Source organism: Coregonus lavaretus, assembly GCF_964263955.1.
Source record: "Coregonus lavaretus genome assembly, contig: HAP1_SCAFFOLD_2285, whole genome shotgun sequence".
Lineage (NCBI taxonomy): Eukaryota > Metazoa > Chordata > Actinopteri > Salmoniformes > Salmonidae > Coregonus > Coregonus lavaretus.
The window spans coordinates 1-72089 of NW_028160005.1; the positions used below are offsets into that span (position 1 = coordinate 1).

Here is a 72089-nt window from a genome sequence, read left to right on the forward strand (position 1 = left end):
AGCATGCAATTGCATGCTGACTGCAGTAATGTCCACCAGAGCTGTTGCCAGATAATTTAATGTTCATTTCTCTACCATAGGCTGCCCCCAATTTCGTATTAGAGAATTTGGCAGTATGTCCAACCGGCCTCACAACTGCAGCCCACGTGTAACCACGCCAGCCCAGGACCTCCACATCCAGCTTTTTCACCTGCGGGGGAAACTCATTCTGATTGGCTGGGCCTGGCTCCCCAGTGGGTGCCCTCCAAGGCCCACCCATGGCTGCACCCCTGCCCAGTCATGTGAAATCCATAGATAAGGGCCTAATGATTTTATTTCATTGACTGTTTCCTTATACGAACTATAACTCAGTAAAATCTTTGAAATTGTTGCATGTTGCGTTTATATTGTTGTTCAGTATAGTTTAACCTGCTTTTTTTGTTGTTGCAATAATCACTGATCTGGCCTTCAAGTCTGTCTATGAAAATGCCCTTTTTTGTTAAAATATAACTAGAACCATGCATAATGCACATTCACTAATAATGATGAAACTCTTGTAGCAGGCATAAGGCTATAGAAAATTAACACAGGTACCATCAACAACCTCTCAAGCCCACTTGCTAGTGATTAGCCAGCTAATCTTTGTATTTCAAGTTTAGCCAACTTGGATCTATTTGCTAGCTAACAATGTTCAACAGTTGAATTGTTATGAACACACCCTTCTGTCTGTCTCCAACTGTTTGAAAAGCATGTTAGCCTGTCCACTTTGTTCAGATATTGTAATCAAGTGGCCTACCTTATTTATCAGAATGAGTTGCCAATTCCTCATATAATTGTGTTTTATGCTCATTGTACATTTATAAAACACAGACTAGACTGCTAGTATAACAGTCTTTGGCTAAAATGTTGCTAGCAGTACGTGGTAACCCGACAAACTGCACATTCATTTTACAGAATCAATGTTCATTGATACTCTCGTTTTAGTAGTGTCTGCTCTGTGCGCAATTTGAGTAGTTGAGACATAAAAAGGGTATCACTAGAAAAGTTAACTTCTTCTCTACTACAGTAAAATAATGTCTCAATGTGTTTTGGTGTCCATATGACCGATTCTGTTGGACCAAACCTCGAATGGAAATAGCGAGTTGAAACCGTATGTCAGAGAGGACGATGTGATCTCTCAACTTTGTTGGCGTGAGAGGCAGGGGGAGGGGCTTGGTGTGTGTTTAAACCATAGAGGAAGAGGCGAAGCGAGAGGTTTCACGCTCGCTAAAATCTGTCCAAAGTAAGGCCAATGCATTTCTATGGGCTTATTTTGGATCTAAGCATGTTGCCTGCCTTCCCGCCTTTGGGACAACGTCTCCCATTGTTAGGGCGGAGACGTGCATCTCGTCATTATATACAGATCTCTGGTGTAAATGGGAAGGTGCACACAGCACAGAAGGAGCGAAAGAGACGAGACCAAAAATACAACATGAGTACAAGCGGACATAAACGCTCATAAAAACGAAAAATAACAAAACCTTGATTCTTGTGATACAGGCATTTGGAATATCACGCAAAAACATACATTCGAATTGATCCGATATATCGCCCAGTCTAGGACTGACCTGTTCATACATGTCCATGTTAGAGTAGTCAGGGTTGACTGATGTGGAGATGGACATGCCTCCTGTCTTCAGCTCCATCTGCTGGGCCTGCTGCCTGTAGTCCAGCCCTCCACAGCCCATCCTGGTAACACACACCCATTAGCATGTCTCATCTCACAGCCAATCTGGACCAACACATACTCTGTATCAATCACACTTTACACCCCATCCTAAAATAACACACTCCCATTACCTTATCACATTCACTACATACCGGTAGCTCAACCTGGACCGACGCAGCACGCCTTCTCACAATCACCTCAGTAACCCAGGCGGACACACATTCTCAAGACAAAAACTCAATACTCTTCACAATTGCAACTAACTCCATTAACTTCAACACATGTTTATGAAACCAAACCACACAAGCTATGCTTTCTGGACAATACACAAATGATTGGTCATATTATATGGGGTCTGGACTCACTTGGTGATGACACTGCAGAAGAGGGGCACATATAGTTTGAGGTCTTCAGGGAGGGTGTTGAGACTACACATAGCCCTGAAGTAGACCATCCCATTGGTTGGCTGCTCACAGTACTGCACCGGGACGCCTCCTAGTGGGGTGAAGAGAGTAGAACAGGACAAATGTCAGAGGGAGACAAAACAATGAGACAAATACCTGAGCATCCTAATGATGCTGAGGAGCTAAAGAATTTCTGTCTTGATGTGTGGACCAGTTCATTTGCCAGTATAATACTGGGAAATTGTACATCAAAACATATCTACAGTGCATTTGGAAAGTATTCAGACCCCTTTACTTTTTCCACATTGTCACATTACAGCCTTCTTCTAAAATGGATTAAATACAAAAATGTCCTCATCAATCTACACACAATACCCCATAATGACAAAGCGAAAACAGGTTTATATAATTTTTTTGCAAATTCATACAAAATAAAAAACAGAAATACCTTTTTACATAGGTATTCAGACCCTTTGCTATGAGACTCGAAATTGAGCTCAGGTGCATCCTGTTTCCATTGATCATCCTTGATCTGTTTCTACAACTTGATTTGAGTCCACCTGTGGCAAATTCAATTGATTGGACATGATTTGGAAAGGCACACACCTGTCTATATAAGGTCCCACAGTTGACTGCAGGTCATCGCAAAAACCAAGCTATGTGGTAGAAAGAATTGTCCGTAGAGCTCCGAGACAGGATTGTGTCGAGGTACAGATCTGGGGAAGGGTACAAAACAATTTCAGCAGCTATGAAGGTCCCCAAGAAAACAGTGGCCTCCATCATTCTTAAATGGAAGAAGTTTGGAACCACCAAGACTCTTACTAGAGCTGGCTGCCCGGCCAAACTGAGCAATCTATGAAGAAGGGCCTTGGTCAGGGAGGTGACCAAGTACCCGATGGTCACTCTGACAGAGCTCCAGAGTTCCTCTGATGAGATGGGAGAACCTTCCAGAAGGACAACCATCTCTGAAGCACTCCACCAATCAGGCCTTTATGGTAGAGTGGCCAGACGGAAGCCACTCCTCAGTAAAAGGCACATGACAGCCCGCTTGGAGTTTGCCAAAAGGCACCTAAAGGACTCTCAGACCATGAGAAACAAGATTCTCTGGTCTGATGAAACGAAGATTGAACTCTTTGGCCCGAATGCCAAGCGTCATGTCTGGAGGAAACCTGGCACCATCCCTACGGTGAAGCATAGTGGTGGCAGGATCATGCTGTGGGGATGTTTTTCAGCGGCAGGTACTGGGAGACTAGTCAGGATCGAGGGAAAGATGAATGGACCAAAGAACAGAGAGATCCTTGATGAAAACCTGCTCCAGAGTGCTCAGGACCTCAGACTGGGGCGAAGGTTCACCTTCCAACAGGAAAACGACCCTAAGCACACTGCCAAGACAACGCAGGAGCGGCTTCGGGAGAAGTCTCTGAATGTCCTTGAGTGGCCCCGCCAGAGCCCGGACTTGAACATCTCTAGAGAGACCTGAAAATAGCTGTGCAGCAACGCTCCCCATCCAACCTGACAGAGCTTGAGAGGATCTGCAGAGAAGAATGGGAGAAACTCCCAAATACAGGTGTGCCAAGCTTGTAGCGTCATACCCAAGAAGATTCGAGGCTGTAATCGCTGCCAAAGGTGCTTCAACAAAGTACTGAACAAAGGGTCTGAATACTTATGTAAATGTGATATTTCTGTATTATTAGTTATTTATTTTTGCAAAAATTTCTAAAAACCTGTTTTTGCTTTGTCATTATGTGGTATTCTGTGTAGATTGATGAGGGGCAAAAAACTATTTAATACATTTTAGAATAAGGCTGTAACGTAACAAAATGTGGAAAATGTCAAGGGGTCTGAATACTTTCTGAATTAACTGTGTAGTACCATGCATGTTGTTTGAAATTAGAGGTTTAGTCTATCAAAACAGACAGACTGGGTATACTATAGAGCAGTGTTTCCCAACTCCAGTCCTCGAGTACACCCGATTCAACTTGTTAACTAATCATCAAGCCCTCAATGAGTTGAATCAGGTGAGTTTGTCAGGGGCTACTGGAGGACTGGAGATGTAGTGTTGGGGCTTCTGGAGGACTGGAGATGTAGTGTTGGGGATACTGGAGGACAGGATATGTAGTGTTGGGGCTACTGGAGGACTGGAGATGTAGTGTTGGGGATACTGGAGGACAGGATATGTAGTGTTGGGGGTACTGGAGGACTGGAGATGTAGTGTTGGCGGTACTGGGGGACTGGAGATGTAGTGTTGGGGGTACTGGAGGACTGGAGATGTAGTGTTGGCGGTACTGGGGGACTGGAGATGTAGTGTTGGGGATACTGGAGGACAGGATATGTAGTGTTGGGGGTACTGGAGGACTGGAGATGTAGTGTTGGCGGTACTGGGGGACTGGAGATGTAGTGTTGGGGGTACTGGAGGACTGGAGATGTACTGTTGGGGGTACTGGAGGACTGGAGATGGGAAACACTGTACTAGAGTGTAACCTCGGAACCTAGAGTAACTAGAGTGTAGCGTCAGCGTGTATCCAATACTACAGTAAGTACTGTACCTGCAGTGCCCATCTCTACAGGTGTGACTGCTATCGTTGGCTCAATGTCAGACACTTTCAGGGCAGGGAGACATGAGGCATCCTGGATCTTGCTCTGAACTGATAACAGCTTAAGACCTGAATAGAAAGCCATATAAATTAGTATAAAAATACTAAAAAACATTATGATCATGAATGGTTTATAATGTTTTCATAATGAAGTGAATGAGTTTCTCTATTCTCCTCAATAGATGGGTGGGTTGTTTAGCAACAAAAGCGATGTGTGCGCAACTTTGGGACAACGTGAATTATATTTAGTCTCCAAATGTTTATTGAAAACAAACACATTTGCACAATGAGCACTTGTTATCTCTCAAATACATTGTTACAGTTATTGGTTAGCTAGCTAGCACATTTGAGCTCTATTAGCATAGATATGACATCAGTCAAAACACCTCAAAACAAGACATACACTATATATACAAAGGTATGTGGACACCCCTTCAAATTAGTGCATTCGGGTACTTCAGCCACACCCGTTGCTGACAGGTGTATAAAATCGAGCACAGAGCCATGCAATCTCCATAGACAAACATTGGCAGTAAAATGTCCTTACTGAAGAGCTCAGTGACTTTCAACGTGGCACCGTCATAGGATGCCACCTTTCTAACAAGTCAGTTCGTCAAATGTCTGCCCTGCTAGAGCTGCCCCGGTCAACTGTAAGTGGTGTTATTGTGAAGTGAAAATGTCTAGGAGCAACAACGTTACAGCCGCGAAGTGGTAGGCCACACAAGCTCACAGAACGGGACCGCCGAGTGCAGAAGCGTGTAGCGCGTAAAAATCATCTGTCCTCAGTTGCAACACTCACTACCGAGTTCCAAACTGCCTTTGGAAGCAACGTCAGCACGACTGTTCGTTGGGTGCTTCATGAAATGGGTTTCCATGGCCGAGCAGCCACACACAAGCCTAAGATCAACTTGAGCAATGCCAAGCGTCGGTTGAAGTGGTGTAAAGCTCGCCACCATTGGACTCTGGAGCAGTGGAAACGCGTTCTCTGGAGTGATGAATCACGCTTCACCATCTGGCAGGACGACGGACTAATCTGGGTTTGGCGGATGCCATGAGAACGCTACCTGCCCGAATGCATAGTGCCACCTGTGAAGTTTGGTGGAAAAGGAATAATGGTCTGGGGCTGTTTTTCATGGTTCAGCCTAGGCCCCTTAGTTCCAGTTAAGGGATATCTTAACGCTACAGCATACAATGACATTCTAGACGATTCTGTGCCTCCAACTTTGTGGCAACAGTTTGGGGAAGGCCCTTTCCTGTTTCAGCATGACAATGCCCCTGAGCACAACGCGAGGTCCACACTGAAATGGTTTGTCGAGATCGGTATGGAAGAACTTGACTGGCCTGCACAGAGCCCTGACCTCAACCCCATCGAACACCTTTGGGATGAATTGGAACGACGACTGCGAGCCAGGAATAATCGGCCAACGTCAGTGTCCAACCTCACTAATGCTCGTGGCTGAATGGAAGCAAGTCCCTGCAGCAATGTTCCAACATCTAGTGGAAGAGTGGAGGCTGTTATAGCAGCAAAGGGATGACTGACCAACTCCATTTTAATGCCCATGATTTTGGAATGAGATGTTCGACGAGCAGGCGTCCACATACTTTTGGTAATGTAGTGTAGTACCAAGAACAAGATACAACTAGCTGAAACAAGCCATCTACGATTCTCCACATGGCAGCTTCTTGTCATTGTTGCTAGCTATCTGACCGTTCAGAATCATAACAACACACTGCCTTCTGCCCTATCAATGCGCACGCATCTTTTTCGTGACATTGTCAGGCAACCCATCTATTGGTGTAGGCGTATAACTTACCTTTTTCATAGATGTCTTTCTTGTCACTATCAGACAGAGCCTGTACCTTCTTCTGGAGTTTCTCCTTCTCTGCTTTGACCTGTTTCTCCAGGTATGCCTCATCTGGACTCATTGACAGTGTCAGCCTGTGAGTGTTGTCCTGCATGGGCACAAACAAGACGCTAATGTGACATGACATTACCATGATATTACCGTAACACTGAACTGTCTCCTACTCAGTGACATGATTAAACTGATGTAATTTTCTTCTTTCAACAACTCCCTGGTCTATGACCCCTGCATGATGACTTCAACTTTCTTGATTAGACTGCTATATCACATTACATTTTATTGATTTGTTTTCCTGAATTTCCTGTTACATACGCTATTCAGATTTAGATGCGATGTATACTGAAAGAAAACGCAACAACTCAAACTCAACTTATTTCTCCTGTCTGGTCTCTCACCTTGAAGTAGTGTAGGACTTTCTCCTGGAGGAAGCGAGGGTTGTCCTTCAGGGCTTGTCTGAACTGGGCCACACTTTCGCTGATCTTCAGCAGCTGGACCGGGTCTCCATCATGGTTCCAACAGGAAGCTATGTACTGTTAGCAGAGAGACAACACACAGAGTAAAAAAACAAGGTCATACTGTATACATGAGCTGCACCTAGGTGTGTGTGTGTCCATTGGGTTCCTGCAGGAAGCTACTGTATGTGCTGCAGAGACAAGTAAAAAGCATGAGTTGACGACACACACCCAAAATATACTGAACAAAAATATAAACGCAACATGCAAGAATTTCAACAATTTCAACAATTTTACTTAGTTACAGTTCATATAAGGAAATCAGTCAATTGAAATAAATTCCTTAGATCCTAATCTATGGATTTCACATGACTGGGCAGGGGCGCAGCCCACCCATTAGGGAGCCAGGCCCAGCCAATCAGAATGAGTTTTTCCCTGCAAAAGGGCTTTATTGCAGACAGTTTCATCAGCTATCCGGGTGGCTGGTCTCAGACAATCCTGTAGGTGAAGCAGCCAGATGTGGAGGTCCTGGGCTGGTGTGGTTACACATGGTCTGCTGTTGTGAGGCCGGTTGGACATACTGCCATACTGAGAAATTAACATTAAATTCTCTGGCAACAGCTCTAATGGACATTCCTGCAGTCAGCATGCCAATTGCACACTCCCTCAAAACTTGAGACATCTGTGGCATTGTGTTGTTTGACAAAACTGCACATTTTAGAGTGGCCTTTTATTGTCCCCAGCACAAGGTGCACCTGTGTAATGATCATGCTGTTTAATCAGCTTCTTGACATGCCACCCCTGTCAGGTGGATGGACTGTCTTGGCAAGGGAGAAATGCTCACTAACAGGGATTTATACACATTTGTGCACAACATTTGAGAGAAATACGCTTTTTGTGTGTATAGAACATTTCTGGGATGTTTTATTTCAGCTCATGAAACATGGGACCAACCCTTTACATGTTGCGTTTATATTTTTCTTCAGTATAGTTAGAGAGGTGCTGACAAATAATAGTAAACTTACCAGAGGGGAAATATGGTCATACTGTATACAGGAGCTACTGCTCCCAGGACAATCACTATGGTATGTTCACATTCTTTTTTACATTTATGTCATTTAGCAGACGCTCTTATCCAGAGCGACTTACAGTTAGTGAGTGCATACATTTTCATACTGGCCCCCCGTGGGAATCGTACCCATAACCTTGGCGTTGCAAGCGCCATGCTCTACCAACTGAGCTACCCTTCTTCAATCTGTCTTTATATACAATTAAATTCCCTTCACATTTAATCTCTGTTTAGTGTGTGTCTGTGTGCGTGTATAGAAAACAAGAACATTTTCATGGTTCAAACATCACAGTGGAGACACCGGACAAAGTGTGGCCTTGTACTCACTGAGGCCAGAGACAGGCCGAAGCTGGTAGACTGATGTTTCATCTGGATTTCAATCTTATGAAGCAGGGCCTCTATCCTCTCCTCCTCAAATCCATTACTGCATCATTAGGAGAGAAATACAGTTAGATGACATTATTGTGATGATAGTGTTACTGTACATAACACATCAGCAGTATGCTTACGCAATGATCTCATCAATGGTTTGGACAATGATTTGCTTGACTTTCTCTGTGTCTTCTTCAGCCATTCCTTGCAAGCCAATGCTGAATGATGCCTCTTTGGTGCTCCCATCATATCTGGAAAAGAATAGATACTGGTAAATGAAGCATTTTACTGTTCAGTATATATCAACATTTCAAAGAGCTCTGCCTGCTCTGCCAATGTTCTCCTCACAAGTGCTTTAACTTCATTGAGATAAAGTGCCTGTATTCTGGGACTTTATGTATTTTTTAAGTGTTTTATCAATGTTAATTGATCAATGTTAATCCGTCTCCAAAGAGGTTTACCCACCCTACGACAGAGGAGAAGTCTGTTCCTATCTTGGGTTCTATGAGGGTCTTGTAGAAGGGAGAGTTGGGTCCAGAGATCATCAGAGAGGACAGCAGGCTCAGGGTGAAGCCCTCAAACGTATCTGTGATGCTGTAGAGAGAAAAACACCTGAATGAGACCACTACTGCATCACTTACTGATTTTAAGTCGCTCTGGATGTGTCTGCTAAATGACCAAAATGCATATGTAAATCAAGACATGCAACAATTGAGGATTGAGGGCGGCAGGTAGCTTAGTGGTTAAGAGCGTTGTACCAGTAACCGAAAGGTCGCTGGTTCTAATCCCCAAGCCGACTAGGTGAAAAATCTGTCGATGTGCCCTTGAGCAAGGCACTTAACCCTAATTGCTCCTGTAAGTCGCTCTGGATAAGAGCGTCTGCTAAATGACCAATTTATTTATTTATTTATTTATAGGATAAAGTCACTTTAAAATTAACCAATGTATACTATCCCAGACACAATTTTAGAGAAACAACTGATAGTGTTGCAGTAGCTCAGTATTACGTACTCTCCTAGCAGGTAGCTCATACACAGCGTGTTCTGTTTGGCTGCATCAGGAGCCATAGCATCGGGACTGCACGTCACATGGTCCTCTCTCTGTGGACAAATCCATTAGAATTACACACTATTGTCCGCACAATGTGGAAATGTCTTTGGCTTCACACATAAAAAAACAGACATTAAAACATAATCAAACAGGACCTTATCATCAAGATCATTCAAATAAGCATTACTGTGAAATTAATTCAAACTTCCAAACCATAGACCTTGCCAAAGTTGCTGAAGTTGAGCGCATAGATTTGTAATATCTGGGAGCTGATAATGAATAAACTAATATCTGACAGCTGGAACTGAATGAGCTACAGTGATACTGAATGGGCAGACGCACAGGCCTGTCCCAGTGGGGTTGTTTAGGGACAGCAGTGTCCGGCTCACTGCGCTCAAACTTGGACAGAGCCTCCTCCTGGATCTGTTTCAGGTGCTGCTCCAGGGGCAGATCCCCGTAGGTGAAGAACCTGAGGAGCAGAAAAGGGGAAACCCTGTTACTGCCAAGGCCCAACAGAGTTGTGTGACAAGACACAGTGCTACTGTACCGAGTATATAATATTGGGGTGTGTGACAGTGTGTTGTGCCGTGCATTGCTAAGTGGTAATGTGTGACAGTGTACTGTACAGGTCATAGTGTATCACAATGTACTTTACAGTGAGTTAATAGAGTGGAGCAGTAGCTAGTGTAGAAGCGTGGTGGTGTAGTGTGTATGTCACAGTGTACTGTACCTTGCATTGCTGGGGTGGTAGTGTGTAGCGTGGAAGTGCTTCAGTTGTTCCCAGGAGAGGTCAGGGATGGCCAGGGGTTCCCCTCCAGACACCACACCGTATGTGTGGTCAGGATACAGCTTGTTCTGCAAGTGCTGGGCATATACCCTCTCGTTGTCTGACTGAAATCACATACAGAGAGGACATGTAAGATTCCAATATGACTTCTATTTGTCTATCTCCTGACCAAATTATTCTGTAATTAACATAGCCTAATTCTCACAAATTAATCGCAATAAATCTAATAACAAATCTCTAAATAAATCGTTTGGAAAGAAGTAACTCACAAAAGCGCCCTTCATTTCATTGAAGACAACTCCTTTAAAGACCAAAGGGGAAGTAGGATCTGTAGGGTTTTCATTCTCCAGTCTCCATCCCTCCTGCCTTTAACGAAACACATTGAGGACAAGGATATGAAGGCAGACTTCGGATGTCACTGATTTTGATTAAAGAGGCATCTATTTAAACACCACACTTACCAAAAGTCAAGTTCTCGTAGACAAGGGAAAAACACTGCATCCAGATACACGGAGAGGAGATTCTGGAAGTCTTTCCCGTTTTGTGTGGAGAATGGATACATGGTGAAATCACTAGCTGTGAATAAAAAACAATGACATTTCAGACACCTTGCGTGCGTGCACACACACGTGCACACACACACACACACACAGTACCTGTGAATGCGTTCATGAATGTGGAGAGTGATCTGTTGAGCATCTTGAAGAAGGGGTCTCTGCAGGGGTACTTCTCTGAACCACACAACACTGTGTGTTCCAGGATGTGTGGGACCCCTGTGTTGTCCATTGGGGTCGTCCTGAGCTGAACACTGCAGAGGTGTTACGACAAGAGATGGAAACACCGTCATTAGAAAAAGCACTGGCTTAGAATAAGTATTTTGTTAGTAAACTAGTACATTTCATTTGATCTAATCTCTTCAACCAGCTGGCTCTTTATCTCTGTCAGGGTAGCAATTGAGCCTGGGGACGAGGTTAAATTTTAACTTAAAACCTTATCCAAATAAAGCATACTTCCACAAATGTGGGATTATTACCTAAAGAGATTGTTTTTGTCATCTCTAGCTGCGTGTAAATACTGGGCACCTGTGTTGTCATGGGTCAGCTTGACAGCTGTAAGAAACAGGTCAGGAACAGCAACCACCTGCAGAAAAACAGGAAGATAATATCACATTTATCCGGACTTTACACTAAACCTTAACTAGAAGTATATGTGAATTGATCAGAATCAGGATGTTCTTCTTGTTGTGGGTCAGTGTTTTCCAATTCTAGGGACCCAAAGGGATTCACATTTTAGTTTAGTCCAGCACTAACAACTAATCAATCAATTCATCATCAAGCGTTTGATGAGTGGAATCAGGTGTTTTAGTGCTAGGGCAAAACATTTGCACCCCTTTGGGTCCCCAGGACCAGAATTGAGAAACACTGTTGTGGATAATGTGATGACTTGGACAGTTTACCTCCTTAACTGTGAAGCCATGGATCTTCTGTCCTGCCTGGTACTGCAATGCCCTCTCTGTTGCTGAGGTGCTCCTGAACCTACATGAAGGATTCTGCCCCTGGAAACTGTATTTGCCAAGAGAGAGATCATTGCTGGCTTGTATCAGCTGTTCCTTCACATACATTTTATTTAGATGCCTTTCTAGACAGAAGAACACAGAGCGAGAAGACAGCTAGCTACAGGTCTACCTGCGTGTATAGGAAAGCATAGAGCGACATACTAGACATCATTGAAGGAAAGGTGTTTGAATATACAGTATTTCACAGGCTAGCTGGCTGGCTAGCCCAATATATACCAGGGCCGGCGTTAGCCCGCCCTAACGTACCTCCTGGCCCATCCAAATAAAATATTGATAATTTATTTGACCAAGACGCTCGCAGACAAAGACCCATCATTGTCAGATAAAGCATCCAGGCAAGCGGAACAGCGCCTCTCTGTCTCATTATGTGTAGCCCATGTATCTGATGCTGTCTGGAATAAAAGAGTATAGCATGACATTCTCTTTTTTACCAGACCACATCAGATACATGGGGCTACATATTTTTAAGACAGGGCACTGTTTCAGTCGATCTGATGCTATTTTGGACAAACGTGCGAAGATAACCTACTTTTTGAAGTGATTAGTTTTACAATCAGATGAAAACATCATGACTGGTTGTGTTCATGCCACATTAAAAGGTAGGCTAATAAATTTGTACAGTTAAATTACATGTCATTACTATAAAACCCAAACTAAAGCAGTCATTTAGATATATATTACTCTGCCATTTTTAAAGTCAAAACCCCTCCATCCTTGACTTTTCCTAAATAAGTCAATCATACACACTGTTGTTGTTAGAATCTTAATATCACAAACAGAACTGATAGATAGTTTAGGAGGGCATGTCATTTTTTATATGGTTTTTCCCGTTGCCCCTCCCGTCTCTCAACAGTAGGGCCTGCTCCCCTCCTCTGGATAGCTGAAGATGCCATGCCAAGTTGAAAGTGAACCTAAACTATATCGAAACTAATTTCACACATAGGTCTATAATAAGAGATGAAATAAATGAAGTAGGCTAAAGTATGATGGTGGAGAATGGATGAGCGAGGGGAAGCGAACGATGCATAATTATGTAATCAGAAATTGTGAATGAAGAACAGGGCAGGCCATTCTATTGTATTGATCTATTCTAATCTCAAAATGCTATGTACTCTATCAGTCTACTCTGGCCTACACAGTGAGAGTGTGCGTAAAATACAATGGCAAGAAGACCAAGATGAATGGATGCACTCGTTAGCGTTGCTACTCCGATGGTTGGAGGATGATGAGCATTCTTCTGGTTCTGATTCTGAGCCTCAACCTTGAACCTACACCGCTGAGGCCGAAGTGCAAAAAAGCCAGAACTGTGCGCACTGAGCAGATGCCCATGCCACCACCAAATGAAATGGTGAGACAGGAGAGAATGGCACCATTTGGAATAGAACAAGCCGGTGAGAATTCTACAGGCTATTTATTATCAACACAAAATGTAATCACTGAGGGAGCAGGCCCTACATATCAAGCAAGAAATAAAATCAGCAACGCACTCAACAGCTTTCGTTGTTTAGGCCAGTGGTTCCCAACCTTTTTTGGTTACTGTACCAACAACTGAATATCGCCCTTGCCGGAGTACCCCTGAAGTACCCCCTCGTGTGCATTTTACCAGTAGGCCTATGGCCTCATGAGTATTCTCAAGTACCCCCCGTGGATTGGCCAAGTACCCCCAGGGGCCCTAGTACCCCTGGTTGGGAACCACTGGTTTAGGCTATGTGACATGGACATTAATCATTTACTTTTTGACTGCTGTCATATCAACACATATTCATAATGACATTATTGCTTATGTGATGATTGTCACTATTATCAAGCACACTTGGCGCTTGCAATGATGTTCAGGCTACTGATGTTTTTGTCATTTGACCATGCATCTGGCTGACTGTGCGTCTTGGTGGTTGGGGTATGTATTTTTATTTTGTCGTTATAAAAATAAGCTTATGCATTTTACATTTACGTCATTTAGCAGACACTCTTATCCAGAGCGACTTACAGTAGTGAGTGCATACATTTTCATATTTGTTCGTACTGGTCCCCTGTGGGAATCGAACCCAAAACCTGGCGTTGCAAGTGCCATGCTCTACCTACTGAGCCACACGGGACCATACCAGGCTCCAACACCGATGCTTTCTGTTTCATAGTTCTAACAAAGGCACTCCAAGAATACAATTTATTGAACACTTAATATTATTATTTACATGTTATATGTTATATATTTCAGCAATAAAGCATGAGGGGGTGTGGTATATGGCCAATATACACTGCTCAAAAAAATCAAGGGAACACTAAAATAACACATCCTAGATCTGAATGAATGAAATAATCTTATTAAATACTTTTTTCTTTACATAGTTGAATGTGCTGACAACAAAATCACACAAAAATTATCAATGGAAATCTAATTTATCAACCCATGGAGGTCTGGATTTGGAGTCACCCTCAAAATTAAAGTGGAAAACCACACTACAGGCTGATCCAACTTTGATGTAATGTCCTTAAAACAAGTCAAAATGAGGCTCAGTAGTGTGTGTGGCCTCCACGTGCCTGTATGACCTCCCTACAACGCCTGGGCATGCTCCTGATGAGGTGGCGGATGGTCTCCTGAGGGATCTCCTCCCAGACCTGGACTAAAGCATCCACCAACTCCTGGACAGTCTGTGGTGCAACGTGGCGTTGGTGGATGGAGCGAGACATGATGTCCCAGATGTGCTCAATTGGATTCAGGTCTGGGGAACGGGCAGGCCAGTCCATAGCATCAATGCCTTCCTCTTGCAGGAAATGCTGACACACTCCAGTCACATGAGGTCTAGTATTGTCTTGCATTAGGAGGAACCCAGGGCCAACCGCACCAGCATATGGTCTCACAAGGGGTCTGAGGATCTCATCTCGGTACCTAATGGCAGTCAGGCTACCTCTGGCGAGCACATGGAGGGCTGTGCGGCCCCCCAAAGAAATGCCACCCCACACCATGACTGACCCACCGCCAAACCGGTCATGCTGGAGGATGTTGCAGGCAGCAGAACGTTCTCCACGGCGTCTCCAGACTCTGTCACGTCTGTCACATGTGCTCAGTGTGAACCTGCTTTCATCTGTGAAGAGCACAGGGCGCCAGTGGCGAATTTGCCAATCTTGGTGTTCTCTGGCAAATGCCAAACGTCCTGCACCTGTGGACGTCGGGCCCTTATACCACCCTCATGGAGTCTGTTTCTGACCGTTTGAGCAGACACATGCACATTTGTGGTCTGCTGGAGGTCATTTTGCAGGGCTCTGGCAGTGCTCGTCCTGCTCCTCCTTGCACAAAGGCGGAGGTAGCAGTCCTGCTGCTGGGTTGTTGCCCTCCTACGGCCTCCTCCACGTCTCCTGATGTACTGGCCTGTCTCCTGGTAGCGCCTCCATGCTCTGGACACTACGCTGACAGACACAGCAAACCTTCTTGCCACAGCTCGCATTGATGTGCCATCTTGGATGAGCTGCACTACCTGAGCCACTTGTGTGGGTTGTAGACTCCGTCTCATGCTACCACTAGAGTGAAAGCACCGCCAGCATTCAAAAGTGACCAAAACATCAGCCAGGAAGCATAGGAACTGAGAAGTGGTCTGTGGTCACCATCTGCAAAACCAGTCCTTTATTGGGGGTGTCTTGCTAATTGCCTATAATTTCCACCTGTTGTCTATTCCATTTGCACAACAGCATGTGAAATGTATTGTCAATCAGTGTTGCTTCCTAAGTGGACAGTTTGATTTCACAGAAGTGTGATTGACTTGGAGTTACAGTGTTGTTTAAGTGTTCCCTTCATTTTTTTGAGCAGTGTACCACGGCTAGGGGCTGTTCTTAGGCACAACGCAACGCCCTTATACCACAAACCCCCGAGGTGCCTTATTGCTATTATAAACTGGTTACCAACGTAATTAGAGCAGTAAAAATAAATGTTTTGTCATACCCGTGGTATATGGTCTGATATACCACGGCTGTCAGCCAATCAGCATTCAGGGCTCGAACCACCCAGTCTATAAATACATATAAAGTGGGGAGAACAAGTATTTGATACACTGCCGATTTTGCAGGTTTTCCTACTTACAAAGCATGTAGAGGTCTGTAATTTTTATCATAGGTACACTTCAACTGTGAGAGACGGAATCTAAAAAAAAATCCAGAAAATCACATTGTATGATTTTTAAGTAATTAATTTGCATTTTATTGCATGACATAAGTATTTGATACATCAGAAAAGCAGAACTTAATATTTGGTACAGAAACCTTTGTTTGCAATTACAGAGATCATACGTTTCCTGTAGGTCTTGACCAGGTTTGCACACACTGCAGCAGGGATTTTGGCCCACTCCTCCATACAGACCTTCTCCAGATCCTTCAGGTTTCGGGGCTGTCGCTGGGCAATACGGACTTTCAGCCCCCTCCAAAGATTTTCAATTGGGTTCAGGTCTGGAGATTGGCTAGGCCACTCCAGGACCTTGAGATGCTTCTTACGGAGCCACTCCTTAGTTGCCCTGGCTGTGTGTTTCGGGTTGTTGTCATGCTGGAAGACCCAGCCACGACCCATCTTCAATGCTCTTACTGAGGGAAGGAGGTTGTTGGCCAAGATCTCGCAATACATGGCCCCATCCATCCTCCCCTCAATACGGTGCAGTCGTCCTGTCCCCTTTGCAGAAAAGCATCCCCAAAGAATGATGTTTCCACCTCCATGCTTCACGGTTGGGATGGTGTTCTTGGGGTTGTACTCATCCTTCTTCTTCCTCCAAACACGGCGAGTGGAGTTTAGACCAAAACGCTCTATTTTTGTCTCATCAGACCACATGACCTTCTCCCATTCCTCCTCTGGATCATCCAGATGGTCATTGGCAAACTTCAGACGGGCCTGGACATGCGCTGGCTTGAGCAGGGGGACCTTGCGTGCGCTGCAGGATTTTAATCCATGACGGCGTAGTGTGTTACTAATGGTTCTTTGACATGCACTCTTTCTTCAGGTTCTCACAGTACAAATACTCAATAAGGTTTTTTTTCTTGTCCCTTGTTAGTGAGTCCCTTTTCCCTGTTGTTGCTCTACTGTCGACATCACGTTCATAGAATCTAGTGATTTTCTCTTCTGTGGCTGTGCTAATTCTGTTACACTGAATTGTCCAGGAGTATTGAAGACTTGTTGGCCTGTTTTCATTTGCCCTCATTGCTTTTGCTGAAAATCCAAATTTCGGTTTGCGGCTTTGACCAGGCCATACTTTCTCAGGATGTTGCCTCTGAGCATTTTTGAAGCCACTTGTTTGTCCTTGGCACTGCGCATTTGTTGATACTTTTGCTTTAACTCCGCAATGATGGCATTTTGAAACTTTAAAATCCTTCTCAGTTTCTTCGGAGTTCCCTTCATTTGCTGTTTTGTCTTTGTCTTTGGGGAATCTTGTCTCTCCATTTTCTTCATCAGTTGATCAAAACTTTTTTTGTATTTCTCAGTTTTCCGTAAAGCTTTATCAAGTTTGACATTTGTCATGCAAAGATCTCTGCATGTTTTTGAGCGACCTCTTCCAACCTTTTTCCTTCCAGCAAGTATTCGACTTCTCATTCCTGTTGCAGACGATGAGGAAGGGGTATCAAGGCGTGCATCAGGGGCAGGTAAATTAGGGGCAGGTATGTTGGCCTCATGTTCTGGCTGCAAGTCATCTGGTGACTAAGGTGGTGTGTTGCCTGATAGGTAGGTCTCCATTGCAACTGTTCTCTTTAAAGTCTGTCTTCTATTCCATTGGTTGCATTTCCATTGTCTTCTCTTGCTTCTTTCTTCTTGCTTTGTAAGCGCAGAGATAGATTTCACTAACCCTTCTCTTTTTTCTTCCAGTATCTCTCCCTGTCTTTTTGCAGATGTTCCTGGTATCGTATAGGATCAATTTTTGTTTTGTTTCTATGTCTGTGACCTCTGTGCTGTTTTATGTGGCATATTCTAAAAACTACTTAGGTTTTCAATTTGTGCTCACCTTGGAGCATTTTCTAGATTAAATTAATTTAAAACATGATTAAATAAGCCAAAAGTTTTTTTTTTATAAAGTAAAAAGTAATAACATAGGGGATTTTTGTCATTTCCACCACGTTCTGTCATTTCCACCACAGTTAAGTTTGTGATGGAAATGACTGTGATGGAAATGATGCTTCTACAGTTTTTGGAGAAAATTGACAGACTGCTTAGCATGCTTTGGCTAGTATTACAGCTAGCATATAGTTTACACCTAAAATTCTACCACAAATTAAAGAAATTATAGCCTGTTTGGAAATCACTGACAAAAAAATATTCTCTACACAAGCAATATTTCCCTAGATTTTTCTTCAACTTCTGGACATCCCATCTGGAACAACTGTCCGCTGCAGCCATGTGCTTCAGTGTCAAAATAAGTTTCCATGGTAACTAAATTAACCTTCTCTAGACAAAACTTTATTAAGGCCAGGCACCACAGGCTAATAGGGATTTATTTCCCTTTACTTTCATCAGACTGAAACTTTACCAGTTGAAAGTATACATAAATGCATTATATTATTGTATTACAAGTTGTATTTATTTTTAAAATATGCAAGTGAGGCAAAACCTCCTTAAATATGCACTAATTTGCATATCACAGGAATCCGTTTTTCAATGCATTGCTTCATGGCAGAATGTATTTTTGAATACTGGTCTGTTGGGCAAATATGCAGTTTTGGGCAAATTCTAATTTCACTTTGCTCAATTTGTCACATACAAGGATTTTGTATGGCTGTTGAAATGTGCAGAACATTAATCAGCTATGCCTGCCCCATATGTAAGGCTCTCTTTGAGTTGCTGGTGCCGCTTTACTTTCTTGACTGTGCCATGGGACCTGCGCCTACGCTTGTCACACTCCATTGAAGCAGCATCAGCTCTAACAACTCCTCTCTGATTGCTTCCAGTGTCACCAAAGTGCTGTCAGGCCACAATTTGTCCATCACATTTGATATACAGTGGGGCAAAAAAGTATTTAGTCAGCCACCAATTGTGCAAGTTCTCCCACTTAAAAAGATGAGAGAGGTCTGTAATTTTCATCATAGGTACACGTCAGCTATGAAAGACAAAATGAGAAAAAATAATCCAGAAAATCACATTATAGGATTTTTAATGAATTTATTTGCAAATTATGGTGGAAAATAAGTATTTGGTCAATAACAAAAGTTTCTCAATGCTTTGTTATATACCCTTTCTTGGCAATGACACAGGTCAAACATTTTCTGTAAGTCTTCACAAGGTTTTCACACACTGTTGCTGGTATTTTGGCCCATTCCTCCATGCAGATCTCCTCTAGAGCAGTGATGTTTTGGGGCTGTCGCTGGGCAACACGGACTTTCAACTCCCTCCAAAGATTTTCTATGGGGTTGAGATCTGGAGACTGGCTAGGCCACTCCAGGACCTTGAAATGCTTCTTACGAAGCCACTCCTTCGTTGCCCGGGCGGTGTGTTTGGGATCATTGTCATGCTGAAAGACCCAGCCACGTTTCATCTTCAATGCCCTTGCTGATGGAAGGAGGTTTTCACTCAAAATCTCACGATACATGGCCCCATTCATTCTTTCCTTTACACGGATCAGTCGTCCTGGTCCCTTTGCAGAAAAACAGCCCCAAAGCATGATGTTTCCACCCCCATGCTTCACAGTAGGTATGGTGTTCATTGGATGCAACTCAGCATTCTTTGTCCTCCAAACACGACGAGTTGAGTTTTTACCAAAAAGTTCTATTTTGGTTTCATCTGACCATATGACATTCTCCCAATCCTCTTCTGGATCATCCAAATGCACTCTAGCAAACTTCAGACGGGCCTGGACATGTACTGGCTTAAGCAGGGGGACACGTCTGGCACTGCAGGATTTGAGTCCCTGGCGGCGTAGTGTGTTACTGATGGTAGGCTTTGTTACTTTGGTCCCAGCTCTCTGCAGGTCATTCACTAGGTCCCCCCGTGTGGTTCTGGGATTTTTGCTCACCGTTCTTGTGATCAATTTGACCCCACGGGGTGAGATCTTGCGTGGAGCCCCAGATCGAGGGAGATTATCAGTGGTCTTGTATGTCTTCCATTTCCTAATAATTGCTCCCACAGTTGATTTCTTCAAACCAAGCTGCTTACCTATTGCAGATTCAGTCTTCCCAGCCTGGTGCAGGTCTACAATTTTGTTTCTGGTGTCCTTTGACAGCTCTTTGGTCTTGGCCATAGTGGAGTTTGGAGTGTGACTGTTTGAGGTTGTGGACAGGTGTCTTTTATACTGATAACAAGTTCAAACAAGTGCCATTAATACAGGTAACGAGTGGAGGACAGAGGAGCCTCTTAAAGAAGAAGTTACAGGTCTGTGAGAGCCAGAAATCTTGCTTGTTTGTAGGTGACCAAATACTTATTTTCCACCATAATTTGCAAATAAATTCATTAAAAATCCTACAATGTGATTTTCTGGAATTTTTTTTCTCAATTTGTCTGTCATAGTTGACGTGTACCTATGATGAAAATTACAGGCCTCTCTCATCTTTTTAAGTGGGAGAACTTGCACAATTGGTTTCTGACTAAATACTTTTTTCCCCCACTGTAGCAGTGGCTCCCTCATTGAACGTGGCTACTGCCATACTGGCTGCTGCGTCAATGCAGCTTTTACCCACGAAGACAGTTTTAGGGCATTGCGACCTTATTACAGAGTTCAGACATTAATTTGCATTCTGGGTTCCTCCTTCCTTTTGAAATCCTATGATATACATGTACCATTTTCTGTGCAACCTCTCTATTAAAAAATATATGGCCTCCATGGTTTTTTGACTGGGTGGATCTTCACCATTTCTAGGGCTCGCTGGTACCATCACCAATGCCCACACCTATCCCATAGTTGGAAGTTGTGCCAAGTGCCATCAAAGGATACATGAATGTCTATGATGGCATCCTCATCTTCCTTCAGCAACTCTGCTATGTCTGGGTCTATATCTGCGTATGCTCTTCTAATCAGCTTTGCCGCACTCTCCATTGACTTTAGCCCTCTCTGAATCTCTGCAACTAAAGTGGGGGGAAAAAGTACTTATTATGTCTGTTGACATTACAGTCATAACTGCAGGACTAAATATCAGCATGTTACCCTATGTAAATATTAGCATATCAGCATGTATTTACTTTATGTCAAGCTAATTTCTCAGTAATCAAAGTAGGCTACAGCCCTATGACACTGTAGACCTATGTGACAGTCTCATTGTATACGGTAGTTATGTTTTCCTATCACTGTTTTATTCACTTTGAATACATTTTCTGGAGCATAAATAAATATGATTTATACACAGCAAGTCACCTGACAATAATGGGCTACTCTCCCTTTTAATTGACCTGTCACTCTCCTGTCAAGTCTCTGATATGAGCTGAGACACAAGGAAGGAATCCCTAGGACTTTGCTTATTTTCTTTTGAGCTGCATAACAAAGTCCAAGTTCGTGGGCTAGAAGAACCATCCTCACATTTATATCAAATGCCACATCTCCCCTGGAGCACTCCTGTCACCTGGAGGAAGTATCAACACTCCTCCTAAATGCATCACGATCACCTTCACAGTGTGCACATTCTATCATGACAGAATTACAGAATCCCTGGTTGGTGGGGTCTATGGTGATTTTCAGTCCAGTGTTTAGACACTTAGGGCAAATCAAATATTGTACAAGTTGGTTTATTTGTGACATGTGGAATAAAAGCCACTGTTGGCTGGCTGCTGTCTGGTTGATCGCTGCTAGCTGTCATCTTCATCTCAACTAATTTGTGTCTCGAGGCGCTGCTGCCGGCTGCCTCCTTTTCCTCCTCTACCTGTACTGCCACTGCCTCGATCGGCTGGTCAGGCTAATTTTTTATTTCATTCACTGCTTTTCTTGCATTGGCTAACTGAGATGGCCTATTTCTATTCACATACTGTAGATATATTCTTCGAGATTTTCTCATTTTGTCTCTTTACGTGGATTCTTCGCGGGAGATATTTTCAAACAAGGAAGCGCTGTGAGGCATTTTAACCAATCAGGTTGCCGGAAAGGGCCTTTAAATGTCAGTAACCAATCGGATGTCAGGGCATTACTCATCTTTAAGCACTACGTCTACAAAGGATATAGCCATGTATGGACTAGCTAACGATATGTCCGGAAAACAAGCTTTTGAATGATATAAGATCCAACATGGAGAGTTTTAAAATTGCGGTTGAAGTTCTACATGAAACATGCTAACAAGAACAACATTTATGGTAGGTGTAGTTGACGGAGTTGGGATAAAATGATACAAATCAAGTATTTATATACATTATTGCCGATTTCTTTGTACATTTTATGAAAGTATGGAAATTATAGTTGCAAAATATCCCAAAATCTGAAAATTGACAGATGGAAGCAAAATCAAAAATTTTGGCTGTGGTGCCTGGCCTTAATGAGGAATTTGCCCTCAGTGGTGGAAATGACACCACTACCAAAGGACAGGTATATTTTGTGTAAATAACAATATATAGGGCATACTCACACTAAATATTGATATAGATTTGATTTAACTGACTCTTTCTCTATTAGATAACATTATATCATGTGTAATTATTAATGTTTTCACATAGAAAAACATAGTAGAAGCTCAAAAGTCTGGGTCAGGGAAATTGAGGTATAAAATGCATCTGAAAAGTAGCTAAAATACTTGAAATCTGGGGTGATTGTAGTGTGAACTTAACATATAAACAATTGTAAAAATTTAAAATAAAATCCTAAAAATTGACCCTGTGGCCCGTAGTTGCAGAATCAGGCATATATACGGGGGTGGGTGTTTCACGAGGCTATAACCTATATCCACATAGAAGGTCCCGTAAAAAAAACATCCCCCCTATGGAAATCAAATGCCCGTCCAACGGATTTGTTCTGGCGCCGGCCGTGAGATATACTCATAAGGATCCTAACATTATGTGTGCAACGTGATGTAACCGAGTCATGATCAAGGGCTAGCTCGCTAGCTAACGTATACTCACCTTAGATATCGAAGTTTCTGGAGAACTGTTTTACTCTGCCTAAACATTATTTCCTTAATTTAGCGACAATATATTTAATGGGTATTTATCCATGCACGTGCATATCAGAATACTATGCTCTGAACAGCTGTACTATCATAACATCATCACGATTCGGTTAGCTGCACATCCATATCCTCTCATGCTGTAGCTAGTTGACACGTTGAAATTGAAGTGGACATGTAAACGTGGCATCTGCGCAGATTACAGATAAACCAATATATGCAATGGGCCAAGTCACTCATTGTTATAGGTATGAGTGGGTTCATGTTGTTTATAGATCTACACAAGCTGCGGTTTGCTATTTAGAGCTGATGGACTATTCTTTTCAGGGTTGTACAATCTAATTTTGTATTGGCTAAGCGGGTAATAACACCAAATATGATTGGGTAAACGTGATATGACGAAGATTACACATCCCATAACGTCTGGAAGTTTTCGAAGGGCAAAACATGGACCAAGATGGCGTCGTTGTGAAGCGGGAGTGTTTAATTGAGGAGTTTGTGATTAATACTTGCGAATTTGATGACTGTTCTTATTATTTCAACCGTTTTAATTTGTTGCAACAAAAGGTGATTAAAACGAGACGTTGTCGCAGTTTTCATGGGTACAACAGATAATATGCGCGCGACACACGAACACCTTCCTAAAATTAATTAGATAAAGATTGCGGATATACTGACAAGATACTTGTCTCTCCGCTCAAACTATGGTAGTCGTTGTCCACAAAGTGGAACGGCAGGTTTTCTAGCTCCCGCCTATTCTTTCTTTGGATTGGTGGATACATCTCATTATTTTAATAAATATTTGAATATTCGATGAGAGTTGTTGACGTCAGCCGTCTGTTTTCAATGAAGAGAGAGACACTTTTACTACTAGCCTCATGCGTAGCCATCTCAAAGTGAGGGGATGTCACGTGTCCTACTTATATTGGCACACTCGTAACAACCTAAGCATTACGAAACTTCAATTAATTAAAATAAACCTCACGTAGCAAATAAGCCACTATTCTTTTGTTGTTCGACACTCCAAACAAACTCCTTGCTTGGTGGGAAGAAAAAAACTCCATCTGCTGGAGTGAGAGATTTTCCGGCGAGTTGGGCCTCTCTTTACCTCTTCCTCTCTGGATTTGATTCGTTTAGTCACATGCACAGGGTCGTCACTAGTTATCACAGCCACAAAGTAATAAACCTCGGCATTTTGACTTTGTTGCTGTGGTAACTAGTGGAAACCCAAGCACAGGGTAGAGATGTAGTTGCAGGGTACGGGGGGCCGCAAGTCGTGGCTATTCAGCAGCCTGATGGTCTTGGGGTAGAAGATATTTGCCAGTCTGACAGTTTTTGTCATGATATACTGCCCGCGTCTGAGTGATGGAATCAGGAAGAACAGGCCGTGGCTCCGGTGGCTGAGGTCCTTGATGATCCAGTCATGTTCCCAGCAGAGAAAGTAGCTAGATAAACATTATTTTTCAATTTCTCAGTCTGGCTGTAAGTTACTCTTTTTACCAGCAGATGGAGGCAGAGGGTCATGTTTGTCAATTCGTGTGACTCAAAATGTAGCAATTTTGGTCAATTTCTGTATTATGAAGAACGCAGAACATGTTACTTTGTAGTTCATGCTCGATTGTTGCTTTACTGTTTAAAAATATCTCTGTAGTATGTAATGTTGAAGTGTGTTTCTTTATGCAAATGCAAGTCACAAACTAGGCTATTTGCTCATACACTACAAATATTTCAGTTTATTTATTGGAGAAAATAAAATACTCTTCATCACAGCCCGTAATGATATAATACCCTACTGTATTCACGAGGGTCTGAATGTAATGCATGGACATGATTGATGCACTCAGGGTCATTCAGTGCGTTTCCATTGACAGCAAACTGAAGTTATTCCACCATCAGCATGAGGAGACCTTGAGCTGGTGTTATGGAGCCACTGCCAGGAGCCGAGTGGACCCCCCCCCCCATCTCTCAGTGACTCCTGTGAGTAGGATACCTTATCATACAAGGACCTCTGCCACACAAGACATCTATTACACATGAGCTGTCCCATTGAAATACCATAGTATCAGTACAACAGAGGTTGTTGTATGTAGAGGAATCAGATTGTATATTTTGAATCTTGACAAATTAAGCTAAGCTTGTTCAGAAAAGTGGGCCTTTAAAGATTATGTAGAAGCAGGGGCGCAACTTTCACTGGGGATTGGGGGGGGGGGGGGGACATTCTGAAATTGCACCCCCCCCCCCCCCCCCTTTAGGACCATGAAGACGTCTCTGAGCTGTCAGGTAGGCTGTTTGGAGTGTTTATCTGACTGGATGAAAAAAATAATAGTTATGTCTCCCCCACTTCTAAAACCAAAGTTGTACCCCTGTGTAGAAGCATACATAGTAGAGCATCACATTCCGTGTCTGTAGTGAAGCATTTTCAAACACAACCCTAGAGCCCACTTGGTGTGCTTAACAGTGTGCTCTCTAGGCTAGCACAGTCTGCTTTCATGGCCAGTGCTATGCAGGACAGGGCTGTCTAGACTCCAATATCTTCATTCAGGCATCTGCGCAGGATAGTGCATTGATCAGAATTCTGATATTGTCTTCTTGTGAGCTGTAGCTGTTTGTGCCACATCCAGCCCACAGCTATATAAATGAAGAGAATCAACCATTTTAGGTTGATCAAGTATGCACTTACTTGTACTATGCACACACAAGCCACACGTATATCTCTCCTCTCTCTCTCTCTCTCTCTCTCTCTCTCTCTCTCTCTCTCTCTCTCTCTCTCTCTCTCTCTCTCTCTCTCTCTCTCTAAGATGTGTTGGGTTTGAAATATCATAGTTGATCTCAGTGCGACATTTATCAGGACAGATATCCTCCCCCAGACGAATGGCCCTGGGTCCTTTTCTCTTTAATTTAGACGCAGTAAAACCCATACTGTGGCACTATAAAGAAATCTGACAGATTGTAAGAGCACAATGAACAGCATTTGTGAGATTGAGATTAAATGGAGAGAGGAGAGAGGTCGATAACATGTGAAGTCACTCAGTTCAATATCTAAGAGGGCGATTCCATGCCAGCGTAGGCTGAAAATGTTTTTGGTATCTCAGGTTGTTCTATGACATGGAAGTTCTGGAAATTCTCACATATGAACTTCATTGGGATAAAGGATGTTTGACATGCTTTTTACATTTGTATCACAAACAAATTTTTTGAAAATCATAATGAAAGTTGCCATTTTAGGCCCTGGCATGGATTCAATCGCCCAATAGTCAGTGGTGTAAAGTACTTAAGTCGTTTTTTTTGGTTATCTGTACTTTACTTTACTATTTATATCTTTGACAACTTTTACTTTTGCTTCACTACATTCCTAAAGAAAATAATGTACTTTTTACTCCATACATTTTCCCTGACACCCAAAAGTACTCATTACATTTTGATTGCTTAGCAGGACAGGAAAATGGTCCAATTCACACACTTATCAAGAGAACATCCCTGGTAATCCCTACTGCCTCTGATCTGGTGGACTCACTAAACACATATGCTTAGTTTGTAAATTATGTCTGAGTGTGCCCCTGGCTATCCGTAAATAAAAAAATAAAAATTGTCCCGTCTGGTTTGCTTAATATAAGGAATTTGAAATGATTTATACTTTTACTTTTACTTTTGATACTTAAGTATATTTTAGCAATTACATTTACTTTTGCTACTTAAGTATATTTAAAACCAAATACTTTTACTCAAGTAGTATTTTACTGGGCGACTTTCACTTTTACTTAAAACATTTTCTATTAAGGTATCTTTACTTTTACTCAAGTATGATGACAATTGGGTACTTTTCCCACCACTGCCAATAGTCACTCTCCCTTGTTGTATTCTGAGCCAGGTAGATTGATAGAGTTCAATAGCTTCTTCAAATGCCTGTCTGTGACCCAGTTTGAAATTGAATTGTTTCATTAAAATGTAAAAATGTCCTGGATATCTCAAGCATTCACAGCAGCCTTGGTTGTGACAAAAATGAAGCTAGAGCAAATTCTCAGAGCCCAATTTTCATTGAGGCAAATTCATATCTGCTTCACCATTAGCTACTGTACTGTATCTTACCAGTTTCTCCCATTGCTTTTATTAAAGTAAGCTGTGTTTCACTACTAATGGATCATCCTCCTCAGACTGGACCCCAAGGACATTCTCATTCTGCTGTTTGATCAAAAACAGTTCCCCATAGATCAATTCAGTCAGTGAGGAGCTCCCAATCCAATTTGCTTTGCATGGGCTGCCTCCGAGCCATAAACAGATACTGCATATCATTTTACATTTTAGTCATTTAGCAGATGCTCTAACTTACAGTTAGTGAGTGCATACATTTTTTTTCATACTGGTCCCCCGTGGGAAACAAACCCACAACCCTGGCGTTGCAAACGCCATGCTCTACCAACTGAGCTACACAGGACTGTATGTGTCCCAAATGGCACCCTACTACCTACAGTGCCTTCAGAAAGTATTCACACCACTTTACTTTTTCCACATTTTGTTGTGTTACAGCCTGAATTTTAAATGGATTACATTGAGATTTTGTTTCACTGATCTACACACAATACCCCATAATGTCAAAGTGGAATTATGTTTTTAGATTTTTATTTTTTACAAATTAATAAAAAATGGAAAGCTGAAATGTCTTGAGTCAATAATGATTCAACCCCTTTGTTAAGGCAAGCCTATATAAGGTCAGGAGTAGAAATGTGCTTAGCAGAACATGGATCCTGTTTGCAATAAGGCACTAAAGTAAAACTGCAAAGAATGTGGCAAAAAAATTAACTTTATGTACTGAATACAAAGTGTTATTTTGGGGCAAATCCAACACAGCACATGACTGTGTACCACTCTTCATATTTTCAAGCATGGTGGTGGCTGCATCATGTTATGAGTATGCTTGTCATTGGCAATGGAGTTTTTCAGGATAAAAATAAACAGAATAGAGCTAAGCACAGGCAAAATGCTAGAGGAAAACCTGGTTGTCTGCTTTCCAACAGAAACTGGGAGACAAAATCACCTTTCAGTAGGACAATAACTTAAAACACAAGGCCAAATCTAAACTGTTGATTACCAAGATGACATTCCATATTCCTAAATGGCCTAGGTACAGTTTTTTAATCTGCTTGAAAATCTATGGCAATACTTGAAAATGGCTGTCTAGCAATGATCAACAACCAACTTGACAGAGCTTAAATAATTTTTAAAAGAATAATGGGCAAGTATTGTACAATCCAGGTGTGCAAAGCCCATAGACACTTACCCAAAAAGACAGCTGTAAACGCTGCTAGTGTTTCTAACATGTATTTACTCAAGGTGGGGGGTGAATACTTATCTAATGAAGATATTAGTGTTTTATTTTTCCATCATTCTTAAAAAATAAAAAAATTCTTCCACTTTGACATTACAGAGTATTTTGTGTAGATCGGTGACAAAAAAGGACAAATCAATTTTAATAACGCTTTGTAACACAACAAAATGTGGAAAAAGTCAAGTGGTGTGTAGTCCCGTGTAGCTCAGTTGGTAGAGCATGGCGCTTGCAACGCCAGGGTTGTGGGTTCGTTTCCCACGGTGGGCCAGTATGAAAATGTATGCACTCACTAACTGTAAGCCGCTCTGGATAAGAGCATCTGTTAAATGACAAAAATGTAAAATGTGTGAATACTTTTGGAAGGCACTGTATGTAATGCACTACCTTTGACCAGGCCCTGGTATGCATCTGTGGCTCTGGACTTCCTTGCCTGCTGTTCTGGTGTGAACTTTCTCTATTGTACGATTATGAACACATGTAGTGTAGCCTTTTTAACAGTAGGCCTTGTGTACTCTACACCTCCACATGTGGTTGCCAACAGTTGTTTTTGAAATGGTAATCACAAAGAATTGTATATGTGATGAGATGTGATCTGACCAAGTAACCTTGATGAATGCCAGGGTTTGTTTGTGGCACGTTTGAAGTGACACAGTAATTTTTAGGAATAGTTGACAGCGATATCAATTTAACATGCCATGGTCATGAAAGGCAAACCTTTTTTGGCAGTTGCTAAAAAGCTTCCTTTAATGCAATGTGTTGTCATACATTTAAATTATTCATTAGAGTTATAATAGAGAGGAATATCATTATATACTTTGACATTGTTGCTGAAAAATCAAAACATCCATTTTCATCTCTCCAACATTCATGCATATTTAATGACAGTGCCAAGAACATCACAGAACAATATAATCCCAATATGCAGACACTCGTTATCAATGTTATATGCAGTAATTCCTCGTACCACTTCGGAAACCAAACATCATGTGTCTCGTAAAACAAAGCTATGGCTCCAAAGTCGAACCCCAGAGTTTGGATTCCCTGGGTGTTGTTCTCTCTTCTCTGCAGCCCTAGTGACAGGTGTTGTTAACTCGGTGACAGTCCTTGATTGTTCTCCTCAGGGGCTCCATTGCTGTGTAAAGCCATCACAGCCATCACAAAACAGTTAGAGTTTTTTTTAGGAAGGGGACTAGAGAGTGCAGCTATAAACAAATAATACAGGAATTAATTCCCTTGCTTTACTTGGTAAGTTTATCTCCCTCTCAAACAAAATGTATTTCATCAAAGGTGCGCCTGCCAAACAAGGCATGAAATTAAATTTGTCGTGCATACATTTTTTTATTGAAGACTGTCAGTGTGTCCCCTGTGACTTTAAGATTGCATGAGTGATCAGAAAATATCCACTACAAAACAGCTGTTCAATAATGTAGCTAACCGCCACCAGGAGAGCCATAAAAATGCAAAATGAAAGACAACAGAAAGACTACGTGCAGGGGTACCCCCACAGGGATAGAAAGCCAGCAACATAAAAGGGGCCAACACTATTTACCACGACTGTTTGATTTGCATCTTAAAGGCAAGGTTTTTTATTAACATTTAATAGGAGGAGAGGGGAAAGAGGTTCTTGTCTATGAACCACAAATAGAGTCAACGTGCCAGAGAACATCACACAGGCACAAGTCTCATCGCAACTCCCCTCATAGATCATTCATTAGGCTCCTGGTCAACAGGTAATGCTGCAGCCTGAATCTCTGGCTGCATCCCAAATGGCACCCTATTCCCTATATAGTGCACTATAGGGCCCTGGTCAAAGGTAGTGCACTATATAGGGAATACTGTAGAGTACCATTTGGGACACAGCCATGGTGAAACAATACCAACACCTCCGAGAGCCACCTGTTTTTCATGAGTCTCTGGTGGGCTATTTCCATTCATAAAACTGCTGGCGCATTTAAAAACGTCAGGTAAATTACAGATGTCGACCTCGACCTGAAGGCCATGTAATGTGGGACTGCGCATAATTAACTGGAGATCGTTTATTACCTTGGATAGACGCAACACAGCACTGTAGCTATGACTACGTCCCAAATGGCACCCTATTCCCTATAGTGCACTATTCTGACCTGGACCCTTAGGGTTCTGGTCAAAAGTAGTGCCATATCTAGGAAATAGGGAGGTGGCCTGGGTGTTGATTTGTGTCTGTGTCTACTGTATGACGGAATGTAAATGGGTGTTTGTGTCTGTGTCTACTGTATGACGAAATGTAAATGGGTTTGTTGATATTGAAATGAATTCACTGTGACCTCAGGTGGTGGACTTGCATTGATGTTTGAGATGGGTTCGGGCTACGACGCTGCAGCTACGCCATAGAAATGTTAGTGTGACTTCAAATCACTATTTTCAATACTAATTATTTTGGACCATTTATCATTGTTTTTGCAGGGGCTGAAGTCCTCGGGAACAAAACAATTATGCTATCTACGTTTCGGTGACATTGACTTGTGAGTGCGCGACAGAGGTTGTAGACTATAGAGGGTAGGAGGTTGACTGGCTGCGAAGCAGGATGTTCTGAGACACAGGATGCATTTGATGTGCGCCTCACTTCCTTCCAGAGTCCTTGGCTCGTTATCAATGTGCAGCAGTAGTTTCTCTGGCTGCATCCCAAATGGCACCCAACTCCCTACATATACATTGCATTTGGAAAATGTTCAGACCCCTTGAATTTTCCCCAATAAAATTACGTTACAGCCTTATTCTAAAATGGATTAAATTCATTTTATTCCTTATCAATCTACTTACAATACCCCATAATGACAAAGCGAAAACAGATTTTTTTGCAAATGTATTAAAAATAAAAAACAGTATTCTGACCCTTTGCTATGAGACTCGAAATTGAGCTCAGGTGCATCCTGTTTCCATTGATCATCCTTGAGATGTTTCTACAACTTGTTTGGAGTCCACCTGTGGTCAATTCAATTGATTGGACATGATTTGGAAGGCACATACCTGTCTATATAAGGTCCCATTTAGTTGACAGTGCATGTCAGAGCAAAAACCAAGCCATGAGGTTGAAGGAATTGTCCGTAGAGCTCCGAGACAGGATTTTGTCGAGGCACAGATCTGGGGAAGGGTACCAACACATTTCTGCAGCATTGAATGTCCCCACGAACACAGTGGCCTCAATCATTCTTAAATGGAAGAGGTTTGGAACCACCAAGACTCTTCCTAGAGTTGGCCCCCCGGCCAAACTGAGCAATCTGGGGAGAAGGGCCTTGGTCAGGGAGGTGACCAAGAACCCGATGGTCACTCTGACAGAGCTCCAGAGTTCCTCTGTGGAGATGGGAGAACCTTCCAGAAGGACAACCATCTCTGCAGCACACCACCAATCAGGCCTTTATGGTAGAGTGGCCAGACGGAAGCCACTCCTCAGTAAAAGTCACATGACAGCCCGATTGGAGTTTGCCAAAAGGCACCTAAAGGACTCTCAGACCATCAGAAACAAGATTCTCTGGTCTGATGAAACCAAGATTGAACTTTTGGCCTGAATGCGAAGCGTCACGTCTGGAGGGAACCAGGCACCATCCCTACGGTGAAGCATGGTGGTGGCAGCATCATGCTGTGGGGATGTTTTTCAGCGGCAGGGACTGGGAGACTATTAAGGATAGAGGGAAAGCTGAACAGAGCAAAGTACAGAGAGATCCTTGATGAAAACCTGCTCCAGAGTGCTTAGGACCTCAGACTGGGGCAAAGGTTCACCTTCCAACAGGACAACGACCCTAAGCACACAGTCAAGACAACGCAGGAATTGCTTCGGGACAAGTCTCTGAATGTCCTTGAGTGGCTCAGCCAGAGCCCGGACTCGAACCCGATCTAACATCTCTGGAGAGACCTGAAAATAGCTGTGTAGCGACGCTCCCTATCCAACCTGACAGAGCTTCAGAGGGTCTGCAGAGAAGAATTGGAGAAACTCCCCAAATACAGGTGTGCCAAAGTGTAATTGCTGCCAAAGGTGCTTCAACAAAGTACTGAGTAAAGGGTCTGAGTACTTACTTACTACCGGTCAAAAGTTTTAGAACACCTACTCATTCAAGGGTTTTTCTTTATTTTGACTATTTTCTACATTGTAGAATAATGAAATAACACATATGGAATCATGTAGTAACCAAAAATTTGTTAAACAAATCAAAATATATTTGAGATTCTTCAAATAGCCACCTTTTGCCTCTATGACAGCTTTGCACACTCTTGGCATTCTCTCAACCAGCTTCATGAGGTAGTCACCTGGAATGCATTTCAATTAACAGGTGTGCCTTCTTAAAAGTTAATTTGTGGAATTTCTTTCCTTCTTAATGCGTTTGAGCCAATCAGTTGTGTTGTGACAAGGTGGGGGTATACAGAATCTAGCCCTATTTGGTAAAAGACCAAGTCCATATTATGGCAAGAACAGTTCAAATAAGCAAAGAGAAATGACAGTCCATCATTACTTTAAGACATGAAGGTCAGTCAATAGGGAACATTTCAAGAACTTTGAACGTTTTTTTCAAGTGCAGTCGCAAAAACCATCAAGCGCTATGATGAAACTGGCTCTCATGAGGACTGCCACAGGAATGGAAGACCCAGAGTTACCTCTGCTGCAGAGGATAAGTTCATTACCATCCTCAGAAATTGCAGCCCAAATAAATGCATCACAGAGTTCAAGTAACAGACACATCTCAACATCAACTGTTCAGAGGAGACCGTGTGAATCAGGCCTTCATGGTCGAATTGCTGCAAAGAAACCACTACTAAAGGAGACCAATAAGAAGAAGAGACTTGCTTGGGGCAAGAAACACGAGCAATGGACATTAGACCGGTGGAAATTTGTCCTTTGGTCTGGAGTCCAAATTGGAGATTTCTGGTTACAACCGGCGTGTCTTTGTGAGACGCGGTGTGGGTGAACGGATGATCTCCGCTTGTGTATTTCCCACCGTAAAGCATGGAGGAGGTGTTATGGTGTGGGGGTGCTTTGCTGGTGACACTGTCTGTGATTTATTTAGAATTCACTTAACCTGCATGGCTACCACAGCATTCTGCAGCGATACGCCATCCCATCTGGTTTGGGCTTAGTGGGACTACCATTTGTTTTTCAACAAGACAATGTCTCCTGAGTGGCGCAGTGGTCTTATGCACTGCATCGCAGTGCTAACTGTGCCACTAGAGATCCTGGTTCGAATCCAGGCTCTGTCACAGCCGGCCGCGACCGGGAGACTCATGGGCGGCGCACAATTGGCCCAGCGTCGTCCAGGGTAGGGGAGGGAATGGCCGGCAGGGATGTAGCTCAGTTGATAGAGCATGGCGTTTGCAACGCCAGGGTTGTGGGTTCGATTCCCACGGGGGGCCAGTATAAAAAAATATGTATTCACTAACTGTAAGTCGCTCTGGATAAGAGCGTCTGCTAAATGACTAAAATGTAAATGTAAACAATGACTCAACACACCTCCAGGCGGTGTAAGGGCTATTTTACCAAGAAGGAGAGGGATGGAGGGCTGCATCAGATGACCTGGCCTCCACAATCCCCCAACCTCAACCAAATTTAGATGGTTTGGGATGAGTTGGACCGCAGAGTGAAGGAAAAGCAGCCAACAAGTGCTCAGCATATGTGGGAACTCCTTCAAGACTGTTGGAAAAGCATTCCAGGTGAAACTGAATGAGAGAATGCCAAGAGTGTGCAAAGCTGTCATCAAGGCAAAGGGTGGCTACTTTGAAGAATCTGAAATATAAAATATATATTTGATTTGTTTAACACTTTTTTCTTTACTACATCATTCCATTTGTGTTATTTCATAGTTTTGATGTCTTCACTATTATTCTACAATGTAGAAAATAGTAAAAATAAAGAAAAACCCTTGAATGAGTAGGTGTTCTAAAACCTTTGACTGGTAGTGTATGTAAATGTGATATTTCAGTTATTTATTTATTTTTGCCAAAAAACAACAACCTGTTTTTGCTTTGTCATGAAGGGGTATTGTGTCTAGATTGATGAAGGATAAAAAAAAACCGATTTAATCAATTTTAGAATAAGGCTGTAACTTAACAAAATGTGGAAAAAGTCAAGGGGTCTGAATACTTTCCGAATGCACTGTATGTCAACAACAACAACAGGTTGGTAGTTCACTGCAACCTGCTGTTGTTGTTGACATACAGTGCATTCAGAAAGTAAACATGACAGTAGACTAGCCTATTACAGACAATATAAGACTACTTTTTTCAGCTTACCATGTATATTATTCTTATTTTGTCAACTCTAGTGTATGTTTTGTTAGAATGTCATAAGCATTATCATTATCCTTGGTTTTCCATGGAAACAGGGTTAACCATTGGCACATGTGTTTGAGAATGGATGGATAACAAGTATGAGGGAATAGCTGTGTGTTTGTGCCAACACCCTTGTTTGTCATTATTGTGTGTGTGTGGTGTGTAAACATGTCAGAATAACGGAAAATAATTTGGGAGAGGACAGGACTCCGTTTTGGACAGACTTTGTTGTCATCTTTTCCACCCACAAAACACAAAGCAACTTCCCAACTGAGCATCTACTGTGGAGTTGACACAATTCAGCACACTGTATCTCCACAGGCAGGCAGAGGCAGCTTGCTGTCTGACATTTCAATGTTAAAAGGGAACTAATCTGACCAATTTGACTCTCCAAAAGGCCTTCTTTATCCCTTATTAATGCCCTTGTTTCTCCTCTGTACATCTGAGGTCTCCATAAGAGTTCAGCTCATCAGGGAAGCTTAACACACAAGTCCATTTATGACATCTTTAATCTAAATAGCATCATTTATTAATAGGCATGCTCCCTCCAGGTCTCACCCCCCCCTTGCTTTATAGTACTATGACACTAGACTCCCCTAAGCTTGCTCCGCTGAATGTTACACCAGTTGATGGACTGCTTCTGAAACTGCGGGCAGAGCTGCATGTCCCTGGATCTTGCCTGTATGAAATCACCCCCCAGTGCACCGTGCACCACCACTGTGTCTGAATTAGCCCGGGTGCCTGCAGCTACTTCCATCTCAGTAAGTATGTTGTTTATGAGGCCATAAGCAAAATATTGCCTGCACTGCTCATTACTGCTGAGTGGGGGGAAATCCCATGAGGTCTGCCTGCCACGCTGTTAAAACAATTCATATCCACTTCTTATGGCAGACTCAAGGAAACACATATTAAAGAGAGTTAGTGGAGCTGCTGCTTCTGCTGCTTATCTCACCAAATGGTACCCTATTCCCTATATAATGCACTACTTTTGACCAGAGCCCATGGGAATAGGGTGCCATTTGGGACGGAGGTTCTGAGTGCCTTGACTGGGTTCTTCGGCCTAGTATGAGGACTGTGAACACTTATTTGCGTCAGCACAGTAGTTCAAATTGTTCAGTGGTTCTGCGTTATTGCTACTGTACCAATCTAAACTGTACTGAGTGAGTCACTCATCAGGCAATGCATGTATTGCCCAAGAAAGGGAAAGTAACTGAACTGACCTGTGCCCCTGCACATTGACTCTGTACCGGTACCCCCTGTATATAGCCTCACTACTGTTATTTTACTGTTGCTCTTTTAATTACTTTTTATTTTTTATTTATCAATTTTTTACTTAACACTTATTTTTCTTAAAACTGCATTGTTGGTTAAGGGCTTGTAAGTAAGCATTTCACTGTAAGGTCTACACCTGTTGTATTCGGCGCATGTGACAAATAACATTTGAATAGATTTGAATGACTACCGACCCGTAGCACTCACTTCCATCATCATGATTTGTTTCAAGAGGCTAGTCAAAGATCACTTCACCTCCTTCCTCCCCAACACACTCAACTCTCTCCATTTCACCTACCGCCCTGATCCAAGGACGACGCAATCGCCATTGCACTGCACTCTGCCCTCAACCACCTGGACAAAAGGAATGCATATGTGAGGATGCTGTTCATCGACTACAGCTCGGCCTTCAATACCATAGTGCCCTCTAAGCTCATCACAAAGCTCCTCCCTATGCAACTGGATCCTGGACTTCCTGGACTGCCTGCAGGTGATGAAGGTAGACAACATTACCTCCTCCACACTGATCCTCAATACGGGGGCCCCTCAAGGGGGTGTGTCCTCAGTCCCCTCCTGTACTCCCTGTATACCCACGACTGCGTGGCCTCAAACAGTTACAATTCCATCATCAAGTACGCTGACGACATGAAAATAGTAGGCCTGATTAACAACAACAACGAGACGGCCGGGCCTCCCGAGTGGCGCAGGGCTCTAAGGCACTGCATCGCAGTGCTAGCTATGCCACTAGAGATCCTGGCACGCCCCCATCCTCATCAACGGGGCCGCCGTGGAGATGGTCAAAAACGTCAAGTTCCTCAGTGTACACATCTCCGATGAGCTGAAATGGTCAAACCACACGGACACCATAATGAAGAAGGCACGGCAGCGAAGCTTTAACCTCAGGAGGCTGAAGGAATTTGGACTGTCCCCGAGGGCCCTCACAGTGTTCTACAGGAGCACCATCGAGAGCATACTGTCAGGCTGCATCACAGCCTGGTACTGCAACTCCACCGCCGCTGACCGCAAGGCTCTACAGAGGGTGGTACGCTCAGCCGAATACACCATTGGGTGCTCACTGCCTGCCCTCCAGGACACCTACAACACCAGGTGTCACAGGAAGGCCAAGAAGATAATCAAGGACCTCAGCCACCCGAGCCACGGCCTGTTCTCCCCGCTTCCATCATTCAGACGCAGGCAGTATAGGAGTATCATGGCAAAAACTGTCACACTGGCCAATAGCTTTTACACTCAGACCATCAGGCTACCTGCATTCGGGCAGGTTCTCTTGGAATCTGCCAAACCCAGATTCGTCTGTCAGACTGCCAGATGGTGAAGCGTGATTCATCACTCCAGAGAACGCGTTTCCACTGCTCCAGAGTCCAATTGTGCCGAGCTTTACACCACTCCAGCCGACGCTTGTCATTACGTATGGTGAACTTAGGCTTTTGTGCGGCTGCTCGGCCATGGAAACACATTTCATGAAGCTCCCGATGAACAGTTATTGTGCTGACGTTGCTTCCAGAGGCAGTTTGGAACTCGGTAGTGTGTTGCAACCGAGGACAGACAATTTTTACGCGCTACACGCTTCAGCACTCGGCGGTCCCGTTCTGTGAGCTTGTGTGGCCTACAACTTCACGGCTGAGCCGTTGTTGCTCCTAGACGTTCCCACTTCACAATAACAGCACTTACAGATGACCGGGGCAGCTCTAGCAGGGTAGAAATTTGACGAATTGACTTGTTGGAAAGGTGGCATCCTATGACTGTGCCACATTGAAAGTCACTGAGCTCTTCAGTACGGGCCATTCTACTGCCAATGTTTGTCTATGGATATTGCATGACTTTGTGCTCGATTTTATACACCTGTCAGCAATGGGTGTGGCTGAAATAGCCAAATCCACTAATTTGAAGGGGTGTCAACATACTTTTGGCCATGTAGTGTACAACAGGCATATGAACTTTCAATCCGGTCTCGACCAGTAGGTAAAATCACTGGGGTAATGTTGGGATAATTGCATTGTTTGCTCTATAACCTGTTAATTCATATGCCTTGCGACCGTGATATATAGACCTAAAGGCCGAGACAATAAGAAGACACAGCGGCAGAATAAATTCAACCACACTTTTTTGCAATTTGAAAAACATGTTGACCCCCTACTTGTAGAGAATCGCCAATGCCACCATCCTCTCTTTCATGTTGATGAAACGGTCTATCACTCTGTCATACAGTACACACTTTTATTTTTTCTTGTCCTAGGCTACCTGGCTAAAATGCTTGCTCGCTAGCCTAACTTCCATTCATGGGCAACGTTAGCTAGTTAACATTAGCCTTATACATCTAGCTACATATTGAACTTCCATCCTCTCAGGCCAGGGGTACAACAATGTATGAATTAATGGTTGGATCAGAATCGCCGTTATAATCATTGGTCAGTACGGAGAATTAAGTAATATGACAAGTCCAAATCCCTATCTCCATCCATGGCTAATTTAGGAAAGGGACAATTTTAGGTAGCTGGCTAGCTAGCCACCAGAGGACAACAACACAACGAGATGCAACAATTCAAGTTTTTCTGTCAATGACGTACAGTTGAAGTCGGAAGTTTACATACACCTTAGCCAAATACATTTAAACTCAGTTGTTCACAATTCCTGACATTTAATCCTAGTAAAAATGTCCTGTCTTAGGTCAGTTAGGATCACCACTTTATTTTAAGAATGTGAAATGTCAGAATAATGAGAGTGATTTATTTCAGCTTTTATTTCTTTCATCACATTCCCAGTGGGTCAGAAGTTTACATACACTCAATTAGTATTTGGTAGCATTGCCTTTAAATTGTTTAACTTGGGTCAAACGTGTCGGGTAGCCTTCCAAAAGCTTCCCACAATAAGTTGGGTGAATTTTGGCCCATTCCTCCTGACAGAGCTGGTGTAACTGAGTCAGGTTTGTAGGCCTCCTTGCTCGCACACACTTTTTCAATTCTGCCCACAAATGTTCTATAGGATTGAGGTCAGGGCTTTGTGATGGCCACTCAAATACCTTGACTTTGTTGTCCTTAAGCCATTATGCCACAACTTTGGAAGTATGCTTGGGGTCATTGTCCATTTGGAAGATGCATTTGCGACCAAGCTTTAACTTCCTGACTGATGTCTTCAAATGTTGCTTCAATATATCCACATAATTTTCCTTCCTCATGATGCCATCTATTTTGTGAAGTGCACCAGTCCCTCCTGCAGCAAAGCACCCCCACAGCATGATGCTGCCACCCCTGTGCTTCACGGTTGGGATGGTGTTCTTCGGCTTGCAAGCTACAAAGTGAAAAGACAGACAGTTAAATATGGCTCCCAATCAGAGACAACCAGCTGACACTCGTTGCCTCTGATTGGGAGTCATATTTAACTGTCTGTCTTTTCACTTTGTGTTGTGGTTTCTTGTTCCGTGTTGGTTTGTTTATGTAACCAAGGACGTCACGTTTCGTTGTTTTGATCGTGTGATCATTCGTATAATAAATATGTTTGCTTTCAACGCTGCGCCTTGGTCCGCTTCCTGTAACGATCGTGACAGAAGAAACCACCATAACAGGCCCTAAAGGTGTGGAGGCACTGGCTTGAGGGGGCTCAACACCCTTTCCTCATTTTGACGGACCACCGTAACCTGGAGTACATCCGGGCAGTGAGGAGGTTGAACCCTCGCCAGGCAAGATGGAATATGTTCTTGACCAGGTTTACTTTTAAGATCACGTACATCCCTGGGTCACAGAATGGTAAGGCAGATGCGCTGTCTCGGCGGTATGACACGGAGGAGAGGTCCGTGGAGCCCACTCCCATACTGCCTTACTGTGAGGGTTTATGTTTCCTCCTGCTCGGTGTGCGCCCAGTGTAAGGCGCCTAGACATCTGCCTAGGGGTAAGTTACTACCCCTGCCCGTGCCACAACGACCATGGTCCCACCTCTCGGTGGATTTCCTTACTGACCTTCCTCCTTCACAGGGGAATACCACTATACTGGTCGTTGTGGACCGGTTTTCTAAGGCCTGTCGTTTGCTCCCCATGCCGGGCCTTCCTACCGCCCTGCAAACTGCCGAAGCCCTATTCACCCATGTGTTCCGGCACTACGGGGTACCCGAGGATATTGTGTCTGATCGGGGTCCCCAATTTACCTCCAGAGTCTGGAGGGCCTTTATGGAGCGGTTGGGGATCTCGGTGAGCCTCACCTTGGGTTACCACCCGGAGAGTAATGGGCAGGTGGAACGTGTAAACCAGGATGTGGGCAGGTTTCTTAGAACATACTGCCAGGACCGGCCGGAGGAGTGGGCAAGGTACGTTCCCTGGGCCGAAATGGCCCAGAATTCCCTACGCCATTCCTCCACTAACCTAACCCCTTTCCAATGTGTGTTAGGTTACCAGCCGGTTCTGGCACCCTGGCAGCAGAGCCAGATCGAGGCTCCTGCGGTGGATGAGTGGGCGAGGCGCTCGGAGGAGACATGGAACGCTGCACACGTCCACCTGCAGCGGGCCCTCCGACGTCATAAGGCGAGCGCTGATCTCCACCGCAGTGAGGGACCGGTGTACGCACCTGGTGATCGAGTCTGGCTCTCTACCAGGAACCTGCCCCTCCGCCTGCCCTGTCGGAAACTGGGTCGGCGGTTTGTAGGGCCATTTAAAGTCCTGGGAAGGTTGAACGAGGTGTGTTATAAATTACAGCTACCTGTTGAATATAAAAGTATTAACCCCTCGTTCCATGTGTCCCTTCTCAGGCCGGTGGTAGCTGGCCCACTCCAAGACAGTGAGATCAGGGAGACTCCTCCGCCCCCATTGGACATCGAGGGGGCACCGGCGTACTCCGTGAGGTCCATCTTGGATTCGAGACGTCGGATGGGGGGTCTCCAGTATCTAGTGGAGTGGGAGGGGTACGGTCCGGAGGAGCGGTGCTGGGTGCCGAGGAGAGACATTTTGGACCCGTCTCTCCTGACGGAATTCCATCGTGGGCACCCGACGCGCCCGGCTCCGCGTCCTCCGGGTCGTCCCCGAGGCCGGAGTCAGCACACGTCTGGAGCCGCGCGTCAAGGGGGGGGTACTGTCACGGTTTCGGCCGAGGCTGCCTCTCTCCCTTGTTCGGGCAGGCTTCGGCGTTCGTTGTCTCCGGAATACTAGCTGCCACCGTTGTATGTTTCATGTTCGTTTGCTTTTGTCTGAGTGTTGTCACACCTGTTTTCATTTAGTGTCATTAGTGTCCTATTTAGTTCCCGTTGTGTTTGTCAGGTGTTGTGTATTATTGATTGTGTCAGACGTGTTTTCGCTCGGTTGAGCTTCTCTCCACTGCGCTGGAGTTTACGCACCTGTTTGTGCGCTGTTTTGTTTCTTTTTCGCCTTCGTGCGTATTTCGCCTTCGGGCAAGTGTTGTCCGTTTGCCGTGTTTTGGCTTAATACAAGTCTGTTGGATTATCCGTCTGCGTCCTGCGTTTGATTCCGCCACTGCACCTACAGCACGCCTTGACACCATGTGCAGTTGCAAACCATAGTCTGGCTTTTTTATGGCGGTTTTGGAGCAGAGGCTTCTTCTTTGCTGAGCGGCCTTTCAGGTTATGTCGATATAGGACTCGTTTTACTGTGGATATAGATACTTTTGTACCTGTTTCCTCCAGCATCTTCACAAGGTCCTTTGCTGTTGTTCTGGGATTGATTTGCACTTTTCGCACCAAAGTCTGATCAACTCTAGGAGACAGAACGCATCTCCTTCCTGAGCGGTATGATGGCTGCGTGGTCCCATGGTGTTTATACTTGTGTACTATTGTTTGTACAGATGAACGTGGTACCTTCAGGCATTTGGAAATTGCTCCCAAGGATGAACCAGACTTGTGGAGGTCTACCATTTTTTTTCTGAGGTCTTGGCTGATTTCTTTAGATTTTCCCATGATGGCAAGCAAAGTTTGAAGGTAGGCCTTGAAATACATCCACAGGTACACCTCAGATTGACTCAAATGATGTCAATTAGCCTATCAGAAGCTTCTAAAGCCATGACATCTTTTTCTGGAATTTTCCAAGCTGTTTAAAGGCACAGTCAATTTAGTGTATGTAAACTTCTGACCCACTGGAATTGTGATACAGTGAATTATAAGTGAAATAATCTGTCTGTAAACAATTGTTGGAAAAATTACTTGTGTCATGCACAAAGTAGATGTCCTAACCGACTTGCCAAAACTATAGTTTGTGAACAAGAAATTTGTGGAGTGGTTGAAAAACGAGTTTTAATGGCTCCAACCTAAGTGTATGTAAACTTCTGACTTCGACTGTATGCTCTGAATGGGATTTGATAGGAGTGACGCCAAATCCAAGCTGGCTTCCCTTGACACTTTTTTTTTGGTGCGCCAGGACCGTTCACAGTTGAGCTCGCTCAGTTTAGCTCAACACTGATTGGCAAATGTTGTATACTTTTTTTGTCAAGGGAGGCCAGATGCTCGCTGGCTTCCCTTGCCTTCAATGCTACGGGCGGCAACAATGTCATACTCGTTTGGACCAGACAGCATCAGATAGATGGCCTACACGTAGAGAGACAGAGTGGCGCTGTTTCGATCGCTCTGATGCTTTCTCCTGTGAGATATATATTCAGCCTCTTGCGAATTAAAGGAAAATTATGAAACACAAAGAGATGAAAGATAAATAATTTAATGTTTTTCTTGGTCACTTTTTTTGGCATCCCTTGGCATCCATGAATACACACCACTAGCCTCAACCTAAACTTTACAGTAAATTAGATAATGTAGCCTAAAGTGTATTTCCTGGAAAGTGTTTGTTGTGGTCGTATCCAGGGCCTCTGAAGTTTTGTTATGGTTTTATGGAAATGTCTGAATGGATAACGAAAAAAAAGAACTAATAACAATTCCCACAGTGACTTTAATACACAGACATTTAAGAAGAGCTATCAAAAGCAGCAGGCCTCCCTCCACCTACAGGAGATTATATATTGACCTGTATAATGTATATTGTATAGTACATTAATACATGCAAATGCAATGCAACAGATGTTACACTGTGGCTGCATTAGGTACTTATGCCAAGTTGCTGTAAATCCCAAGAGATGTAGAATTAAAATAAATGCATTTAATGAAACTTGTACATATAATAATTGAATCCAATTCCCAGAGGTAGCCTATAACACCACTCTCAATTTCTTTAAGAGATACAAAAGACGGTCACAAAATCATGAAATTTAACTGTCATTTTATTATTCTCAACTGAACCATGAAAAGGCACTGTTATGAATCTACTTAATGCCGGTATAGAAGATTTAGAATTGATTGACACTACCAAAACCAAAATAATTGCCCTAAAAATAAGCAATTAATGGAGCTCACACACACTGGACTGCAAAGCATGTCGTGGCAGTAATATTTCATCAGCTTTCATCAGATTTGATGTCACACTGATGGAAGTTAAAGTTATTGGGTGCGTATCAAATTGCACCCTATCCTTATATAGTGCACTACTTTTGACCCAGGCCTTGGTCAAAAGTAGTACACTATATAGGGAATAGGGTACTATTTGGGACACAGCCCTTGTCTTTTGTCTAGTTGTCTAATCAAAGAACCCAATTATGGTTTGGGCCATTCTGTGTGAAAATTGAACTAAACACGCCTTCTCTTTTTGTATTTTCCTGAAATTGAACACAACGTTCTTTGGATGAACACATTTTGACATATATTTGACATTTGTGTCTACAAATATAATTGAGAAGAAACCAATCAAACCAAATGATATTAACTTTTTTCTATCTGCACAGAATTGTTGAGTGAGTTCTCCAGTAGCCTACTTTTCCATGCAGACTTACAGTTTAACCATACATGACTGAACTGAAGGAAATACAGCATAGAAAGACCATATAGAATTCATAGCTAGGCTATATAGCCCAGCTGTAACATTACTCAGGTGTGCACTCCCATTCACCCCGTTGTCCCACTAGTCCCTGGGTTGCAATGTTACAAACAGGTGTAGGATCTTAATTTGAGCCAGTTTGCTATAGCAGGAAAACAATCCTGCAGCAACAGGGAATGTGAATTATTATGTGGATTATAATTAATGGATCTTTCTGTAGGGTTGGATATATTTTTCGTTAGGGCAAATCAAGTCTGAAATTGCACATTCTAGAAGCCTTTTTAAACCTCAAATACATTACAAGCTTGCATTTCCTGCTGTGCAGGAGAATTCTCAGCAATAAAAGAGTGATCAAATTAAGATCCTACAGATGTCGGATCTTAATATGACCCATTTCGTTGCAGGAGGAAAATAATCCTGCAGCAGGAGGATTTGAACACAGATAGAACAATGAGCCAGATATTTCACTGGATGTACAGTGCATTCGGAAAGTATTCAGACCCCTTGACATTTTCTACATTTTGTTACGTTACAGCCTTATTCTAAAATGGATTAAATTCATTTTATTCCTTATCAATCTACTTACAATACCCCATAATGACAAAGCGAAAACAGATTTTTTTGCAAATGTATTAAAAATAAAAAACAGTATTCTGACCCTTTGCTATGAGACTCGAAATTGAGCTCAGGTGCATCCTGTTTCCATTGATCATCCTTGAGATGTTTCTACAACTTGTTTGGAGTCCACCTGTGGTCAATTCAATTGATTGGACATGATTTGGAAGGCACATACCTGTCTATATAAGGTCCCATTTAGTTGACAGTGCATGTCAGAGCAAAAACCAAGCCATGAGTTTGAAGGAATTGTCCGTAGAGCTCCGAGACAGGATTTTGTCGAGTCACAGATCTGGGGAAGGGTACCAACACATTTCTGCAGCATTGAAGGTCCCCACGAACACAGTGGCCTCCATCATTCTTAAATGGAAGAAGTTTGGAACCACCAAGACTCTTCCTAGAGCTGGCCGCCCAGCCAAACTGAGCAATCGGGGCAGATGGGCCTTGGTCAGGGAGGTGACTAAGAACCCGATGGTCACTCTGACAGAGCTGCATAGTTCCTGTGTAGAGATGGGAGAACCTTCCAGAAGGACAACCATCTGCAGCACTCCACCAATCAGGCCTTTATGGTAGAGTTGCCAGACGGAAGCCACTCTCAGTAAAAGGCACATGACAGCCCGCTTGGAGTTTGCCAAAAGGCACCTAAAGGACTCTCAGACCATGAGAAACAAGATTCTCTGGTCTGATGAAACTAAGATTAAACTCTTCGGCCTGAATGCCAAGCATCACATCTGGAGGCACCTGGCACCATCCCTACAGTGAAACATGGTGGTGGCAGCATCATACTGTGGGGATGTATTTCATCGGCTGGGACTGGAAGACTAGTCAGGATCGAGGGAAAGATGAACGGAGCAAAGTACAGAGAGATCCTTGATGAAAACCTGCTCCAGAGTGCTCAGGACCTCAGACTGGGGTGAAGGTTCACCTTCCAACAGGACAACGACCCTAAGCACACGGCCAAGACAATGCAGGAGTGGCTTTGGGACAAGTCTCTGAATATCCTTGAGTGGCCCAGCCAGAGCCCGGACTTGATCGAACATCTCTGGAGCGACCTGAAAATACCTGTGCAGCGACGCTTGAGAGGATCTGCAGAGAAGAATGGAAGAAACTCCACAAATACAGGTGTGCCAAGCTTGTAGCGTCATACCCAAGAAGACTCGAGGCTGTAATCACTGCCAAAGGTGCTTCAACAAAGTACTGAGTAAAGGATACTGAATACTTATGTAAATGATATATTTCAGTTGTTTATTTTTAATACATGTGCAAAAAAAATAAATGCTTTTGCTTTGTCATTATGGGATATTGTGTGTAGATTGATGAGGGGAAAAAACAATTGAATCAATTTTAGAATAAGGCTGTAACGTAACAAAATGTGGAAAAAGTCTGAATCCTTTCCGAATGCAGTGTATAATTGGTAAGCATCCGGTTGGTGTTTCCACTCTCTACCAAATATGGTGATGGGAGGAAGCCCAGTGGCCGGCAGTGGGAGAAGATGGAGCGAGATGGATTTTGGGCAACATTATGCTAATTTTCTCATTGATGAAACATTTGATCTCAATACAGTTTTCTGTTCCCAAAACTAGAATCTGTTACGAACAGAGTGGACCACGTTTTGTAGATTTTACCCGTTGCCATTTTTTAAATAAATGCCATTGTTTAGAAGGAGTGCAAGGGCGAATGTATTTATTTCACACGCCCACTTCAGAGTAGGCGTTCCCTAAAAAAAATATGCAAATACATGCTAGAACGTGCCAATAGGATCTCACTAGCTCGTGCTTGGCTCTGCCCCCTCCTTGCTTGTTCTGCCCGCTATGACTCATTTGTTCCCATTGAAACGACAGGCTGTGGTCTAGCTTGAGTTATTTATATTTGGCAAACCACACACGCAGACAGTGTGGTGAAGAAGGCGCAACAGAGCCTCTTCAACCTCAGGAGGCTGAAGAAATTCGGCTTAGCACCTAAAACCCTCACAAACTTTTACAGATGCACAATTGAGAGCATCCTGTCGGGCTGTATCACCGCCTGGTATGGCAACTGCACCTCTCACAACCGCAGGGCTCTCCAGAGGGTGGTGCGGTCTGCCAAATACATTACCGGGGGCAAACTACCCGCCCTCCAAGACACATACAACACCCGATGTCACAGGAAGGCCAAAAAGATAATCAAGGACATCAACCACCTGAGCCACTGCCTGTTCACCCCGCTATCATCCAGAAGGCGAGGTCAGTACAGGTGCATCAAAGCTGGGACCGAGAGAATGAAAAACGGCTTCTATCTCAAGGCCATCAGACTGTTAAATAGCCATCACTAGCACATTAGAGGCTGCTGCTGCCTATTGAAATCACTGGCCACTTTAAGAAATGGAACACTAGTCACTTTAATAATGTTTACATATCTTGCACTACTCATCTCATATGTATATACTGCATTCTATTCTATAATATTCTACTGTATCTTAGTCCATGCCGCTCTGTCATTGCTTGTCCATATATGTATATATTCTTAAATCCCATTCCTTACTAGTTTTGTGTGTATTGGGTATATGTTGTGAAATTGTTAGATAATACTGCACTGTCGGAGCTAGAAGCACAAGCATTTCACTACACCCGCTATAACATCTGCTAAACACGTGTATGTGACAAATACAATTTGATTTGATTTGATTTGAATGTCTATATAATATTTCGAATTGCCACCAGGGGGCACCTGGAAGCGGTGTGTCTAGGCTACAATAACTTAGACTGCAGGTCCACTTGGCGTCAGTTCAAGTAGCCTATGTTAGCTACTTGCAGGGTACAGCGCATCTCCTGTGAAATATTATATAGATTATAATAAATTGACAATATTTGTAGAGGGTAGATGTATTTTTCGTTAGGGAAAATCCATTTTTTTAAATCAATTGTTTTATTATATGTTCAAGGCAATCAATAGGCAAAATAAATTCATGATTATCTCAGCACTGAGTGGTTCAGCGGGTACAGCCACTGACAACAGCATACATATGCCAGCCTAGGCATGGGTTCAAATCTGGCCTACTACTGTCCTTTGACGTTTTGGAGGAACTAGTACTTTTCTAGTTACTCTGTGTGCTGTACTTGTACTCTAACTCAAGTAATTTCTGAAGGAAGTAACTAACTTTTTACTCCGTTATATTTTACTAAATCACCTCAGTTACTTAGATTTATATTATTATATTGTCGCTGTCAGATGAAAACCTCCTAACCAAATTTGATGATTTTCATTTTTTACATGATTCGATACTATTGGTTCCCCTTGATGTCTGTATGAACTTTTCACAACCCCTTGACCAATGTACTGTATTCAAAATAGCTTGTCATCAAAACTCTTAATACCATTGCTTCTCAAAATTGTCTGTCAAACCGTTTTATCTCCAACACGGCTCTTGAAGTGAAGCCACTTCACTCCTGAGGATATTTTGGTTCTTGGGTTCTTAGCTAGACACGATCAGAGGTAAATTGCACTTTTAATTCCCTTCTGCCGTTGTAATGTTATATATTTCTGGAGAAAGATAAGTATTTCTAAGATAATGCTGAGCGATTAACCGAAATGTTGGTTATTTTCCGTTTTTTAAACAACTAATTGACTGACGTTGGATAAATTATTTGAAATCCATTTCGTTCAGTTTTTTTTCTGTGAGCTCAATGCGCACATGGCACAGTTTCTCTATAGATAAATCAGATCCAGCCTGAAATGTGCGATGTAGTAGGGAGTTGTAGTTTCCAGCAGGCCAATATTCTACATAGTTTAGTACATAAAATGTGGTAATTAACTACAATGACCATAATCCATTGCGCATCTACTTGTCCAGTCTGTGTTTCTTTTGGGACTATGGAAGAGAGAAGAGTGCGTGATCCTGAGGCGATATACAGTGGGGAAAAATGTATTTAGTCAGCCACCAATTGTGCAAGTTCTCCCACTTAAAAATATGAGAGAGGCCTGTAATTTTCATCATAGGTACACGTCAACTATGACAGACAAAATGAGAATTTTTTCTCTCCAGAAAATCACATTGTAGGATTTCTTATGAATTTATTTGCAAATTATGGTGGAAAATAAGTATTTGGTCAATAACAAAAGTTTCTCAATACTTTGTTATATACCCTTTGTTGGCAATGACACAGGTCAAACGTTTTCTGTAAGTCTTCACAAGGTTTTCACACACTGTTGCTGGTATTTTGGCCCATTCCTCCATGCAGATCTCCTCTAGAGCAGTGATGTTTTGGGGCTGTCGCTGGGCAACACGGACTTTCAACTCCCTCCAAAGATTTTCTATGGGGTTGAGATCTGGAGACTGGCTAGGCCACTCCAGGACCTTGAAATGCTTCTTACGAAGCCACTCCTTCGTTGCCCGGGCGGTGTGTTTGGGATCATTGTCATGCTGAAAGACCCAGCCACGTTTCATCTTCAATGCCCTTGCTGATGGAAGGAGGTTTTCACTCAAAATCTCACGATACATGGCCCCATTCATTCTTTCCTTTACACGGATCAGTCGTCCTGGTCCCTTTGCAGAAAAACAGCCCCAAAGCATGATGTTTCCACCCCCATGCTTCACAGTAGGTATGGTGTTCTTTGGATGCAACTCAGCATTCTTTGTCCTCCAAACACGACGAGTTGAGTTTTTACCAAAAAGTGATATTTTGGTTTCATCTGACCATATGACATTCTCCCAATCCTCTTTTGGATCATCCAAATGTACTCTAGCAAACTTCAGACGGGCCTGGACATGTACTGGCTTAAGCAGGGGGACACGTCTGGCACTGCAGGATTTGAGTCCCTGGCGGCGTAGTGTGTTACTGATGGTAGGCTTTGTTACTTTGGTCCCAGCTCTCTGCAGGTCATTCACTAGGTCCCCCAGTGTGGTTCTGGGATTTTTGCTCACCGTTCTTGTGATCATTTTGACCCCACGGGGTGAGATCTTGCGTGGAGCCCCAGATCGAGGGAGATTATCAGTGGTCTTGTATGTCTTCCATTTCCTAATAATTGCTCCCACAGTTGATTTCTTCAAACCAAGCTGCTTACCTATTGCAGATTCAGTCTTCCCAGCCTGGTGCAGGTCTACAATTTTGTTTCTGGTGTCCTTTGACAGCTCTTTGGTCTTGGCCATAGTGGAGTTTGGAGTGTGACTGTTTGAGGTTGTGGACAGGTGTCTTTTATACTGATAACAAGTTCAAATAGGTGCCATTAATACAGGTAACGAGTGGAGGACAGAGGAGCCTCTTAAAGAAGAAGTTACAGGTCTCCAGAAATCTTGCTTGTTTGTAGGTGACCAAATACTTATTTTCCACCATAATTTGCAAATAAATTCATTAAAAATCCTACAATGTGATTTTCTGGAATATTTTTTCTCAATTTGTCTGTCATAGTTGACGTGTACCTATGATGAAAATTACAGGCCTCTCTCATCTTTTTAAGTGGGAGAACTTGCACAATTGGTGGCTGACTAAATACTTTTTTTCCCCACTGTAGAGAGCAGCTGTTGCTTCGCCAGGTATTTCAACCTAAAAATACATGATCTACTGTAAGTGATTGATAGTTGCTATTCAGCAGTCATAAAAGTATGCCTTATTTACTTTGAAGAGCTATAAAATGTTGCTTTTGTCAGACAGCATAGGCAGCAGCTCTATAGAGATGAGATGATGACTTGGAATGAAATAATAAAGTAATCAAATAAAACAAATGTAATATACACAACAACTGAAATATTTTATTAAAGTAATGTGAATAAATAATGGTTAATAAGTGATAAACAGTAATGGGCAGTCACTACCATCATGAGACTTTTATTAATTGTTTTATTCTGTTACAGCATTCAACCTACATAATGCATAGTGTATTTAATGTTTTTAAAAAATTATCAAAACCGAAATTGAAAACCATGATTATTTTTGAATCATCAAACCAAAAAATAACCGACTTTAAAAGCACTAATCGCTCAGCACTATTCTAAGAAATAATTCTGCTGTTGAAATTGTGTTTTGAGAACAAGTGCAAATCAAATGGCTAGGTAGCTGGTTCTTTCTATAAACTAGGGTACCAGTGAGCATTTATTGTAGTGGACAACTGTTTGGAGCTGTTACAAAGTCATTACCGGTAATAATAATTAGCAATTTTTTTCATGTGAATACATTAAGATATAAAGGGGAAACATTCAGTATAATTCATGAGTTGAATCAAAACCTATGTTTATGCAGATCTTCACAGATTTGACAAAAATCGTGTCACATAAAACACTACCTTTCTTTCCTTACATGTATGATACTGTTGTTTGTTGTTATATCATATACTACGCATTCATCAATTTAATTACATATTGACCTTGATCCTGTGAAATTCCTGGATGTTGCTGTCAGACTCATTTTTTGTATGGAGATCTTGGAAGTGTACTGTATAATGTATGTGATTGCAAAATCCAATACTTCAAACAGAAAGAGTAACTTTGATATGATTAATAAAACAAAAATCGATACTGTCATTAAGGGGGTTCTTCAATAATGACGCATGATAGTTGTTTGATGTGCGTTTGATGTCTAGCTGTTTAGTTATGTGGGGACATTATTGCACAACATCAGCTGATTCAGGAAAGGATTTTCTGAATGACAGTCAAGGGTTAAAGAGCTTGTGTGATACTGGACACGATTTAACAACAGCCAAAGTGTGGGAATAAATGTTGATCTCGAAGATTGACAGAACATTTTGGTGTCTGTTACTGCGGTCAAGATAATTATCCTACTTTGTGGACAACATTAAATCAAGATTCCTGAGGTAAGATTATGGTCCATGTACCTTTTGATCGTTTGCTCCATTTTAACTCAGAAAACAATCAGGAACATGAAAACGGCATGTTCATTCGTTTTTTTATAGAAATCTAAAATGTAAACTTTGCTTGTGTTTTTGTATATAAAACCCCAAAACAACTTGATATTTTGATGTTCAAATGTGGGTGGGGTTAAATGTGGAATGCCTGATCAAGTGCACAGCCAACACTTCCTGTCCTTTCAAAATAGTAGGTCACCCTTCTAACCCCATTTTATGAATATATTAATCCATTATCTATTAATTAATTGATTAATAGCTGCCCATACCCGTGCCAAGATAAGGTAAGATTTCTCAATTTCTGCATAAGATTGACCGATTTTTAAATGATTTCATTATTGGTTATTATAATTTTGTTGACAGAACCCATTGTATTATATTATTGAATAAAATTATTATATAAACTATTAAAAAATATAGAAATACTGTTGTTTATGTTTTTAATTATTCTGGAAGGTTTAGTATGGTTATAAATGATAGATAAGTTGAGTAAAGCACAAACAGACCTGGCTACTAGGCATGACAAAGAAAAATGCAGTGTCCATGTTTCATGTGACATTTTGAATGACATTATGTTTTGTTGTTGCTAGGAGTTATGGTCTCATTGTGCCTATCTAGACTCTTATTCCTGTAACTACACATGTGAAGCTGCAAGAAAATCATATTTAAATGTTGACCCTGATGTCACACATTGGCCCCTTTTAATTATAGAAAAACCCAGCTAACTAGAATTAGGTTAAGGTTAGGAAAAGAGTTAGGGTTAGCTAAAATGCAAAAAAAACAATGTTTTATTCCATGGTGAAATGTGTCTGATTTGCATACTAGTAACATGATTGATAGTGACATTTTGGTATTGATTATTGTTTGACTGTTAACACTTACCTGTTCATTCTGAACAAACCATTTTACATCACACTTGGCGTAAATCTTTTTAGTATGCATTCAACATCATGTACTTGAAATGTTATTGTGAAATACATTTTCATGAATACTATTGAACTTAAAATGATTCCAATGTCTCGAGTACCATATACCTTTTTATGAAATTGTGCACATTGATAGTCAACATTGAATGACTGTAATTGAAACTGTACAGCCTATGGACTTTGTTTGACGTCAGTCTTCATCAGAGAGTACCTGTGCTGGGGGACATCTGCAAGATGGTGCTGGCAGGCTTTAATAAAAAATTAATGTCAAATCAATTGCACTAAGTTGTTGTCCTTTTTGTTTGCTGTCACAGTTTACCATAACGTGTAAAGAATTACCAAACAACATTTGTAACTAGTACTTAAGTAGTTTTCTGACCTGATACTTTGTTACTCTTACTTGAGTAGTTTCTTAAGAAGGCTCATTTTACTTAAAAAATGTAAATTACAATCTAATTAACAATACTTGGTACAATACAGTACTCTACCCACCACTGCAAATTATACATAGCTTAACTATAAGACGTTGGTGAGCATCCACACTGGCGGAAAGTTTTTCATTCTGCAGTCGGCCTACCTCTGTCAATCAACTGATGGCCCAAATCAGCTCATCAATTTACCCAGGGAAACACAAACAGTAGATTATCGTTTTTCACACCTTTCATGATGTGATTATTGATAGGCTAACAGGTAGCATACAAAATGTTGTCTATTGGAATATAATCAAATAACAAGGGACCTATTACAACCATCGATGGCACTAGATTATCGCAAACGGATGTCTCGTTAAACCATCAATATGCATTAAATTCACCCACACAGCTGATCTCAATTGCAACTATTATTGGTCTCCTCTACCGCTTGCTAAAAGATGATGTCGGTGTTACCTTAGTCAGAGATCTGTATATAATTACGAGATGCTCATGTCGCCGCCCTAACAATGTGAGCCATCCCAAAGGCAGGAAGGCAGGTGACAAGGTTTGCATATTAAGCCCATAGAAACGCATTGAGCTTATTTTGGCAAGAGGGAGACCTCTCGCTTCGCTTCTTCCTCTCTGCCTTAGTCCTGCTTGCAACCAAAGTCTTTCAAGATATGTTCACCCTCTGGTTGGTATTGTCATCAGAACAACATAGTTCTTTTTGAACAGACTAAGGGCAATTTATCTATTTTACAAGCATCCTGTACAATATAAATAAAGGATTTCCTCGTTTACCATGGAAAATCTACTGTGGCAATTTACCTGACACTTTGTGTGAATGGAAACTAATGTTGGTGTACTGTTATTTTTTTTATTTGTTTACTATTAATGCTATCCAAAAGTGTCTGGTATGGTCATTTATTTTCAAGATTGAGGGTAAAATAACCCTGGACTGTCCATATTTGAAGTGTGTAACTACATCAAGACAATCAGGAGGCTGCATTATTTGTGCCAGAAGGGCTTGGGCTGGAATCGAACCCACGCCAACACAGTAGGCTTATATGTGCATGCTGAAGGAAGTGACACTAACCGTTAGACCACCCCAGGCCATGATTTAACTCAATTTTGACAGTTCATTCGTAACCTTAGGATACACTAGACATTTGTATGTCGTAGCCTAGTGGAGACCAATGTCTATCTTGTGTTATTAAGCTATATAAAATGATGGTTGTTGATGTGCATGGCTGCATTTCAGATACATTTTTGTACATTTCAATGTTGCGTTAATAGGACCTAGGCCTATAGCGCTTGAGCGAGCGAGCGAGAGAGAACATTATTTTAAGATAGCGAGCCCGGATCCCAATGACTCGACTGCCCCCGTATGGAGCAAAAAAGAACTGCTAATTTTTTGCCAATCACGAAGCTCATTGTCACGCCCTGACTCAGGGGACGCTTATATGTTGAGTCAGGGTGTGTAATTTCCTTGTTGTGCTTGTTCTATGTTTTCTATCTAGTATGTCTAGATCTATGTTGGCTGGTGTGGTTCCCAATCAGAGGCAGGAGCAGGAGTTATTCGGTCAGAGGGAGGCGCTACAGGAGGCTATAAGGGAGAAGGAAAGTGTAGAGGAACGGCGAGAGGAGCTGGTTAGGCAGCAGAAGGAGCGGGGGTTAATAAAGGAACCCAGTCCTGCTCCTCGCACCAAGCAAGTGGTGCGTGTCGCCAGTCCGGCCCTACCCGTTCCTGCTCCTCGCACCAAGCCAGTGGTGCGCGTCGCCAGCCCGGCCCGGCCTGTTCCTGCTCCTCGCACCAAGCCAGTGGTGCGCGTCTCCAGTCCGGCCCGGCCTGTTCCTGCTCCTCGCACCAAGCCAATGGTGCGCGTCGCCAGCCCGGCCCGGCCTTTCTCCTCGCACCAAGCCAGTGGTGCGCGTCGCCAGCCCGGCCCGGCCTGGCCTGTTCCTGCTCCTCGCACCACGCCAGTGGTGCGCGTCGCCAGCCCGGCCCGGCCTGTTCCTGCTCCTCGCACCAAGCCAGTGGTGCGCGTCGCCAGTCCGGTCCGGCCCGTGCCTGCTCCTCGCACCAGACCAGTGGTGCGTTTGTCCAGTCCGGCACGGCCCGTGCCTGTTCGCTCCACCGGTGCCTGATCCAGCTCCAGTCAGCTGCTCCACTCCGGAGCCAGAGCAGTCCACTCCACCGGTGCCTGATCCAGCTCCGGTCAGCGGCTCCACTCCGGAGCCAGAGCAGTCCGCTCCACCGGTGCCTGGTCCAGCTCCGGTCAGTGGCTCCACTCCGGAGCCAGAGCAGTCCGCTCCACCGGGGTCTAGTCCAGCTCCGGTCAGCGGCTCCACTCCGGAGCCAGAGTAGTCCGCTCCACCGGTGCCTGATCCAGCTCCGGTCAGCGGCTCCACTCCGGAGCCAGAGAAGTCCGCTCCACCGGTGCCCAGTCCAGCTCCGGTCAGCGGCTCCAGTCCAGACCATGACGTCAGCCCCTCTCCAGGTTCGGGGTCTCCCACACCAGGGTCCAGACAGGGCCTGGCGTATCATGGGAGGAAGGAGAGGGGAAGCAGCGCGCCGAGGTCCAGACCAGACCAGGGGCGCAACAAGGAGGCGGAGAGTGAGAGGTCGTCACGCCCTGAGCCGGATCCGCCTCCGAGGCGGAATGCCCACCCGGCCCCTACCCTGTTATGTTTATGTTGTGCGGTCGGAGTCCGCACCTTTGGGGGGGGGGTACTGTCACGCCCTGACTCAGGGGACACTTATATGTTGAGTCAGGGTGTGTAATTTCCTTGTTGTGCTTGTTCTATGTTTTCTATCTAGTATGTCTAGATCTATGTTGGCCGGTGTGGTTCCCAATCAGAGGCTGCTGTCGCTCGTTGTCTCTGATTGGGGACCATACTTAGGCAGCCTATTGGCACTAGTGGGTTGTGGGATCTTGTTCCGTGTAAGGTATGTTTTGTGTTCTACCTTGGACTTCACGTTTCGTTTAGTTTGTTGTTTTGTCGTGTTGTTTATTAAGTTAAAATAAACATGTACGCATATCACGCTGCGCCTTGGTCCGTCCCGTCCTTCAACGAGCGTGACACTCATTTGAATTTCCCGATGCATCAGGAAAATTCTTAGCAACAAAAGAGTGACCAAGTTAAGATCCGACATCTGTACAGTAGCATAGGGACTGACTGCAAACCCCAACCCCTGAGATGTAAAGACACAAAGCACAGGATGGGAGCCAGCACTCTCACACTAAGCAGAGTACCACTCAACTATGCATTGTCTTTACATTATATCCTGTGTTGGAAGTTAATAATTTATAGAAAATATAGGCTACCCATCATTCCAACAAGGGTTAGGCAGCTGGGTCAATGTTCTACACAGACCCGGCAGCAGAACGAATCAGTTGGACGGGCCTTTTATTTCCATAGGAGGGCACGTTTTTTCACGCGTTCACAATTTTTTAAATGGCTGTAATAGTGAAGAATATAGGCAGCTCGTGAGTTTCAAGTTTGGGGAAGCTTACAATTTATCCTACCATTTCTACCGATCTACGTGCCAGTTAAGATTATTTGTATATGCGCATTTTCTTGGAACAGTTTAATTTCAATAATAACGTTTTAGTTTCTCAAAATCATTGTCACGTGGTTAATCATAAAATTCTGAAGTAAAATGATAAAAATCTAAAAGTTAAAATTCAACTATTCCGAGAGCACTAGCCATATGGACACATTGATACACTGTGATCCATTGGTGGCTAAATACATGAGAGCATAGAACTAACTCAGAGATGCAGCAGTAGGCCTATAACTTCCATCGTCAACTAATTAAAATACATAGGCCTAAAGCCGACAAATAAAAACAGTAGAAAATATCCTGATGAAAATTATGGTTCTTTCAATCACATGATTGTTGCTTGCGAAAGTATTCACCCCCCTTTGCATTTTAGGCATTTTAGGCTACCCATCAAATTTTCCAATTTTGTTGCCTTACAACCTGGAATTAAAATTACTTTTTGGTGGGGTTTGTATCATTTGATTTACACAACATGCCTGCCACTTTGAAGATGCTAAATATTTTTTATTGTGAAACAAACAAGAAATAAGACAATAAAACAGAAAACTTGAGCGTGCATAACTATTCACCCCCCCTAAAGTCAATACTTTGTAGAGCCACTTTTTGCAATAATTACAGCTGCAAGTCTCTTGGGGTATGTCTCTATACGCTTGGCACATCTAGCCACTGGGAATTTTGCCCATTCTTCAAGGCAAAACTGCTCCAGCTCCTTCAAGTTGGATGGGTTCCGCTGGTGTACAGAAATCTTTAAGTCATACCACAGATTCTCAATTGGATTGAGGTCTGGGCTTTGACTAGGCCATTTCCCCCTAAACCACTCAAGTGTTGCTTTAACAGTATGCTTAGGGTCATTGTCCTGCTGGAAGGTAAACCTCCGTCCCAGTCTCAAATCTCTGGAAGACTGAAACAGGTTTCCCTCAAGAATTTCCCTGTATTTAGCACCATCCATTATTCCTTCAATTCTGACCAGTTTCCCAGTCCCTGCCGATGAAAAACATCCCCACAGCATGATGCTGCCACCACCATGCTTCACTGTGGGGATGGTGTTCTCGGGGTGATGAGAGGTGTTGGGTTTGCGCCAGTTTTCCTTGATGGCCAAAAAGCTCAATTTTAGTCTCATCTGACCAGATGTTTGGGGAGTCTCCCACATGCCTATTGGCGAACACCAAACGTGCTTGCTTATTTTTTTCTTTAAGCAATGGCTTTTTTCTGGCCACTCTTCCATAAAGCCCAGCTCTGTGGAGTATACGGCTTAAAGTGGTCCTATGGAGAGATACTCCAATCTCCGCTGTGGAGCTTTTCAGCTCCTTCAGGGTTATCTTTGGTCTCTTTGTTGCCTCTCTGATTAATGCCCTCCTTGCCTGGTCTGTGAGTTTTGGTGGGCAGCCCTCTCTTGGCAGGTTTGTTTTGGTGCCATATTCTTTCCTTTTTTAAATAATGGATGTACTTCTGTACTTCTCCACAACATTGTCCCTGACCTGTTTGGAGAGCTCCTTGGTCTTCATGGTGCCACTTGCTTGGTGGTGCCCCTTGCTTAGTGGTGTTGCAGACTCTGGGGCCTTTCAGAACAGGTGTATATATACTGAGATCATGTGACAGATCATGTGACACTTATATTGCACACAGGTGGACTTTATTTAACTAATTATGTGACTTCTGAAGGTAATTGGTTGCACCAGATCTTATTTAGGGGCTTCATAGCAAAGAGGTGGAATACATATGCACGCACCACTTTTCCATTATTTATATTTTGGAATTTTCTGAAACAAGTTATTTTTTTCATTTCACTTCACCAATTTGGACTATTTTGTGTATGTCCATTACATGAAATCCAAATAAAAAGTCCATTTAAATTACAGGTTGTAATGCAACAAAATAGGAAAAACGCCAAGGGGGATGAATACTTTTGCAAGGCACTGTATCTACACCACCTGTCTGCCTCCCTTTCTATCTGTCTTGACTTGAGCTATTGCTAGTGAAGTGCAACATTGTATAAAATCATCACTTGGTCCAGGCAGAAGCTGTTGCTAGCGAACTTGCAACATTGTATCAACTAGCCTATTCTGGGCCCTCAGAGTTTCCTGCACCAGTGAGCTCGGTACAGAAAGCTGTTTTTTTAGACATCAGATCATTATATTTTGCTCTTTCACACGGCTTAGTGATTATCGAGGCCGGGACTGTTGGAAAGATTCTTCAAATACTGAGGAACTATCATTCGCAATGGATGTTAAAAAACAGACTTCGTTGACTTGCCATGCTCCCTGGTGAAGTATTTTGATTTATTTGATTTAGACAGGAGTAATTATATAATTTTGGTGAAACATCAATTTATTTTAGGGCAACCCAGCAACCTAACAGTGCACTGTGCACCCACAAACTTTCCTTTCCAATTCGCAAGAGGCTGAAACCAGAGATCTGTTTATAATGACGAGATGCTCATGTCTCTGCCTAACAATGGGAGTCTTTGTCCCAAAGGCGGGAAGGCAGGCGACAAGCTTAGAACTGCATATTATTCCCATAGAAACACATTGGGCTTATATTGGACAGAATTTGTCCGTCAAGCTTCGGCTCTTCCTCTCTGTTGAAACTATATCACCGGAAAAAGCATCTGAACGAGAAAAAAAGCGCCCCTCTATATGTAGACAATGTATCTGATGCTGTCTGGACAGAAATAGTATGATATGCCTATTTTGGTCGAGACAGCATCAAATCAAATTTTATTTGTCTCATGCGCCGCATACAACAGGTGTAGACCTTACCGTGAAATGCTTACTTACAAGCCCTTAACCAACAATGCAGTTTTAAGAAAATAGAGTTAAGAAACCTTTGTTTGCAATTACAGAGATCATGTAGGTCTTGGCCAGGTTTGCACACACTGCAGCAGGGATTTTGGCCCACTCCTTCAGGTTTCGGGGCTGTCGCTGGGCAATACGGACTTTCAGCTCCCTCCAAAGATTTTCTATTGGGTTCAGGTCTGGAGACTGGCTAGGCCACTCCAGGACCTTGAGATGCTTCTTACGGAGCCACTCCTTAGTTGCCCTGGCTGTGTGTTTCGGGTCGTTGTCATGCTGGAAGACCCAGCCACGACCCATCTTCAATGCTCTTACTGAGGGAAGGAGGTTGTTGGCCAAGATCTCGTGATACATGGCCCCTTCCATCCTCCCCTCAATACGGTGCAGTCGTCCTGTCCCCTTTGCAGAAAAGCATCCCCAAATAATGATTTTTCCACCTCCATGCTTCACGGTTGGGATGGTGTTCTTGGGGTTGTACTCATCCTTCTTCTTCCTCCAAACACGGCGAGTGGAGTTTAGACCAAAAAGCTCTATTTTTGTCTCATTAGACCACATGACCTTCTCCCATTCCTCCTCTGGATCATCCAGATGGTCATTGGCAAACTTCAGACGGGCCTGGACATGCGCTGGCTTGAGCAGGGGGACCTTGCGTGCGCTGCAGGATTTTAATCCATGACGGCGTAGTGTGTTACTAATGGTTTTCTTTGAGACTGTGGTCCCAGCTCTCTTCAGGTCATTGACCAGGTCCTGCCGTGTAGTTCTGGGCTGATCCCTCACCTTCCTCATGATCATTGATGCCCCACGAGGTGAGATCTTGCATGGAGCCCCAGACCGAGGGTGATTGAGCGTCATCTTGAACTTCTTTCATTTTCTAATAATTGCGCCAACAGTTGTTGCCTTCTCACCAAGCTGCTTGCTTATTGTCCTGTAGCCCATCCCAGCCTTGTGCAGGTCTACAATTTTAACCCTGATGTCCTTACACAGCGCTCTGGTCTTGGCCATTGTGTAGAGGTCGGAGTCTGTTTGATTGAGTGTGTGGACAGGTGTTTTTTATACAGGCAACGAGTTCAAACAGGTGCAGTTAATACAGGTAATGAGTGGAGAACAGGAGGGCTGCTTAAAGAAAAACTAGCAGGTCTGTGAGAGCCGGAATTCTTACTGGTTGGTAGGTGATCAAATACTTATGTCATGCAATAAAATGCAAATTAATTACTTAAAAATCATACAATGTGATTTTCTGGATTTTTGTTTTAGATTCCGTCTCTCACAGTTGAAGTGTACCTATGATAAAAATTACAGACCTCTACATGCTTTGTAAGTAGGAAAACCTGCAAAATCGGCAGTGTATCAAATACTTGTTCTCCCCACTGTAGGTCCAGTGATGTACTGGGCTGTACACACTACCCTCTGTAGCGCCTTACGGTCGGATACACCGAGCAGTTGCCATACCAGGCGGTGATGCAACCGGTGGTGCAGCTGTATAACTCTTTGAGGATCTGGGGACCAATGCCAAATCTTTTCAGTCTCCTGAGGGGGAAAAGGTGTTGTCGTGCCCTCTTCACGACTTTCTTGGTGTGTTTGGACATGATCGTTTGTTGGTGATGTGGACACTAAGCAACTTGAAACTCTCAACCCGCTCCACTACAGCTCCGTCGATCTGAATGGGGGCGTGTTCGACCCTCCTTTTCCTGTAGTCCACGATCATCTCCATGGTCTACACATACTGAGACAGAGGGGCGCTGTTTCGCTCGCTTGGATGCTTTAACTGAGATTGATGCGTCTTTCTGTTGGTGCTCGTCTCAGTCAAATAAATTATAAATATTTCAATATTTTATTTGGACGGGCAAGGATGTACGGTGGTTACATTTCTCCAGCCCCAATCCCCCCAAAAAGTTGAGGGGTGACTGCTCTGTTGTTATTTGAATTCTAGATTGCCCCTTTAATCCTGCTGCATGAAGCCCTTTAGCACACATCTCTGTGGTGTGTAGCGCTACAGTTACAGTAGCATTTCTGCGAGGCCAGACACTCCTCTGCTTAATTAATACATTTCTCTCTCACTTTTCTACACGAACAGCAAACAGTTTGTTCTCCACAGCGATGCTGGCTGCTTCCATAAAAACACAGTAGTGATAAAACGAACCCGGCTCTGTACTTCACTTTGCTGGCATTCCTCAAGGAACCATATCATTGGAGTGTCAACATTTACATATTGCTTTGATGAAATAACACATTTATTGGTGATTTGTATTTGCGTTAGTAGAAAAAATTAGCCCCTCCCCCCCAAAAAATTATACAAATAAATAAAAAATAATAATCAAAAGGCAGACAGAATACTATTTTTATTTCCAGGTCGCATTGAATACAAAACATTTTTTTTCATATTACTTTTTCTTCCGAAATAAAAGTTGAGGAATTTCTGATTGTGATATGGAACTATTGTAGTCCTTGTGATATGTAGCAATAGACAGACTGGCTTTTCACAAATCTTGGCACGCTGTCAATAGCAGTATGTCAGAAATTCACTAGAGTATTTTATGTTTTGCATTGATAGATTTGTCTCATATTGGTCAACATTTAGGCTTAGTTTGGGTGATTAACTAATGACTAGTCAGTCCCTAATAGCTTTTTAAGTGCCTGAGTCTAATTGGTTGAACATTCAAGGCTAATTAACTACCAATTAACAGGTAATGAATTAGATACATATTCATGAAGCCATGGTCAATTAGCTTGTAATAAATAAGTTAGACGTCCCATATCCTAAAGTATTATTAACTGTTCACTGTTGGTTGTCTGTTGGGGATTCACTTCATTTATTTCCACAATAAAGAGGTTACCAAGGATGCGTCCCAAATGGCACCCTATTCCCTATATAATGCACTACTTTTGACCAGGGCTTTTGACCGGTGCCCTATGGGCCCTGGTCAAAAGGAGTGCACTATATAGGGAATAGAGTGCTATTTTGGATGCAATCCAATTGATAAGGTGTCCATGTGATAGGCCTTTCTGTGTGATTCCCCTGTAAAAAAACAGATTCATAACCCTGCTGCTTTATGAAAGATTGACTGTGATAGTGTCGGTAGCAGCTGCCACTCAGCGAACATTTGAATGGAGCAGCTATGGCTGAGAAGACATCGATTTGGACAACAGACAGACAGGCTCACATTATTGGAAGACATTCCAGTAGTCAAATCACAGCAACATACTGTATATGAGGTGACAAACTGTATAGCAATAAGCTGTGATGCTGTATCTAATAGGCTATAATAGCTACCTGCAAAACGTACAGTAGATTACATACAATTATAAGACAACTTTGATTTATAGTTTCTGAAGTAATTATTCATTCATACACAGCGACACACTATTTAAATATTCCTTGTAATCTTTTTTGTGTTTTGAAAATGAATTTGTCAACCTTGTATTGTGCTCCAGTTTAAGCGGGACTTTTATTTGTGTATCTCTATATACAGCGAGCCTGCGTTCCGAGTCCCATAGCTGTTGGTGGCTTACAGGGTTTCTATGGCAACAACGGGATGCACTCATGCTGGATTCTATCCAGCTGAGACCCTACTGTGTAGAACCTCAGGGGGAATGGTGAGAGGGAGGGAAGGGGGGAGGAATGGAGGGTGGAAGACAACACGGAAGACATGCAGTGGAATCTGCGTATTAATTATGTTAAGGCCTTGGAACGTTCAGTAACTTCATTCTGAGGTATTGACAAATAACAGACTCGATGGGAGCAAACATACTGTAGGAAACACACTTTTTCCAGCACAACTATATATAATAGTAATACAATAAAATAATGAATACAATACATAATACAATAAAAGGCGAGAATTTTCCTGCCCTGCAGGAAATGCAGATGAGCTTCATGATTCACATGAATTCATTGGAAACCTGCACTAAAACACACGTTTATATTAACATTATTGCACTTTTCATGTAGCCTAATTTTGGCCAGCTATTAGCCTAACCACCGATCAAGCAACATTATGGAGTAAACATTCAAATCCTGTTGCTGCAGGATTATTTTTCTGTCACAATACTGGTCAAATTAAGATCCTACATCTTGGGCAATAATGCTCAAGATGAATCTAACAGGTAGCTAAATTGAAATGTTCAGATAATGCTTTAAACTTGGGCATAGAAATAGGCCTACAATATATGAAGCGTTTTTATAGCTAGACAGTCAGTTTACAGACATGGCACATGAATCAGGCCAGTTGCCCTTTCTGTTTCTGTCTCATAAACGTGAAGGTCAACACAAACAGCCAATAGAGACATAAATTGGTCATATATTGTAACAAGGCCGAGGGGTCAGAGTAAATATGACCACCAGGTTCAGGATGAATTCCCAAAGGATCCACACTCACAGCCTCCTTTATTGGACGCTTTTATGACAATGGCAGACTTGGTCAATGGCAGGCGTGGATTGCCTTTAATAGTTAATGGTAAGCTGCTAGTATGGAAATAAAATAGTATAGAATAGCCTTCAGCTCACATGACATGTATAGTAGAGCAAGCCAGCCATGGACGTATGGTGCGAATGGCCTTACCCAGGGCGGGCATTGCACTGTGCATTCCCAGCCCCCATCCAACCCTGCACGGCCAGCAGCCCCAGGGAGAGACAAAGATAATAATTGGCTCCAGTTTATCATTGACTGAATTGTATATCCCACATTTGATCTAGTAATTGACCCCAAACAGCACCAGCACAAAGGGGGTCATTCTCAAAAAGGCAGTGATCTCATCCATGAAACATCCCTCTGGAGTTAGGTCCTAGCAGCAGCTTAATCAGGTGTGTGTATGCCTGTGTGTGGTGGGTGGGTTAGTTGCTTTTTAATGCTTTCATTCATCGCCATGGATGATCATCTAGATCTGGAGAGGCAGTGTGTCCATTTCTTTATTCTTCACATTTTAAAGAGATAGTTTGGGATTTTGGCAATGAGGCCCTTAATCTACTTCCCCAGAGTCAGGTTAACGTGCGGATACCATTTGTATTTAGGCCTAGCTGCGTTCAGTTTGAAGGAAGTTGCTAACTAGCGTTAGCACAATGACTAGAAGTCTATGGGAACAACTAGCATGTTTCCAGTCTTTGTACTAACGCTTGTAAACATTGGCTGGCAAAACTACCTCTAACTTCCTTCATACTGGACGCAGATACATATAAATGGTATCCACAAGTTCATCTGACTCTAGATAAAGGGCCTCATTGCCAAAATCCCAAACTATCCCTTTAAATCTAGTCTTGATTGGAGGGATAGATGCTTAGGAGAGAGAGAGAGAGACATGGAGAGATATAATGAAAGAGAGAACAGGTTCCTCTAGAGCAGGGGTCTTCAACCTTTTCTTGCCTAGGGACCCCCACCCCAGGCAAACCGGCGACCCACATGTCTTGTCCTCAGGTGAATGATAAGGAGAAGTAATCAACATTTTTAAATGACTAGATATTAGCTGGAAATTTAACTCAATTTCTCCTTTTGCTAAGGGCCGACTCAGACTTAGGAAATGTATACCTTTCTTATGCACACCTTTTCTACGCACTTCTCAGTAGGTGGAATTCAGACTTTCCTTCTGCACGTGAGTAGGGGCTTTGCAGGCGTGGTTCCCGTGCCGCACTGAATAAATGTAATTCAACCGCTGAAAACCCTCCCACTTGCTGGCCAACAGATTTTCTCATGGAGTTTTCATTCAATATGGTTTTCAGTACATTTATCTAAAGCCATCCCTTTAAATTTGGTGTAGCTTTAATTTGAATGTTCATGACAGACTAGAATATATGGAGAGAACGGTTCAGAATATTAGGGATCAATTAAAGAAAGCCATGTAGGCCTAAATCCTCATTTTCAGCGCCAATTGGTAGAAATAAAAATACTTGTATATTATTTAGGTTTAGGAAAGTATTTATGAATAATAAATAAAAAACAGATTTGGAGAGCCTTTACAAATGAAGTATATTGGTGAATCAAAAATACAGTGGTTTGATTCATCCTGAAAGTTGCCGTATTCAATATTTCATCCATGAAATATTGGAAGGTGAGAAAAGTGCGCAATAGGGGTTGAACAGTAGTCCTGTAAATCTACTCTAATAATCCTCACTAATCAGGGAACTGTGTTGACAAAGGTCCAGTAGTTTAAACTGCTACATATGGTCTGCGCTCCATAATGATTTAAATAGGCTACATGTCCCAAATTATTGTGCAATAAAGGGAATAGTGTGCTGTTTGGGATGTAGACCACTTGTTTACAGCAATACTGCTTTTGTTTTCTCCTCCTATAGCTATCCGTTGGGGAGGACGACGCATGGGGGGAATCGTTCAACCTTGACCCAAACCCCCAATGTCTTAATCATAAAATCAGCTCCACAAAGGAATAGATGTGAGTAGATAGCAGCATTCTTTATGAGTACTGTCTGAAGTGCAGTGCAGTGCAGTGTGTGGGGTATTAAAGGTTGGCAAACTCAGAGGTTGTTGAGTATGTGCTACTATTTTCAGAAATTATTTTTGAAACAGTTGCAAATCTTTTCACTTCGTCTCCCATTTTCTTTATTCTGACATAAAGTGTATTTTGGGGTTACTTTTCTAGCGCTGCTGTCCTTAATAAAGCAAAAAATAACACTACATTCAACCAGTTTTTATCATATTACATTTGGAAAGTGTAACTTGAATAACAGTGGCGCTTCTGAACGCAAACCCACCCTTGGTTCTGACTGTTGGACTTGAACGTCCTGTGATGATGACATAATTATTAGGCTACATAACAGAACCACAGTACTCAGTCATTAAGGGAGAGTAGGGTAAGTTGAATCAAAGGGGTAAATTGAGCCACGCTTGTTTCTAGGAAACCATACACAAAATTAATAATTTGACCAAATATTTAGGAAGAGGTCATCATTTCATGGAATCTGTGAAGGAAGAAACCACATGGAAAAAGTGGTAGCAAGTTAGGTTAAAAAATATACGAATTTTCACCAAATCAAATGATTTTATTGTGTTAGAGGTGCTTGTATCTAAACCAAAGTAAATCGTTTTAAGATTGTTCTATACAGTGGGGAAAAAAAGTATTTAGTCAGCCACCAATTGTGCAAGTTCTCCCACTTAAAAAGATGAGAGAGGCCTGTCATTTTCATCATAGGTACACGTCAACTATGACAGACAAATTGAGATTTTTTTTCTCCAGAAAATCACATTTTAGGATTTTTTATGAATTTATTTGCAAATTATGGTGGAAAATAAGTATTTGGTCACCTACAAACAAGCAAGATTTCTGGCTCTCACAGACCTGTAACTTCTTCTTTAAGAGGCTCCTCTGTCCTCCACTCGTTACCTGTATTAATGGCACCTGTTTGAACTTGTTATCAGTATAAAAGACACCTGTCCACAACCTCAAACAGTCACACTCCAAACTCCACTATGGCCAAGACCAAAGAGCTGTCAAAGGACACCAGAAACAAAATTGTAGATTGTAGACCTGCACCAGGCTGGGAAGACTGAATCTGCAATAGGTAAGCAGCTTGGTTTGAAGAAATCAACTGTGGGAGCAATTATTAGGAAATGGAAGACATACAAGACCACTGATAATCTCCCTCGATCTGGGGCTCCACGCAAGATCTCACCCCGTGGGGTCAAAATGATCACAAGAACGGTGAGCAAAAATCCCAGAACCACACGGGGGGACCTAGTGAATGACCTGCAGAGAGCTGGGACCAAAGTAACAAAGCCTACCATCAGTAACACACTACGCCACCAGGGACTCAAATCCTGCAGTGCCAGACGTGTCCCCCTGCTTAAGCCAGTACATGTCCAGGCCCGTCTGAAGTTTGCTAGAGTGCATTTGGATGATCCAGAAGAGGATTGGGAGAATGTCATATGGTCAGATGAAACCAAAATATCACTTTTTGGTAAAAACTCAACTCGTCGTGTTTGGAGGACAAAGAATGCTGAGTTGCATCCAAAGAACACCATACCTACTGTGAAGCATGGGGGTGGAAACATCATGCTTTGGGGCTGTTTTTCTGCAAAGGGACCAGGACGACTGATCCGTGTAAAGGAAAGAATGAATGGGGCCATGTATCGTGAGATTTTGAGTGAAAACCTCCTTCCATCAGCAAGGGCATTGAAGATGAAACGTGGCTGGGTCTTTCAGCATGACAATGATCCCAAACACACTGCCCGGGCAACGAAGGAGTGGCTTCGTAAGAAGCATTTCAAGGTCCTGGAGTGGCCTAGCCAGTCTCCAGATTTCAACCCCATAGAAAATCTTTGGAGGGAGTTGAAAGTCCGTGTTGCCCAGCGACAGCCCCAAAACATCACTGCTCTAGAGGAGATCTGCATGGAGGAATGGGCCAAAATACCAGCAACAGTGTGTGAAAACCTTGTGAAGACTTACAGAAAACGTTTGACCTGTGTCATTGCGAACAAAGGGTATATAACAAAGTATTGAGAAACTTTTGTTATTGACCAAATACTTATTTTCCACCATAATTTGCAAATAAATTCATTAAAAATCCTACAATGTGATTTTCTGGATTTTTTTTTCTCATTTTGTCTGTCATAGTTGACATGTACCTATGATGAAAATTACAGGCCTCTCTCATCTTTTTAAGTGGGAGAATTTGCACAATTGGTGGCTGACTAAATAATTTAAGTGTTTTCTTTCCAGGCGTAATGCAAGGCATTATCGCTGGGATATGAGGTAACAACAGGGCCTGGCCTATGTTAAAAGTGTTTAAAAAAGCACAAAGTGTTTGTTAGGTGTTAAGCCTGTGTTAAAAGTTGCTTAAAATTATTAAAAGGCAAAAATTAAATAACGATACACATTGTTTAAAGAAAGTAATGACGCAGCAGTCTAAGGCACTGCACCGCAGTGCTGAGGTGCCACTACAGCTTCTGGTTCGATCCCAGGCTGTGACCGGGAGTCCAATGGGGCGGCTCACAATTGACCCAGCGTCGTCTGGGTTAGGGAACGGTTTGGCTCGGGGGATTTCCTTGTCTCATCGTGCTCTAGCGACTCCTTGTGGTGGGCCTGACAACTGAAGCTGACTTCGGTCGTCAGTTGGACAGTGTTTCCTCCGACACATTGGTGCGGCTGGCATCCGGGTTAAGCGAGCAGTGTGTCAAGAAGCAGTGAGACTTGGCAGGTCATGTTTCGGAGGACGCTCTCGACCTTAGCCTCTCCCAAGTCCGTTGGGGGGTTGCAGCGATGAGACAAGATCGTTACTACCAATTGGATATCACCGAAAAGGGGATAAAATATTTTTTTTTTTTCAAAAGGTAGTGGTAATATTTAATTCAGTACAGAAATGTATAGGTGGCTTAACTTACCCTGTCCCGTGGCGCAACTTACCCCATACCATACCTGGGGTAAGTTGTGCCAAGAGACCACTTTCTTTGGATAAATTATGTCTTGAAAACTGTAATGTTTAAATGAATTCTGATTATTTCCAGGGATACACAGCATCCTGAAATATATGTAGATATCTTTGTTAGAAAGAAAACGATATCTCTCTTGACAGAGTGATGCTGAATGTAAAAAAAAAATGGCTCAACTTACCCCACTCTCCCCTAAAGAACATTTCACAGGCAGTTGGGGAATCATAATTTAGAGATTACCCTAGCTCCCTGTCCTCTGTTGGTGATTTTGACTGTGATCCCTTTGGTACTTACAGTACCATGTGCTTGTTGATGACCTTACCCTCTTCTTCTTTTTCCTGTTGATATTAGTTTTGTTGTGTTCAATTATCATCTTACGCTTTAGTTTATACAGAAAGCAGAAGACGCAGTATAGTAAGCAAACGTGTGTCCTATTTAGAAATCTGTAGGCTTAGACACCAGCTGGTGTTGAAACCAACTCTTCTCCAAAGTGTACACAGGAAGAGTTGTGAACATTATTTGGTGTTATTAGCTAGAGAAAGCTGATGTCCCTTTTCATTGCCTCAAATCTAGACTGGCTCCAAATCAAATATTTGATTACAAAGCGGACCACAATAAGCACACCTTGCAAGGGTCTGGAGGAAGGTCCCAAAGGAGAGTCTTGATATGAAAACACAAACATTGGTCAAATCCTCTGTGTGTGTGTGTTATTACTCTCAGAAATGGCTCATGTTGCAGCTAAATGTCAGATTTTACTGGTCTGGGGATAAGCATGATTTCAATAATGTTTTGTGTCAGCTGCTGGCCCAATAATTTACAAACACAAGTCCATTCCCCTCAGGGGAGGAAAGTGCTGTAATTTTCTACCAAAACCCCCCTCTCACCGTACCTTGTGCTATATTCAACTGAGAGGGAAGGAGACCAATTTTCTACATTTCACAAGCTGCCATTTGAAGCTTAATATCAAAACCCAGGCCTCACTTCTGTTTTTATGCTTGACAATAATGTCTTTGTTCAGAATTGAGTATTTTTGATAAATCATATGGGATTTAGTCACCTTTATTGGATCCAAATAATCAAATATATAGGAAGTAAAATAGTACTAAGAAATGTATTGTTAAATAGGAATACATATATTTCAGAAATGGTCATAACCATAAAACCTTCTAAATCTGTAATACACCATAGAAAATTAACAGATAACCCACTATAGTATTGACATACATGTGTAAAATGTAAACTGACATGAAAACAGACTATGTGGTGTGGGTGAAAAGTGTTACAGTAAACTATGGCATAGAAAATAAATGGAGCAGCAAGAGATGCTCTGGCATTGCTGTTATATAATTAGTATGTCAAGCTCAGGTCCTAGGGGACTAAAATAGTGCTGTCGCCTCGCTTAGAGGGGTAGAAGCTTACTATAACATGGGGCTAACAGTGTCAGTCAGGCCTGGGAGGAATTTCTCGAATCAGACGCAGTTTAGAGACCCCAAATCCCTGACAACACAAAGCCCTAATGATGTGTGCAGCTGACGGGAGAGGACGTGTTTTTCTCTGGCTGGAGGTAAGTAGGTAAGTAGGTAAGTAGGGGTAAGCTACATGTAGTGTTGAGTAAAGCTTAACCATGTATTAGATCGTAGGTAGGTAGTTAGCTGTAGTTAGGTATTGTATTTATTGTAGGTTAGTATTGTTGTTATTGTAGCTTTCCGTGGGTAATTTGTGGGTTAGTTTCGAGGCATGAGGCTAGCTAGCTAGCTAGCGGGTAGCTATTGGTAACGATTAGCAACGCTGGAGTGCTGGTTCCAACGGTAATGTACTCCTACCCAACGTTTAACTTTTGCTTAACCATGTATTAGATCGTAGGTAGGTAGCTAGCTGTAGTTAGGTATTGAATTTATTGTAGGTTAGTATTGTGGTTGTAGTAGCTTTCCATAGGTAATTGTGGACTAGTATCGAGGCACGAGGCTAGCTAGCTAGCGGGTAGCTATTGGTAACGATTAGCAACGCTGGAGAGCTGGTTCCAACGTTTAATTATTATTATTATTATTATTATTATTATTTTTTTTTTTTTTTTGCTGCGTTGTGAAGGGAACTCGACACGGACTTGAATTGTCTGTTTGGTGTGCTGACACACTCTTGGCAGTTTGTTGTGGCCAGGTGTTGATGCTAAGTTGTGTGTTAATGGATGCTAGCTTGCAGGTTGGCTACGGCGTCATAGCTAGGCTTCGTGGGTTGTTGTGGGTAGTTACTGTGTCTTGGCAGTGTCCTCGGCCGTGCCAGCTGTAGCACGAAGCTAGCTAGCTAGCCGTTCTTCAAACAGAGTCGACACAGTGGCCATTGCTAGCTACCCAACATGACCATTTGGCTGTACTGTAGTAGCTAACCACAATTTACTTGTCCTAGCTAGCCAACGTCTAATCATTGCTGCGTCATATAAGGAACTTGACACAGACACGAATGATCTGTTTAGTGTGATATCACAATATTGGTGGTTTGTTGTGACCAAGTGTTGGCGCTAAACGGTGTGTTATTGTTATTGGATGCTAGTCTGCTAGTTGGCTATGGAGTCATAGTTGGCTAGCTGAACAAAGTGGGTTGAGTCTACTCCTTTAAACATTGAACCGCTGTGGTTCACAACAATTCTGATTTCCAAAGGCGGAAGTTGGGAGAGTTTTTGTTCGGGTGGTTCAGTGAAACAATTTTAGTTTCCGAGCTAGAAGATTTGGTGAGGGAGGCCCTGCTCTCTCCACTCCCAGATGCTTAGCCCATTTCATTCCGATCTCCTCTGCATTTTTGTAGCCATTTGCTACAGCCTGTCAACTATGCCTCTGCCTATCCCTGTTCTCTCCTCTCTGCACAGGCTACACAAACGCACCACACCGCGTGGCTGCTGCCTCTCCAATTTGGTGGTCCCTGCACGCACCACCCACGTGGAGTTCCAGGTCGCAGGCAGCCTCTGGAACTGCCGTTCTGCTGCCAACAAAGCTGACTTCATCCCAGCCTATGCCAACCTCCAGTCCCTCGACTTCCTGGCGCTGACGGAAACATGGATCACCACTGAAAACACCGCTACTCCTACTGCTCTCTCCTCGTCTGACCATGTGTTCTCGCATACCCCGAGAGCATCTGGTCAGAGGGGTGGTGGTACAGGAATCCTCATCTCTCCCAAGTGGACATTCTCAATTTTTCCCCTAACCCATCTGTCTATCTCCTCATTTGAATTCCATGCTGTCACAGTCACTAGCCCATTTAAGCTTAATATCCTTGTCATCTATCGCCCTCCAGGTTCCCTTGGAGAGTTCATCAATGAGCTTGACGCCTTGATAAGTTCCTTCCCTGAGGATGGCTCACCCCTCACAGTTTTGGGGGATTTCAACCTCCCTATGTCCACATTTGACTCATTTCTCTCTGCCTCCTTCTTTCCACTCCTCTCCTCTTTTGACCTCACCCTCTCACCGTCCCCCCCTACTCACAAGGCAGGCAATACGCTTGACCTCATCTTCACTAGATGCTGCTCCTCTACTAATCTCACTGCAACTCCCCTCCAAGTCTCCGACCACTACTTTGTTTCCTTTTCTCTCTCACTCTCCTCCCACACTACTCACTCTGCCCCTACACAGATGGTAATGCGCCGCCGCAACCTTCGCTCTCTCTCTCCCACTACTCTCTCCTCTTCCATCCTATCATCTCTTCCCTCTGCTCAATCCTTCTCCCTCCAATCTCCTGATTCTGCCTCCTCAACCCTCCTCTCCTCCCTTTCTGCATCCTTTGACTCTCTGTGTCCCCTATCCTCACGGCCGGCTCGCTCCTCCCCTCCAGCTCCGTGGCTTGATGACTCATTGCGAGCTCACAGAACAGAGCTCCGGGCAGCGGAGCGGAAATGGAAGAAAACTAAACTCCCTGCCGACCTGGCATCTTTTCAC

General features: G+C 43.0%; 1 protein-coding gene across 1 annotated transcript; it reads right to left on the reverse strand.

Moving 5' to 3' along the window:
* Nucleotides 1-1586: 1586 nt before the first annotated feature.
* LOC311122279 (presequence protease, mitochondrial-like) lies at nt 1587-23018 on the reverse strand (the record flags this gene model as incomplete). The annotated part of the gene is made up of 17 exons (XM_084196666.1): nt 22844-23018; nt 11737-11842; nt 11314-11420; nt 10937-11088; nt 10742-10856; nt 10550-10646; nt 10224-10384; nt 9836-9962; nt 9455-9543; nt 8909-9037; nt 8581-8694; nt 8399-8495; nt 6946-7080; nt 6500-6638; nt 4638-4754; nt 2053-2182; nt 1587-1707 (listed from the first exon to the last, which is right to left on the reverse strand). Coding segments are annotated over exons 1-17 (1983 nt in total), but the record flags the coding sequence as incomplete, so codon positions are not given.
* Nucleotides 23019-72089: the final 49071 nt, after the last annotated feature.